The sequence below is a fragment of the Zingiber officinale genome, chromosome 6A, assembly GCF_018446385.1.
Source record: "Zingiber officinale cultivar Zhangliang chromosome 6A, Zo_v1.1, whole genome shotgun sequence".
In the NCBI taxonomy this organism is placed as follows: Eukaryota; Viridiplantae; Streptophyta; class Magnoliopsida; order Zingiberales; family Zingiberaceae; genus Zingiber; species Zingiber officinale.
The window spans coordinates 91,139,436-91,211,524 of NC_055997.1; the positions used below are offsets into that span (position 1 = coordinate 91,139,436).

General features: G+C 39.9%; 1 protein-coding gene across 1 annotated transcript; it reads left to right on the forward strand.

The window, feature by feature from the left end:
• The first annotated feature begins 5,300 nt into the window (after window positions 1–5,300).
• LOC121995031 (probable 3-hydroxyisobutyryl-CoA hydrolase 3) lies at window positions 5,301–8,467 on the forward strand. The gene is made up of 9 exons (XM_042548882.1): window positions 5,301–5,339; window positions 6,698–6,778; window positions 7,082–7,150; window positions 7,277–7,340; window positions 7,450–7,529; window positions 7,627–7,710; window positions 7,777–7,861; window positions 7,952–8,278; window positions 8,425–8,467. The coding sequence occupies exons 1-8, from the start codon at window positions 5,301–5,303 to the stop codon at window positions 8,113–8,115; spliced, it is 666 nt and encodes a 221-aa protein (XP_042404816.1). The 3' UTR covers window positions 8,116–8,278; window positions 8,425–8,467.
• The last annotated feature ends 63,622 nt before the right edge of the window (window positions 8,468–72,089 follow it).

Here is a 72,089-nt window from a genome sequence, read left to right on the forward strand (position 1 = left end):
GCATTAATGCTTTATTAGTAAGTTAATTAAACATTTATTTCGATATTTTGGCTTCCAGGTCGTGGCGAGGCACTAGGCCTTCTTGGTTATTGAAGCAACAACCACTTCCTTGACAAAGCCTCATAAAGAAATTCTTTGTTTAATTTTTTCACTTAAAGCTCTAATTTTAATTTTAAAATTAATTTAAGCATGACTTCGGATCCCAATATAGGTTCCAGCCTACTGGATTAACCAAAATAATTTTAGGGACATATTTTCTTGAAATGTTCTTAATTTGTCCCGGGTGATATTTAAAGTACAAATTTAAATTATTAAATCTTCTAAAATTGGTTTTAGATGAACATGCATAATTTTTCAAGTTGTCTACTTGAATTTTCAAATCATCATTTTCAAGTTTCAAATTTTCATTTTCTAGTTTTAATTTATCTAATTCTTCTAAGGGGCAAGACTTAGCTAGAATTACTTTTAAATTTTTATTTTCACTTTCTAATTTGCAGCAATCTTTTGTTAAGAGTTTAACGAACTTAAACATGTTATCGGGAGGAAGAGATCATACCCGACTTACCTTGTCGATCCTGTTGTCCGTTTCTCCCCCTGAGCTGCTGCTTTCTTTCGACATGTCTCTCCATTCATCGATGCTCATTTCGGAAGAGCTTGAATCACAGTCATCATCTTGATGACTCACCATCAGTGCGAGTCCGGAGAATGCTTCGACTTCCTATTCGGACGACGTATCGTCCCACGTCACCTTCAGGGCCTTTCGTTTTTGGATAGACTTCTTACCCTTCTCCTTGTCTTTGTTCTTTAGCTTGGGGCAGTTGTCCTTGACATGCCCTTCTTCGTCGTAGTGGTAGCAGCGGATTGCCCTTTTCTTTTCCCCTGCAGATGGTTAGTAGATCTAGATTTACAAAGTTTCTTGAATCTTCTTACCATCATTACCATTTACTCGTCGTCGAGAGAAGATTCCGACTCAGGTTCGTCTCTCGAAGCTTTGAGGGTGACGTTGTTCTTGGGCTCCTTCATTCCTGCACATCTTGACTCATGCACTTCAAATGTTGAAAAAAATTCTTCTAATGAAATTTTTTCTAAGTCCTTCGAAATCTAAAAAGCATCTACTAGTGATGCCCATTTTGAATTTCTCGGAAATGAATTTAACGCGTACCTGAGAGAATCTTGGTTACTTACTTTTCTCCGAGATTCGTGAGTCCGGTGATGATTTCTTTTATTCTGGAGTGCAGATGTGCGACTGTCTCGTCTTCCCCAAGTCGCAGGCTGGTGAGCTGTTTGCGAAGCAGATCTTGTCTAGCGAGCTTGGCTTTGGGCGTATTTTCGTGCAGCTCGAGGAACTTCTCCCAAAGTTCCTTTGCGGAGTTATAGTTCCCGATCCGATTGACTTCTTGAGGCGGAAGAATGCTTAGCAGATGGTATTCTGCCTTACTGTTCGTCACGAAGTCGGCCTGCTCCTTTTTTGTCCATTGATATATTTCCTTGTTCTCTGGAGCTTCAAAGCCAAGTTTCATTGTTAAAGTTAATTCAATATCGATGGTAAAGAATACCTACATATGCTTTTTCCAAGTGGCGAAATCCCCTTCGAATTTCGGTGGGTGGATGCTTGGTCCGACAATCTCTTTGCTGCTTCAGACAGCGATTAGTCCTTCTGAGGCGTCTCGGCTCTGATACTACTTGTAGGACCATTGGGTCAGCTAGAAGGGGGGTTGAATAGCCCTGAATAAAACACAACCTTTTCTCGAACGATTAAGCTAACACTTGAAAAATAGATTAAGCAGAAAATAAAGCATAAAGACGAGGCACCGGATTTGACTTGGTTACAACCGGGGAGGTTGTTAATCCAAGGAAGATGGTCGCACTAAGAACTCCTTCAGGCGGAGAAGCCTCATTTACAGTAGTGTAGGCACAGAAAGAGAGAAGCTAATCTAAACAGTGGTAGCACACAAGTGTTGTAACAATTTCTGAACTGATGAAAAGCTTCTGGATCAAGGCTATATTTATAGCCTTTGTCGGAGTGCCTGGAAGGGGTTCTAGGCACCCTGGGGGGATAAAACTTTATCCCCAACGTTCAGATCGCGTTTGACGCGATCTGGTCAACAAAATAGGTCCGGGCGGCCGGAAGGGTTCCGGGCACCCCAGGCTGCTCCGGGCGCCCCAGAGCCAAAAGTCAACAACGGTTGACTTTTTCGTCAGGGACCTCTGCTCCGGTTCGGTTCGGCTCGGTCCGGGTCTTCTACTCCGGATCCGTTCGCTTGGGTGATCTCTGCCATCCGGAAAAGGGCTCACCCGAACCCAACTTCCGGTCTTCTCGAGTGGGCTTCCCTCCGGCTTCTCGTCCCTCAGAATCACCACATGTTTCCTTCTCGTCTGCCGGCGTACTCATCCGCAGTTTTCGTCCCTCGGACGCACCGCATGCCGTCCATCTCGCTAGCTGCTTCTCTTGCTCCCCAAGTAATCTTCCACTTCGGCTTTCGTCCCTCGGAACCACCGCACACTTCCTTCTCGTCCGCCGGTGTACTCTTCCGCAACACCTTGTCCCTCGGACTGCCATCCTTCTCGCTAGCTGCGTCTTCCGCATGACTACCTGTGCTCCTAAGCTCCTGCACACTTAGACACAAGGTTAGAAACACACAAAACCTAACTTAAATTGTTGATCACACTAAAATAACCTTGGGGTTCCAACAATCTCTCCCTTTTTGGTGTGATCAACCCAAGTTAAGCTAGGGTTACAATAGATATTAAATAAAATTAGGTAAATTAACTTAATTTACAATTTAAGTACAAAAAGATAGTAAAAATTAAATCTATCTACCTCCACCTAGACTTATACTTTCCCTTCTCCCCCTTTGATTACAAAAAAAATGATGTTTGAAGAAAAAAAATCTAAGGGTTAAAATTTAGTAAATTTAAAAAAATATTTAAAAGAAATTCTAAGTTAAAAACAATTCTATGTAAAGTTTCTAAGTGAAGTTTTAAAACTCTGACTTAGGAAATTTTTTTAAAAATTTCTAAGTAATAAATTTCTAATTTCAGAAAATCTTTTAACTTAAAAAAAAAACATTAAAAAAAATTTTCTAAGTAAAGATTATTTTTGAAAGAATTTTTTCTAACTTAATCATTTGAGAATATTTAAGAAATTTTTTTTTTCTAAGTAAAAAAATGACTTAGTCAATTTAAAAAAAATTTAAGTAAGTAAATTTCTAAATAAAACAATGTTTTGAATAACCTTTTTAAAGCATTAATTAATTCTTTCATTAATGCTTTATTAGTAAGTTAATTAAATATTTATTTTAATATTTTGACTTCTAGGTCGTGGCGAGGCACTAGGCCTTCTTGGTTATTGGAGCAACAACCACTTCCTTGACAAAGCCTCATAAAGAAACTCTTTGTTTAATTTTCTCACTTAAAGCTCTAATTTTAATTTTAAAATTAATTTATGCAAGACTTCGGAACCCAATATAGGTTCCAGCCTACTGGATTAACCAAAACAATTTTAGGGACATATTTTCTTGAAATGTTCTTAATTTGTCCCGGGTGATATTTAAAGTACCAATTTAAATTATTAAATCTTCTAAAATTGGTTTTAGATGAACATGCATAGTTTTTCAAGTTATCTACTTGAATTTTCAAATCATCATTTTCAAGTTTCAAATTTTCATTTTCTAGTTTTAATTTATCTAATTCTTTTAAGGGACAAGACTTAGCTAGAATTACTTTTAAATTTTTATTTTCACTTTTTAATTTGCAGTAATCTTTTGTTAAGAGTTTAACGAACTTAAACATTTTATCGGGAGGAAGAGATCGTACCTGACTTACCTTGTCGATCCCGTTATCCGTTTCTCCCCCTGAGCTGTTACTTTCTTCCGACGTGTCTCTCCATTCATCGATGCTCTCAATGCTCATTTCGGAAGATCTTGAATCGCAGTTGTCGTCTTGATGACTCGCCATCAGTGCGAGTCCGGAGAATGCTTCGACTTCCGATTCAGACGACGTATCGTCCCACGTCGCCTTCAGGGCCTTTTGTTTTTGGATAGGTTTCTTACCCTTCTCCTTGTCTTTGTTCTTCAGCTTGGGGCAGTTGTCCTTGACATGCCCTTCTTCGTCGCAGTGGTAGCAGCGGATTGTCCTTTTCTTTTTCCCCTGTAGATGGTTAGTAGATTTAGATTTACAAAGTTTCTTGAATCTTCTTACCATCATTACCATTTTCTCGTCGTCGAGAGAAGATTCCGACTCAGGTTCGCCTCTCGAAGCTTTAAGGACGACGTTGTTCTTGGGCTTCTTCATTCCTGCACATCTTGACTCATGCACTTCAAATGTTGAAAAAAATTCTTCTAATGAAAACAAGATTTATTCTCTCCGAGTTTTCCTCGTCAACTTCTTTTTCGTTCGAAAGAGATCGTAGTGCTTATAAGGCTTTGTCGATCCAAGAGGCTAGCACCTAACGGATCGTGTCAAGTTCGTGATCTAGTGCGCGTGGATCCCGCTAGAGGAGTCACACGTGGGGCTCTTATCTGTCTTATTTGTCTGTGATATTATTCACACCTATCGAGGACTCGAGGTATGTTTTTATATAATTTTGTGTAAAACTATATGTACTACGAAAGATCCATGATTCATTATATGTCTTCCGCTGCGCTCTGAACCCAACAAAAAGCTTGGAAGGTGAAAAGTTTACTTTCTCCTATATAAGTCCGTCTAAGGAATTCATAGATAAGAGGAGTTCATCATAAGAGTGAAGGAAGAATGCAAGAGAAGGTTTGGGATTTGGTTCATGGAATCTTGAAGAGTTTTAAATACATAGGGTATTTATAGGGAGTAGCAAGATGTATCTACATAAATACATAAATCAATATTAAATGAGGTACATGCATTATCCAAAGAGTTATTCATGAATCTTTCAATATTCATGCACATAACTTTAATTCTGATTTATATTTTCAACATAAATGTCGTATAAATGATCTTTTATCAACAGTGAGAAAATTTATTTGGTTGACTAAGAATGACATTGTCTTCTAAATCAACAGTGAGAGAAGCACGTTTTAATGTAGATTTACATGTTTCTTGCTTTGTTACATGCATTCATCGAGGGTTCATTATACCATCGTTAATATGACTCACATGTTTATCCAACAACCTGCCTTGCACGCAATCATTTCAGTAAATGAAAGAATATGCAAAGCTAAACTTGAGGGCCTTTAATTCTCTCTATAAAACTCATCATCACCTTTTACTAATACAATATACACACTGCAAGCCTTTTTTTTTTTCTCCTTTGTTTTTTAGTTAATATGGCTACAAATAAACCTTCAAATTACGAGGATGATCAGGTTATATATTGTTATCTGTAACTTCATTTCTTTTTGCTTGCTTTGGCCCTCAATTAGCTGCTATAATGAGTGTTAAGCATGTATTTTTAGATTGCAAGAAGTAGCTAAGAGAAGCACTTGTATATTACTGCTGTTCTAATTAATACTGTATAAATTAGATGAGATCTTACAGTGCTGGACATGTCTACACCAACTAAACTAAATTTTTTTGTTTAATTTCAGAGAGAAATGGTTTAATCTTTTTCCAGCTTTTCTTTTGTCCAAATAAACAAAGGAAAAATACCATTGTAAAAAACAAAAAACCTATCTAGTTACTTCTTTTTGAATTTTTAGTTCTGTTGTGTTTTTTTGTTGCTTAGCAAATATGAATTAACAAGGGTTTAAACAACAGTATGTTAGTTTTGTTGAATTGTGTTTTGAGCAAAACATATTCTCCACTTTCTAGGCATAAAAAAATTAATAATCACAATATAAATATGTTTATTTTGGTGTTATTTGTCAAATAAAATAATATATAAAACAATATAAATTAATATAATAAAAAATAAATATCATGACGAATATGTTCTACCTAACTTTGTTTAATTATTTGATCCACTATAACGTGATTGTCCTTTGTGTTCTTCCTAGCTTTGCAAATATATCTCATTATAAAGTGATTGCCCTTGATTTGTATAGTATTTCTAATTCTACAACAATAACAATATAATCAAGTTTTATCCCACTAGATGGGATTGACTATTTGGATCCTTCTAAGTCATTATGCTCTATCCCATATTATATCATTATTCATATTTAAATAAATTTTGTTATGTTTTATTATTGTTAACTAAGTCTTTTTAGATCTTTCTCATTTGATATGGACATTTGTTATATTTTCATTTCAACTAATTGAAGTATTTATTGGTCGTCTAAGTACCTATCTGTACCATCTTAAACATGTCTCCTAGAGTTTTCCCTCAATAGATATAATCCTGATTTTCTCTTTAATATTTTCATTTCTTATCTTATTCATCCTTATATGTCCATACATCCATTTTAATATCATATTCTCTTCAACTCTAAACTTCTACTCATATATTCATGTCATAACTCAATATTCAATTCCATATAACATAACATATCTGTATAGTATCTGAAATAACAACAATAATTAGATTCTTCATTGTATATAATATATACATTTTTTTTTCAAAGAGAAAAAGCAGTCTAGCTATTGAAATCAATAGCTCTCAAGTTATTGCATATACGAGGATAAGAAAATTAGCAATAAATTAAAGCATTAATTCCCTTGGTTATTATTGAATATTTTTAGATTTATTTAAAATTTCTAACCTTTTGTTTCTACTTTTTGCAAGGTTTTGGTGGAAGGAAACTCTCATGTGAGGACAGTGATACTAAATAGGCCCCTAAAATTCAACGCCCTCAACTATCAAATGGTTCGTTCATCCTTAGTCTCAATTAAACAAAGCCATTTAAAAATATTATTTTTGATAAATTACATGCCATTATTAATGCTCTAAAATTAAGCCAAACAAATCAATTAAAAGTTTGATTTATTTATGTCCATCCAATTTAAAACATTTAAAAGCATTCCATTTATAAGATAAATTTACTTATTTACTCATAACTAAAATATTGGCAATAAATATGCCATTGTTATTTTTCTTTTTTGATTTTAATTTGTGATTCATGTTAAATTAGGTTTCTGATTTCTTTCAAAAACAAATCTTGTTTTTAAGGTTTTACAATTGTCCGAGGAGTTCCAGAAGTTGGAAAATGATCCTGCTGTTAAGTTGGTAATCGTAAAGGTACGTGCAATCCATTTTCTTCTTTGAACTTTCAACTTCTTTTATGAAAAAAAATATTATTATTCTCAAAGTCAAATTCACTATAGATAAGTGTCTAATTTCTTAATAATTCATCATGGATTGAAGGCAAATGGAAAAGTATTTTGTGCTGGAGGAGATGTTATTGAATACTATCGTTGCTCGCTCACAGGTATTATTCAACCTGGTTATATTTATCTGGAAGCTTTTGTGATACTGTAATATTCATTTTTATCTGAAATTTGATAAGAGCAACTAATTGTTAACCTAAATATGAGAAGGTGAATGGGCACTAGCAACTCAAATTTATCAAAAGCAACTCACCTTGGACTATCTAGTGGCAACATACACTATGCCCCTGGTGAGTTGCTCATATCAGATACAACAATAGGCTTACTGAAACAATATTCTCCACATATGTTTTGTAACATATCGAGTTAAGCAAATTTCTACTTGAGGTTTTCCTGATCAATGGGGCAGTGATGGGCGGTGGTGCTGGACTTTCTATGAATGCAAGATACCGAGTCGTTACCGAAAACACGGTATGATCAATCGGCATTTATGCTAAGATTTATGGTTCTGAACTGGTGCTTTGTATTTGCTTTTAGGTTTTTGCAATGCCAGAAGCAGCTATAGGCTATTATCCGGATGTTGGAGCATCTTATTTTCTTTCTAAGCTTCCCGGCTTCTTAGGTTATCACTTAGTTAATAACTCTATGATTACATATGTGATTATATTGAAAATATATGATCATTTTTGGACTTTGTGATTGATCATTTTAGGGGAATATCTTGGCCTTACTGGTGCAAGACTGAATGGTGCTGAGATGGTAGCATGTGGACTTGCCACTCACTTTGTTCGTTCAAAAGTATTCTATCTTGTTTTTTCAAAAAAGAATATGCTAGTTTGTTTATTTTCCTTAAACAAAAATCAGAATCTATTTTGAACATCATTGTCCTTACACTATTATTTCTAACCAATGAATAGAATTTAATTTTGTTGGAGAAATCATTATATGAGGTGGATGTTGTTGAACCAAATACAATCCAGGGAATTATTAGCAAATATACTCAGCCACTGCTATTGAAAGAAGACAGTGTTCTTCATAGGTGAGCCATGCCTCAATACATACACATTTTCGCTTAATTTCCCACATATATATATATATATATATATATATATATATATATATATATATATATATATATATATATATATATATATTCAACGTGTTTCTATTTATATCATTTTGTAGGCTCGACGTTATCAACCACTTTTTCTCAAAACAAACAGTAGAAGAAATTTTATCTTCATTGGTAAGGATACAACACGTATGTATTTATGAACGTTTATGTATATGTTTGTATACCTTGAGTCGTAATTTAAATCAAGATATGTATTCATTACTTATCCCATTTTTTGATTGTTTAGGAACATGAAAATGCAACTTTGAAACAAGAGTGGATTTCTAAGTCAATACGATCAATGAAGGCCGCATCACCAATAAATCTTAAGATCTTCCTTATGTCGGTAAATTATCTATTATCTTCCTTTTCTCTTTTTCTAAGAGTTTATTTACTTGGATGAAGGTAAAGAGAGAAAAGGACAAGTGATATAAAAGATACATATAAATAATGAAATTTCATATCTCTAACCCTAATTCATAGGTTAGAAAAGGTCGATTTGAACCACTAGAAGAGTGCTTAATTCGAGACAGTAGAATATCTGCTCATTCTCTTCGACGAACAGTGTCAAACGACTCACTTGAGGTATTCACTAATTTAACTTGGATAGAGTTTATTTCTCTTTTCTCATTTTTGAAAAAAAGTGTTGATATATTGTTGAACGTAGGGTGTTAGGGGAACACTATTGGAGAAAAATTATAAACCAAAGGTGATATATCTACACACACAAGTTGTACCAAAATTCTTCTAAATAACTTTCACATGTATTTTTGTTTTTTTTCCATATTAATTTCTTCTATCATTTTTGTTATCATTTTGTTATCAAATTGTCAGTGGGAGCCTTCAAAATTGGAACTGGTGAGCAATGATATGGTGGTGACATATCTGACAAAGATACCTGAGATTGAAGGCTGGAAAGAACTCCAACTTCCTCCTAGAGACATGCATGAAAAGGCTCTCAGAGCTAAACTCTAATGTCTCGTTTACTTAAAGAGAAATAAAAGGAATGAAAATAAGCAAGTAAACGGCAGTTAATTTTTATTGTTTGAATAAAATATGCAATGACAAACAATGACTGTTATTCATTTATATGCGAAGTTCATTTATATGCGAAGTCCTAGAGACATGCATGACTGTTAGTTTTTATGATTTTCTTTTCATAAGGACATTAGTTTAGGACACTGATATTAAAATTAATAAGATAATGAATATCACAATTATTCTTAAAGGGTTGTCATCGCTTTAACTTCGAAGGACTTTCATATATTATTATGCTAAAATAACTAAATAAAATGAATTATTTATGCTATATATAGAACATTTACTCTGCATCTAAAGAGGGTCCTAGAGTCTTTTCAAGGATGTGTAGACTAAGATCATTATATATGAGTTGATTTTTTTTATTAGGTGAATTGTGGATAGTTCATCCTATTAAATGTGATATATATATATATATATATATAGTAAATTGTGGGATGTTAGCCGTTTATTTATATTTATGATGCATTTTGAATTGTGTGGATTACAGATTGTTCATCCGTGTGTATATGTTCTAGAGGGACCTGACTTGAGTGGCTGAGTCAAAGTTCTCCTTGCCTTCCATTCTAATTCTCTTTAATTGTTGTGGAGAAACCTCAAAGCTTGTGTATTTCCAGCTTGGTGAGATCTATAGTGAAGACCTCCGACTTGTCACCAACTTCATCCCGAGTGGTTCTCTCCTGCTTGATCTTAGATAGAATCAAATTGACACCGTCTGTGAGAAATCCGAGTTGAGATGTTGAGATGGGTGACACGGGAAGATCTCAAGAAAATCATGACTCCACTGGCAAGAAAGGTAGAGATGAAACCATCACCATGCTGAGAGAGGACTTCAACCAACATATGGCTACTACAGTGTAGGGGAAACTACAATGGCGAACCCTACTGACTTTGACTCTTGCCCATGTACCTTCGATTCCAATTGGAATAACCCCATTTTTCACTTGAGCGGTTCTGGCTACCACACTTGACAAGGTGTCTGTCAAGGAGGATCAGTCTCAGGAAACCTTGGCCTGGGAGACGCTGCCATGAAATATGAACAAGGGCAAAGGCCCTTTGCTGACTGAAGGAAAGAATGCCTAAAGCACTCCCTTTACTTAGGACATCTTGGAAGAGGAACTATCGCATCATTTTCTATAGCCACATTGCGAGGAGTAAACAAGGTCATTAGACTTGAAGGATCATTTGTATTGATTTGAGAATGCCTACCTACTATACCAATGCACGAATGGTGTTAAATGCTGAGTCATCTTGATAGCCCAATTGGGACTGACATCGAGATGGTTTAATCAGCTTCCACGGAGTTCCATCTCTTTGATGAATTTAGTGTCTCCTTCCTGCATCACTTCGACAATAACAAGTGATACCACAAGACTCCCCTCAATCTCTTTGCGTTGAGGCAAAAGTGTTGGACGTGTGCATTGACTGCACACGTTGATGTAAGAATGGGTATTGATTGATTGCTCATTCCTCTTCCTCTTCCACCCATATGTGCAATTAGAGCTTACATTATGAAGGAAGGTGAAAAGCTTGGAAGGTGAAAAGTTTACCTTCTTCTCCTATATAAGTTCGTCTAAGGAATTCATAGATAGAGGAGTTCATCATAAGAGTGAAGGAAGAACACAAGAGAAGGCTTGGGATTTGGTTTGTGGAATCTTGAAGAGCTTTCCGATTCGTTCGTGATCATTTTTCTGACGACAAGCGCGATTAAAATCTACTACGGGAGATCACTGTGATTTTTATAGGTTTCATATTTCTATATTTATCATGCATTTAGATCAACAATGGTATCAGAGTAAACATTAAATGCATGATAGATCTTTCTACTTACTATATGATCATGTTGCCTTGAAAGCGTCCCTCAGGGCGGTCTAGTGGCTAGTGCATGAGGTGTTGCCACTATGAGGTCTGGGGTTCGAATCTCGACAAATCCGTGGTAAATACCTCCCTTATGTGATAGTCATTATTCCAAAGGTTAGTAGCCACTCATGATTTACCTCCTTCGTGTTGGCTCACGGACGGATTGGCGGGGGCGTTGGGGGCGAGCGTATTCGCCTTTTTTGCCACCATATTGCTGTGAAAGCATAAGATCTCTTATTCTTGTAGATCATGTTACTATAAAAGGATTAGTACAAGATATGCCAGTAGATTTGTTTGAATGGTATGCACATGTTCATCGCTAGAGGAATCTTCGACGAAGTTTGCTTTATCGGATTCTGTTGTTGCTAGGCTCGTTGCTAGTCACAATCACCATTTGTGCTCGTTGCCAAACCCCGAGAGCAGCAAATGATAACCACTGAGTTTGTCTCCATTTCTGGCCATGGCCAATTAGGAGATCAGTCCTCCGATTTTGATTGATAGACAAAGGGGGTCAGAGGTGATGGCATCGTGGGTGTTGGTGACAGAGAAGAGGAAAGCGGCGTGGGTGATAGGTTTCGTACCAAACATTAAGTTTCATGCATAGGTTTGGGCAAAGTTTTTTTTGGCATCCATTAAGTTTATTATTAATGCATGAAAAAAAACTTTTGAAACTCATGTATGTTGAAATTAATGCCAACGTCGGTAGTGTTAGTATAAATTTTTAATTAATGCATGTTGCAATTAATTAGAAAATGGTTTAATTAATTCATGGTTCACTTAAATTGAAAATTAAATTTTAATTTTTAATATTTCAATTAATTAGGCATTGACTTGAATAATTGGGTCATTGAGACTCTGATCTAGTTCATATCATTAGTTGGTTTAACTAAACCAGTTTGGTCCAGTTAGACCGAGGTCTGGTTTAAATTATTGGTTGGTTTAACTAGATCAAGTTAGTCCTTTTAGACCCTGATCTGGTTCACACTATTAGTTGGTTTAACCAGATTAATTTGATTGAATCAGACCACATTGAATCTAACTTGACTAGATCTTTCCATATTTGATCAAGTGGACTAGATTTATTTTAATAGGCCAGATTTGATCAAAATTGGGTCAAATTGTCCAATGGGCTAGTTTTGATCAAATAAACATTGATTTGATCAATAAGTCTAATTTAGACTTAAATGAGCTTAGGTTAAATACTAATAACTAAACATCCCAATTAGATTAGTTCTAATGAGGACAGGGGACTTAGGATCTAGTTACTCAATTGAATGGTCCAGTGTGTTAGTCAACTGGAGCTCCTCAAATAAAGAAATTTTATTTTTCTTATTTGCTTAGTTATTTTGTGTATTGGTTCTATGCATATGTGTGAATTGAAATGAATCGATTTTGTTACTGGTTTGTCAGTTTTGTACTGACATTGTTATTTTTAATTCTAGATACCGAGGATGATATACACAATGACCCGTCGCGACATACGATATAATGAGCTGAGAGAGGAGGTTGAGGAGATTAAGTATGACCAAGTTTACAGACTCAAAGGACATATTGGATGGCTCAATCGACTGTTCTAGATGCTCGAGCAGGAAGAGTTTCCAATCCGGGATAATTATAAGATATAGGTTTAGGTCTGATTGCTACTGATACACCTCAATAAAGTAGACACCACTTATGGGGGATCTTCGAAGGACGAATCTCATATGCACAATTGTGTGGAGCTACTTCACCATATGGATTAAGAGGATTATGAAGAGTTTGAGAAGGATCCACAAGAGGATCCGAATGTAGATTCAATAGAGAATCCTGAAACTGGTCTACCTGAGATTGCCCTAATTAAGTCCAAGATAAAAGGGATAATGTACTGCTACACTTGTTTTTGTCCTAGTGGTGGTGATGTTAACTTATCTAGCTTATTAGAGTGTTGTTGTTGTTACTATCATTATGTACAAAAAGTATTAGCCTATTTAGTTTAATAAAATCATGTAGTAAAAAATGTTGTTATATACGATCAATACTACTTTATGAAATGTTATGATATGTGTTGATAAACTACAAAAGGAATGTTATGTGTTAACAGTTTTAAAAGAATGATTACTTCATTTAGATAATGAGTTCATTTAATGATTTATTCACTTAATGATTAGTTCATTTGATGGGATGTGTATAATAGTATTGATCAATGTTGGTTAGATTTGATTATACAAATGATGAATGAAAATATAATTGTCACTTGATTTTGTAAACAACTCAAATTAACATTGAGTCAATAATAAATTATTTACATGTGGAAAACACTAACTTACTAAATAATGTATTTATTTATGTTAGATTATGGCAAATAAGAATATCATAGCTAAATTTAATAACCGAGAGAAATTATATGAGATAACTATAAAATCTGGCACCTCAAGGTATAATATGTTCTTCAGAAAAGAAGTTCTAAAGGCTATAAACCAATTCATGGAAGAACCTGCTGATGATTTTACAACACAACAAACATGACCTTGATGCCTACAAGGCATGGAAAAGGAAGAACTCCATTGCTAAGAGAATATTGATTAGTTCAATGGCAGAGCGGATGACCTAGTATTTGAGTATGAGCTATTACCATCGGCTCATGCTGTCAGGGCATTCCTTAGTGAGAAGTATAGTGGAGTAAGTCTCAGTAAGCTTTGTCATCTGACAATTAAGTGTGACAGTTGTAAAAAGCGCCCAAATGTCACCATGACCCAATATATGAGGGAAATGGCGAATATGATTCGGGAGCTAAACACTGCTGGCCTAAGTTAACTAATGAATAATATGCTTAAGTAGTTATCTCTTCCCTTCCTGATTCTTGGAAAATGATGAAATAAAATTGGACACAGTGAAAGTATCAAATCGTTCACTGATTTCTCATGCCATGTTGAACTAGAGGCGGAGAGAATAGAATCTACAAGGATATCTTGTCAAGCTTTTGTAGCTGAAGGTTCTAGATCCAAGAGTAAGAAAATATGGTTTAAGAAAGGAAGGGAAAGGGAAAAGAAGCTGGTGATGTTGCTGGGCAAGACCAAATCAAGAAGAAATGAAAGAAATATAGATAAAAACCTAAGAGCAAGCTGACTTGCTATAACTATGGCAAAAAAGGCTATTTTACTAGGGATTATATTGAGCCAAAAAAGATAAATCTGTTAGGATCGTTCGTACTCGGCTAGAGAGGGGGGGTGTGAATAGCCGACCCCAATTGCTCGCGTTTCTTTCTACAAACTAGGGTTAGCGCAGCGGAAACTAAATGCAGAAAGAAAACAGGAGAAGAAATCAAACCTCTACGCAAGGATGTAATGAGGTTCGGAGATGAAACTCCTACTCCTCGGCGTGTCCGTAAGGTGGACGAAGCCTATCAATCCGTCGGTGGATGAGTCCCCGGAAAACCGGCTAAATCAAACTCCTTGTGGGTGGAGAAACCTCGCCACAATCACTTGCAACAGCAAGCTAAGAGTACAAGAGAATAGCAAGAACAAAATACAACAGGAATGTAAACACAGTAGCTTGCCTTCTCGTCGACTGGGGTCCAAGATGAAGTAGCAACTTTACGGACAGATGCAACAAGCAACTCAGCAGCAGCTGATCCAGTCGTGGAATGAAGCTCACGCGAAGCTTCGACAAGGAGGAGCTCAACAAAGCTCAAGCACAACAGCACTTCATAACAGGAAGGAAGAAGAAGCAGCAGAAGAAGAGTGCTTCACCGTAGTCCTGTAGCCCTCTTTTATACCTGTGAAGAAGAAGAGCAGAGAACTAGCCGTTGCGTCGCAACGGCTAGATTCCTGATCGGTCCATGGACCGATCAGGGAACCTCCTGATCGGTCCACAGACCGATCAGGCTTCGGTCCCTCGTCTGATCGGCGTCTCCTGATCGGTCTGTGGACCGATCAGGGAACCTCCTGATCGGTCCATAGACCGATCAGGCCTCGGCTCCTCACGGTCCGCCGACCGATCAGAAGCTGCGGTCAACGACCGATCCACGGCTTTCTCCTCGCGAGGTTGCGTTGCCTCCTGATCGGTCTCCCAGACATTTCAGACAGAATTGGCACGCTCGATCGGTCACCAGACCGATCACGGCAACCGCAGTATCACTGGATCGGTCACCAGACCGATCCAAACTTCTCAGCCCTAAACCTAAGGCTTCCACACCAACATCCGGTCAACCTTGACCTGTTGGTACATCATCCCTAGCATCTGGTCACTCCCTTGACCTGCTAGCACTCCCCGCTAAGTGTCCGGTCAATCCTTTTGACCCACTTAGACTTTTCCCAACCAGATATCCGATCACCCTTGATCCATCTGGATTTTTCCCTTGCCCGGCTTCACTCACCAGGACTTTCCACACTGCCTAACATCTCAGTTGGGACTTTCCCACTGCTTGGCTTTACTCACCAGGACTTTCCAACTGCCTAACATCCCAGTTAGGACTTTCCCACTGCCTGGCTTCACTCACCAGGACTTTCCAACTGCCTAACATCCCAGTTAGGACTTTCCCACTGCCTGGCTTCACTCACCAGGACTTTCCAACTGCCTAACATCCCAGTTAGGACTTTCCACTGCCTGGCTTCACTCACTAGGACTTTCCAACTGCCTAACATCCCAGTTAGGACTTTCCCTCGTGCCAAGCTCCCTGCTTGGACTTTTCCAGTGCCAAGTCTCCATACTTGGACTTTTCCCGTTGCCAAGTCTCCATACTTGGACTTTTTCCCAAATCAGGTCAACCAAGTCAACCTTGACTTACGGTTGCACCAATAATCTCCCAAACATCTATTCTTGTCCCATATCAAGAATAGAACTCTCTCACGAGTGTCAAACATCAACATGCAACTCAACTAGGTCAACCTTGACCTAAGGTTGCACCAACAATCTTCCCAAGTCAAACATCAAAATACAACTCGAGTCAAGTCACCTCGAGTCGGGTCAACCAGGTCAACCTTGACCTAAGGTTGCACCAACAATCTCCCCCTTTTTGATGTTTGACAAAACCCATAATCAAGTTAGGTTAACCCGATAACCTAACTTAGGTTTTCCAACCATCTTCCAATGTCCAATGTTCTTTCCTTGAACATTCTCTGGACATTCTCCCCTTAGGTTAACCCGATAACCTAACTTGGGTTCTCCAATAATTCTCCTTTTGACACACATCAAAAAGAATTCCAATGTTCTTCCTCGAACATTCCTTGACATTCTTCCCCTAGCTTAGGTTAACCCGATAACCTAACTTGGGTTCTCCAATAATTCTCCAATGAACACTCTCCCCTTTTTGACACACATCAAAAAGAAAAAGGAGGGTATCAAGGTCAAGAGTTTCTTCCTAATGAAAGTCCCATACCTTTCATTGAAACTCTTAATTTCCCCCTTGATACTAAACTCAACAATCAACTTAGTGATAATCCCATATCACTAATCCTCAAAAGTCTTAAGGAGTAAAAACTCCCCCTAAAAGTCAACTCCCCCTTGACAATTAGTTAAGACTCCCCCTAAAGGTCAACTCCCCCTTGACCATTGCACCAACAATGTCTTTGAGAGTTCCAAACCTTTAGAAATCCAAAAAACACCACTTCCATAACTGAAATTTCAGACAACAGCTGAAAAATCAGAAATTCGGCACGCCCTGATCGGTCCCCAGACCGATCAGCCCTTCACCAGATCGCACTCGTGCTACTGGAACTCACTGGATCGGTCTGCAGACCGATCCACAATACTCTGGATCGGTCCGCAGACCGATCAGATCTTCCCTGGATCGGTCCCCGGACCGATCCAGCCACTGAAATCAGAACTTCTGATTTCCCCTTCCGAAAAATCAGAAACTCCTAATAAATTCAAGAAAATTCCAAAAATTACGAAACTTTGAGGATACATTCCTCATATCATACACTATCATGGAAAAATAATTTTCTATGAAAATAACTTCCATTTTTCAATCTTGATACAAAGTTCAAAAGCTTTGAAATAGTTCAAGTTTAACTAAACTTTGTATCACAATGCTCAATGATGAATGCTATCACTAGGAAAACTTCATCAAGGTTTTTCAAATCAATTTTGAAATGATTTTAAACCCTTTAATTTGGGACCACAATCTTAGGGCTAAATGTACATGACTTGTACACAAGCTTTTCCTATGATCCCCCAATTTAGAATTAGGCTCATCTAGGTACAAGAGCTATGCACCTTGATCCTAACTCATCATCCTAATATCTCACACACATCTAAAGTGTATCAAACACATCCAAGTCAATTTTGATGTGAGATATGGGTTTAGGTCAACTTAGGCTAAGTTCTCATGCATTTTCTAAACACAAATTTGATCTCAATATCAAAATATGTTTTTCATCCTTAAATCAATTCAAATGATTATTAATGCAAGAGATGATGACATGGCATAAAATGGTATCATAAATGAAAACATGTGCCAATGTCATGATGTCATGGCATAAAGTTTGAAACTTAAATAAACATGACATAAAAACTAGCCTAAGCAATATCATGACATTTCAAATGATAATAAAACTAAACATGATGTCATGACATGTGAGGGCAAACAATCATGGCAAGATTTAGCATAAATAAATATACATAGATTACCTATCTAAGTATCCTTAACCACTTTGCTAACCTAAAATTTAACCCTTGATTGCCCTAAAATGCCAAAATCCTAATTTTGACACTTCTTGAACTCTAGATTAATTCATGCCACTTAAAGATCAAATTTATCCTCAAAACTTGGCATGTTTCATTTTTCCTCGAGAGTTCTCTAGATTTTCCCAAATTGTGCCAATTAAAATCATTCTTTTCCATAATGGCACATTTTACTCTTCCAAGGAGTAAATGATAATTCCATTTCATTTTCAAAGGTTCACAAAACTTTGAAAATGCTCCTTGAGTGTCAATTTCCTCAAAGTTGGGTTAACTACCCTTCTTATTGGAGTTGACACTCTTTAACCCAATTATGGGGTAGAGAAGATGCTCCTAGGAACCCAATACCTATTAGAGCTCATTGGGTTCACTAAATATTCACTAGGGATAACTTCCCTAGCAACCCTCCTAATGACCCTCTTAGGCTTTAAAGCCTTGGTCATTTGGGTCTCATCAAGGTCAACTATAGGGGTGACTCCCTTTGTGACCTTGGTAATGGTCTTCCTAGCCCTAGGTTTTGTTCCATAATCGAATGAAACATTATGATAAGTGGGCTTGTCCAATTGGGACTTAGGTTTGTGACCCAAACCTTTCTTGTCCTTGGACTTTTGACCCTTAGGCCCTAGAGTTGACTTCTCTAAATTTTTAAGGGCCTTTTCTAGGGTATCAAGTCTTGACCTCAAGACTTGATTCTCCTTTTCTAATACCTCAAGTTTTGATTTGTCATTCTTTCTTGAGGTGTTCCTAGGCATGTGTCTCGTTGATTTAGGGTTTCTACCTAGGTTTTCCTTAACCTTAGAAGTGTTAATCCTAGGGTTAGCATTCCTAGTAGTATCCCTATCTAGGTTGACATGTTTAGCACCTAAGCACATGTATTGATTTCTAGTTTTAACATGCTTATCATTATTGACTAATGCAATAAAATTACTAGCATGTATCCTACTAGAATTGCACAAATGAGCCTTAAAAGATACCTTAGGGTTTGCCTTAGCTCCCCCTATCGATGTGCATCCCTTGTCCTTGTGAGGTTTCCTCCCCTTCGGACATTGGCTCCTATAGTGTCCCCGTTGCTTGCATTGAAAGCACACCACGTGCTTCTTGCCTTTGCGTGTTGGGACTCCGGCTTCCTTGACCTTTGGTGCCGGTGGAGTCTTCCTAACCTTCTTTGGACATTTGCTCTTGTAATGTCCATGTTTCCTACACTCAAAACACATTATGTGTAATTTGCTTGAAATCACAGTGTTTGAGTTACCTAGGGTTGCGGATGGAGATGAGCTTTCTTCTTCAACCCTTCCGGAGGTGGGAACTTCTTCTTCTTGCTCCAAACTTGAACAAGAGGAACTCTCCTCCTCTTCTTCCTTGGATGTTGAGTAGCCCTCAACTCCCAATTCGCTCCCTCCATGATGTGAGCTACTTGGCTCACTAGGCTCCTCTTCATGGCTTGAAGTGGAGTTCCCCTCATGGAACTTAGCCAAGTTGTTCCACAACTCCTTGGCATTGTTGTAACCACCCATCCTACACAAAACATCATTAGGTAAAGAAAATTCAAAAATTTTCAATACCTCATCGTTGACTAGGGATTGGTGGACTTGTTCCTTGGTCCACTCCTTCTTCTCTAGGGTTTCTCCTTTCTTGTCCATTGGAGGCTTGAAACCTAATTGAACACAACTCCAATTCTCAAGATTAGTCATAAGAAAATATTTCATTCTTACCTTCCAAAACGCGAAGTCGTCGCGATCGTAGAAGGGTGGAATCGTGATGTCCTCTCCGAGTTGATCCATCTCTAGCTTGTGCTCCCCCTAGTGTTGATCCAACGAAGAGCAACCTTGCTCTGATACCACTTGTTAGGATCGTTCGTACTCGGCTAGAGAGGGGGGGTGTGAATAGCCGACCCCAATTGCTCGCGTTTCTTTCTACAAACTAGGGTTAGTGCAGCGGAAACTAAATGCAGAAAGAAAACAGGAGAAGAAATCAAACCTCTACGCAAGGATGTAACGAGGTTCGGAGATGAAACTCCTACTCCTCGGCGTGTCCGTAAGGTGGACGAAGCCTATCAATCCGTCGGTGGATGAGTCCCCGGAAAATCGGCTAAATCAAACTCCTTGTGGGTGGAGAAACCTCGCCACAATCACTTGCAACAGCAAGCTAAGAGTACAAGAGAATAGCAAGAACAAAATACAACAGGAATGTAAACACAGTAGCTTGCCTTCTCGTCGACTGGGGTCCCAGATGAAGTAGCAACTTCACGGACAGATGCAACAAGCAACTCAGCAGCAGCTGATCCAGTCGTGGAATGAAGCTCACGCGAAGCTTCGACAAGGAGGAGCTCAACAAAGCTCAAGCACAACAGCACTTCGTAACAGGAAGGAAGAAGAAGCAGCAGAAGAAGAGTGCTTCACCGTAGTCCTGTAGCCCTCTTTTATACCTGTGAAGAAGAGCTAGCCGTTGCGTCGCAACGGCTAGATTCTGATCGGTCCATGGACCGATCAGGAACCTCCTGATCGGTCCACGCACCGATCGGGCTTCGTCCTCGCCTCGGCGTCTCGACGGTCGTGGACCGATCAGGAACCTCCCGATCGGTCCATAGATCGATCGCTCGCCTCGACCATCGACTATGCTCGATCGGTCACGACCGATCAGAGGGTGGATCGGCACCGATCCACGCCTCGCGAGGTTGCGTTGCCTCGATCGGTCTCCCAACGTCCAGATACAATTTCAGCCAGAATTTGACGCTCGATCGGTCACCGGACCGATCACGGCAACCGCAGTATCACTGGATCGGTCACCAGACCGATCCAAACTTCTCAGCCCTAAACCTAAGGCTTCCACACCAACATCCGGTCAACCTTGACCTGTTGGTACATCATCCCTAGCATCTGGTCACTCCCTTGACCTGCTAGCACTCCCCGCTAAGTGTCCGGTCAATCCTTTTGACCCACTTAGACTTTTCCCAACCAGATATCCGATCACCCTTGATCCATCTGGATTTTTCCCTTGCCCGGCTTCACTCACCAGGACTTTCCACACTGCCTAACATCTCAGTTGGGACTTTCCCACTGCTTGGCTTTACTCACCAGGACTTTCCAACTGCCTAACATCCCAGTTAGGACTTTCCCACTGCCTGGCTTCACTCACCAGGACTTTCCAACTGCCTAACATCCCAGTTAGGACTTTCCCACTGCCTGGCTTCACTCACCAGGACTTTCCAACTGCCTAACATCCCAGTTAGGACTTTCCACTGCCTGGCTTCACTCACCAGGACTTTCCAACTGCCTAACATCCCAGTTAGGACTTTCCCTCGTGCCAAGCTCCCTGCTTGGACTTTTCCAGTGCCAAGTCTCCATACTTGGACTTTTCCCGTTGCCAAGTCTCCATACTTGGACTTTTTCCCGAATCAGGTCAACCAAGTCAACCTTGACTTACGGTTGCACCAATAATCTCCCAAACATCTATTCTTGTCCCATATCAAGAATAGAACTCTCTCACGAGTGTCAAACATCAACATGCAACTCAACTAGGTCAACCTTGACCTAAGGTTGCACCGACAATCTTCCCAAGTCAAACATCAAAATACAACTCGAGTCAAGTCACCTCGAGTCGGGTCAACCTTGACCTAAGGTTGCACCAACAAAATCCATCTTTATCTTCTTTCCATTAGCATTATGTTTGGTCACTTTGGAGTTAGAGGGGGGAGGGGGGGTGAATTGCTAGTCTCACTTGTTCGCTTGCTTCATAGAATCGAAGTCAAACTCTCCAATGCTAACATGTAGATTTACTTAGTATCCATCTCAAGAAGAGGTAACTAATCCAAGGATCCATACACCAAGCACACTCTCCACTAAGAAAATTACTCCTTCTCAGAACAACCAGAGGTGGAGAAACCTCGTACAACAATCACACAATAAGATATAACTCAAAGCAAGAAGTAAATACAGAAATACAAAAGAAAACCTCTTCTTGCTTGATCTTGTGTAGCTTGAGGATGCCTCTTGACTCTTGGAAGTGCAACAACACTTGTCCCAAGAACGCTTCAAGATCTTGCGGTGATGAGTGTGAAGAGTTGGAGAGAATCGGAGTAAAAGACTTGTCTCATTTAAACTCGCTGTCGCCATTATATCTTCATTTCTAGGGCTCCAATCTATTGGGTTTGCTCCCAATCGATTGTCACATCAGATCACAGCGATCCTATCTGTCCAAAGCCTACATTCTGTGCAACGGTCATATCCCAATCGATTAGGGAGGCTTTGATCGATCGCCCGATTGATTCAGAGTGCCTTTGTACTCTCACAGATAAACCTTGAATTGATTGACTGATCGATTCAGGTTGCCTCGTAATCTAGGAACAAAACAAGCCTCAATCATCGATCGGTCGATTGGAGTATCCCAATTGATCGACTGATCGATTAAGGAGCACATTGTGCTCTTCACAAGCAATCTCTAATCGATCGCCTGATCGATTGGCCTAGCCCCAATCAATCGGCTGATTGATTGGGTTGTCCTTGCTCGAGAAACTCTCCCAATCGATTAACTGATCAATTCAGCTCTTGTTCAATTGATCAGCTGATCAAGTGATCAACCCTAACTTGACTAACTCAAGTCTAGGGTCCTAAACCCAACATCCGGTCAACCGTGATCTGTTGGGACTCGCTCGTGCCTAGCATCTGGTCAATCTTGACTTGTTGAGACTTCGTAACTAAGTGTTCGGCCAATCTTTGACCCACTTGGACTTTTCTAACAATGCCAAGTGTCCGGTCAACCTTGACCCACTTTGACTTATCATCTCGTGCCAAGTGTCTGGTCTTCCATGACCCACTTGGACTTCTAAACACTAAGTGTCTGGTCACCCCAGATCCTCCTGAATTTCCACATGCCTGACTTCACTGATCATGACTTTCTTACTGCCTAGCTTCACTCACTAGGTCTTTTACCTGACTTTACTCACCAGAATTTTTCATTTGCCTAGCTTCACTCACTAGGTCTTTCACCTGGCTTCACCCCCAGGATTTTCCAATTGCCTACCTTCACTCACTAGGACTTTCCATCTGCCTGGCTTCACTCACCAGGACATTCCAACTGCCTAACTTCACTCACTAAGACTTTCTATCTGTCTGGCTTTACTTATCAGGACTTTCCAACTACCTAGCTTCACTCACTAACACTTTCCATCTGCCTGACTTTACTGATCAGGACTTTTCAACTGTCTACCTTCACTCACTAGGACTCTCCATCTGCCTGGCTTCACTCACTGGTGTTGGTGCAACCTTAGGTCAAGGTTGACCTGGGTGACCCGACTCGAGTTGACCTGACTCGAGGTATATTTTGATGTTTGACAAGAATAGAGAAGTTATATTTTGATGTTTGACAAGAATAGGAACTTGGGGGATTGTGGGTGCAACCTTTGGTCAAGGTTGACTTGGTTGACCTGACTTGAGTTGACCTGATTCGGGAAAAGTCCAAGTATGGAGACTTGGCACGGAAAAGTCCAAGCAGGGAGCTGGGCACGGGAAAAGTCCAAGCAGGGAGCTTGGCACGGGAAAAGTCCAAGCAGGGAGCTTGGCACGGGAAAAGTCCAAGGATGGAGATTTGGCACGGAAAAGTCCAAGCAGGGAGCTTGGCACGGGAAAAGTCCAAGCAGGGAGCTTGGCACGGGGAAAAGTCCAAGTATGGAAGCTTGGTATGGGAGGTCAGAGAGGGCTCGGTAGCTCGTTCTCTCGACTGGATGGAGTCGGAGAGGGCTCAGTAGCTCGTTCTCCGGATTAGGTCAGAGAGGGCTCGGTAGCTCGTTCTCTGGACTGGATGGAGTCGGAGAGGGCTCGGTAGCTTGTTCTCCGGACTAGGTCAGAGAGGGCTCGGTAGCTCGTTCTCTGGACCGGATGAAGTTGGAGAGGGCTCGGTAGCTCGTTCTCCAGACTAGGTCAGAGAGGGCTCGGTAGCTCGTTCTCTGAACTATGTCAGAGAGGGCTCGGTAGCTCGTTCTCTGGACCGGACGTGGAAGTCGGAGAGGGCTCGGTAGCTCGCCTCCGCACTAGGTCGAGAGGGCCTGTAGCTCGTTCTGGACCGGACGTGGAAGTCGGAGAGGGCCTTGAGCTCGTTCTCCGGACTAGGTCGAGAGGGCCTCGAGCTCGCCTCTCAGATCGGGAAGGCTTTAGGTTTAAGGTGGAAATTGGATCGGTCTCACGACCGATCCAGGATACATCGGGTCATCTCGATCGATCCGTGACCGATCGGAACCAAACAGTTGGGAGAGGAATGGCTCGATCGGTCCACGCATCGATCAGAGCTCGCAACCAACTCTCTGTGAGAGTTGGGATCGATCTGGGGACCGATCAGCCTAGGGCCTGATCGGTCCACAGACCGATCAGGGATCGCAACCAACTCTCTGTGAGAGTTGGGATCGGTCTAGGGACCGATCAGCGTAGGGCCTGATCGGTCCCCTGACCGATCAAATCCATCCTGGACCGATCAGGGTGGAGGCTGATCGGTCCAGGTCTAGCCGTTGAGACACAACGGCTAGATTTCTTCTTTCTTTCTTCTTCGCAGGTTCATATAAATCAAGGGCCTCTACAGTAGAGAAAAGGTCTGGCTCTTGCTCCTTCTTGTTCCTTGCGATCAGAACTTTGCTGAGCTCTCCATTATTGAAGCTTCATGTGAGCTTCCCTCGGCTGGACTCCAACTGATCAGTTGTTGCTGTTGTTGTCGTGAAGTGGTTGCTTCATCACCAGTCGACGAGAAGGCAAGCAAACTATTGTTTTTACATTCATATTGTTCTTGGCTTCTTGCTGTATTTCTTGTACACTGATCTTGGTGTTGCAAGAGAGATTGTGGCGAGGTTTCTCCACTCAGAAGGAGTTTTTTTATTAGCCGGTTCTCCGGGGTCTCATCCACCGACGGATTGATAGGATTCGTCCTTCTTACGGACACATCGAGGAGTAGGAGTATCATCTTCGAACCTCGTTATATCGTCGCGTTTGAGGTTTGATCTTCTCCATTTTCGTTTTTATCTTTTATTTCCGCTGCGATAACTCAAATTGTAGGAAGAAACGTGAATTTGGGGTCGGCTATTCACACCCCCCCTCTCTAGCCGCGTCCGAAGGTCCTAACAAGTGGTATCAGAGCGAGGTCGCTCTTCGTCGGATTAACACTCGGGGGAGCACGAGCTAGAGAATGGATCAACTTGGAGAAGACGTCACGATTCCATCCTTCTACGATCGCGACGACTTCGCGTTTTGGAAGGTAAGAATGAAGTATTTTCTTATGACTAACCTAGTAAATTGGAATTGTGTACAAGTAGGTTTTATTCCTCCGGTGGATAAAGAAGGAGAACCTCTCGAGAAGGAGAACCTCTCGAGAAGAAGAAGTGGATGAAGAAACAAATCCACCAATCCATAATCAACAACGAGGTAACGAAAATCTTTGAATTTTCATTACCTAATAATATCTTGTGTAAGATAGGTAAATACAACAATGCCAAGGAGTTGTGGAACAACTTGGCTAAGTTCCATGAGGAAAGCCCCAATTCAAGTCATGAAGAGGAGTCAAGTGAGCCAAGTAGCTCACATCATGGAGATATGGAATTAGAAGTTGAGGGCTACTCAACATCTAAGGAAGAAGAGGAGGAGAGTTCTTCTTCAAGATTGGAGCAAGAAGAAGAAGCCTCTACCTCCGGAAGGGATGAAGGAGAGAGCTTATATCCATCCTCAACCCTAGGTAACTCAAGCAACTTAATCTTAAGTAAATTACATATAATGTGCTTTGAGTGTAGGGATTATGGGCATTACAAGAGTAAATGTCCAAAGAGGATTAGGAAGACTCCACCGGCGCCAAAGATCAAGGAAGCCGGAGTCCCGATACGCAAGGGCAAGGAGCACGTGGTGTGCTTCCAATGCAAGCAAAGAGGACATTATAGGAGTCAATGTCCAAGGGGGAGGCAACCTCACAAGGACAAGAGACCAAGCACATCTATGGGGGGAGCTAAGGCAAACCCTAAGGTATCCTTTAAGGTACATTCTTGCAATTCTAATAAGACACATGCTAGTAGTTTTATTGCAATTGTCAATAATGATAAGCATGATAACCATAGAAACCGATACATGTGCTTAGGTGCCAAACATGTTAGCCTAGATAAGGACAATGCTAGAAATGCCAACCCTAGAGGTAACTCATCTAAGGTTAAGGAAAACCTATATAGGAATCCCAAAACAACTAGACATATGCCTAGGAATACCTCAAAGGAAAATAGAAAATTAAAGCTTGAGGTATTAAAGAAGGAAAATCAAGTCTTGAGGTCAAGACTTGACACTTTAGAAAAGGCTCTTAAGAATTTGGAGAAGTCAACTCTAGGGTCTAAGGGTCAAAAATCAAAGCCCAAGGACATGAGAGGTTTGGGTCACAAACCTAAGTCTCAAGTGGTCAAGCCCACTTATCATAATGTTCCATTCGATTATGGAACAAGACCTAGGGCTAAGAAGACCATCAACAAGGTGACAAGGGGAGTCACCCCTAGAGTTGATCTTGATGAGTCCCAAATGACCAAGGCTTTAAAGCCTAGGAGGGTCATTAGGAGGGTTGCTAGGGAAGTCATCCCTAGTGAATATTTAGTGAACCCAATGAGCTCAAATAGGTATTGGGTTCTTAGGAGCGTGATTACTTCACGCTAGATGGTTTAGGGTGTGCCAACCTTGATTGGATAGGTAGTTAACCTACTCATGGCAAAAGGTGGCATTTTAGGAATTTTCAAGGTGTAATCAAGCCTTGAAAATGAAACTAAGAATTATTCCTAAGGTGATTAGGATGTGCCAACCACATTTAAGGAGTTTTCTAGGGTCAATTTAATTGGCACATAGTGATCTAAAAATCTTTAGTATATGATTTTAGGTCTATTACACTTAGGAATATAGAGTTTATGGTAAAATGATCAAAATTATCAAAAATGACAACTAAGGCTAGAATTAGGTATTTTCTATACCTTTATATGTTATTTGCCATATATTGTTTGCCATATGCCATGTCATGACATCATATTTAATTTATTATCATTTGAAATGTCATGATAATGATTAGGTTAGTTATATGTCATGTCTTATTTAAGTTTCATACTTTATGCCATGACATCATGACATTGGCACTTATTTCCACTTATGATATTATTTTATGCCATGTCATCATCTCTTGCATTTATGATCAATTAAATTGATTTAAGGATAAAAACATAATTTGATATGGAGATCTAATTGTTGTTTAGAAAATGCATGAGAACTTAGCTTAAGATGACCTAAACCCATATCTCAAATCAAAATTGACTTGGATGTGTTTGATACACCTTAGATGTGTGTGAGATATTAGGATGATGAGTTAGGATCAAGGTGCATAGTTCTTGTACCTAGATGAGCCTAATTCGAATTTGAGGATCATAGGGAAAACTTGTGTACAAGTCATGTACATTTAGTCCTAAGATTATGGTCCTAAATTGAATGGTTTAAAATCATTTCAAAATTGATTTGAAAAACCTTGATGAAGTTTTTTTTAGTGATAGCATTCATCATTGAGCAAGTTGATACAAAGATGGATTAACCTTGAGCTATTTCAAAGTATTTCGAACTTTGTATTAGGATTAAAAAATGGGAGTTATTTTCATAGAAAACTATTTTTCCATGATAATATATGTTATGAGGAATGTATCCTCAAAATTTTATAATTTTTGAAATTTTCTATAATTTTTTAGGGGTTTCTGAATTTCGGGAGAAAAATCAGAAATCCTTATCAGAGAGTTGTGGACCGATCAGAGAAGATCCTGATCAGTCCAGGGAAGTCTGGATCGGTCACTGGACCAATCCAGGGCAGTCTGCAGTGGAGTTTTGATCGATCTGGTGACCGATCAGAGCGTGCCAAAATGCTGATTTTCGACTGTTGTCTGAAATTTCAGCTATGGAAGTTGGTGTTTTAGTTTTCTAAAGGGTTGAAACTCTCCAAGACATTGTTGGTGCAATGGTCAAGGAGGAGTTGACCTTTAGGGGGAGTTTTACCTATTGGTCAAGGGGGAGTTGACCTTTAGGGGGAGTTTTTACTCGTCAAGATTTCTGAGGATGAGTGATATGGGATTATCACTGAGTTGATTGTTGACTTTAGTATCAAGGGGGAAATTAAGGGTTTCAATGAAAGGTATGGGACTTCATTAGGAAGAAACTCTTGACCTTGATTCACTCTTTTTGATGTGTGTCAAAAAGGGGGAGAATGTCCAGAGAATGTTCAAGGAAGAACATTGGAGTTTGGGGAGAATGTTCAGAGAATGTTCAAGGAAGAACATTGGAGAACTATTGGAAAACCTGAGTTAGGTTATCGGTTTAACCTAACTTGATTATGATTTTTGTCAAACATCAAAAAGGGGGAGATTGTTGGTACAACCTTAGGTCAAGGTTGACCTGGGTGACCCGACTCGAGTTGACCTGACTCGAGGTATATTTTGATGTTTGACAAGAATAGAGAGGAAGAACATTGGAGAACTATTGGAAAACCTGAGTTAGGTTATCGGGTTAACCTAACTTGATTATGGTTTTTGTCAAACATCAAAAAGGGAGAGATTGTTGGTGCAACCTTAGGTCAAGGTTGACCTGGGTGACCCGACTCGAGTTGACCTGACTCGAGGTGTATTTTGATGTTTGACAAGAATAGAGAAGTTATATTTTGATGTTTGACAAGAATAGGAACTTGGGGGATTGTGGGTGCAACCTTTGGTCAAGGTTGACCTGGTTGACCTGACTTGAGTTGACCTGATTCGGGAAAAGTCCAAGTATGGAGACTTGGTACGGAAAAGTCCAAGCAGGGAGCTGGGCACGGGAAAAGTCCAAGCAGGGAGCTTGGCACGGGAAAAGTCCAAGCAAGGAGCTTGGCACGGGAAAAGTCCAAGGATGGAGATTTGGCACGGAAAAGTCCAAGCAGGGAGCTTGGCACGGGAAAAGTTCAAGCAGGGAGCTTGGCACGTGGAAAAGTCCAAGTATGGAAGCTTGGCATGGGAGGTCAGAGAGGGCTCGGTAGCTCGTTCTCTGGACTGGATGGAGTCGGAGAGGGCTCGGTAGCTCGTTCTCCGGATTAGGTCAGAGAGGGCTTGGTAGCTAGTTCTCTGGACTGGATGGAGTCGGAGAGGGCTCGGTAGCTTGTTCTCCGGACTAGGTCAGAGAGGGCTCGGTAGCTCGTTCTCTGGACCGGATGAAGTTGGAGAGGGCTCGGTAGCTCGTTCTCAAGACTAGGTCAGAGAGGGCTCGGTAGCTCGTTCTCTGGACCGGACGTGGAAGTCGGAGAGGGCTCGGTAGCTCGTTCTCTGGACTAGGTCAGAGAGGGCTCGGTAGCTCATTCTCTGGACCGGACGTGGAAGTCGGAGTGGGCTCGGTAGCTCGTTCTCTGGACCGGACGTGGAAGACGGAGAGGGCTTGGTAGCTCATTCTCCGGACTAGGTCAGAGAGGGCTCGGTAGCTCGTTCTCTAGATCAGGAAGGCTTTAGGGTTTAAGGCTGGGAAATTGGATCGGTCTGCTGACCGATCCAGTGATACACTGGGTCATCTGATCGATCTGGTGAACGATCAGTAACCAAACAGATTAGGAGAAGGAATGGCCTAATCGGTCCACAGACCGATCAGGGCTCTGGCAACCAACTCTCTGTGAGAGTTGGGATCGGTCTGGGGACCGATCAGCCTAGGGCCTGATCGGTCCACAGACCGGTCAGGGATCGCAACCAACTCTCTGTGAGAGTTGGGATCGGTCTGGGGACCAATCAGCGTAGGGCATGATCGGTCCCCTGACCGATCAGATCCATCCTGGATTGGTCCAGGTCTAGCCGTTGAGACACAACGGCTAGATTTCTTCTTTCTTTCTTCTTCGCAGGTTCATATAAATCAAGGGCCTCTACAGTAGAGAGAAGGTCTGGTTCTTGCTCCTTCTTGTTCCTTGCGATCAGAGCTTTGCTGAGCTCTCCATTATTGAAGCTTCGTGTGAGCTTCCCTCGGCTGTACTCCAACTGATCAGTTGCTGCTGTTGTTGGCGTGAAGTGGTTGCTTCATCACCTGTCGACGAGAAGGCAAGCAAACTAGTGTTTTTACATTCATATTGTTCTTGGCTTCTTGCTGTATTTCTTGTACACTGATCTTGCTGTTGCAAGAGAGATTGTGGCGAGGTTTCTCCACCCAGAAGGAGTTTTTTTATTAGTCGGTTCTCCGGGGTCTCATCCACCGATGGATTGATAGGATTCGTCCACCTTACGGACACGCGGAGGAGTAGGAGTATCATCTCCGAACCTCGTTATATCGTCACGTTTGAGCTTTGATCTTCTCCATTTTCGTTTCTATCTTTTATTTCCGCTGCGCTAACTCAAATTGTAGGAAGAAACGTGAATTTGGGGTCGGCTATTCACACCCCCCTCTCTAGCCGCGTCCGAAGGTCCTAACAACTGGGACTATCCATCTGCTACCAGGACTTCCCAACTATCTAGCTTCACTCACTAGGACTTTCCATTTGCCTGGCTTCACTCACCAGGACTTTCCCCACCAAGTGTCCGATCAACACTGACCCATTTAGTTTTTCATCATCTGCCAACCTCCACGTTTGACTTGTTATTGTCTAACTTCTCATTCAAACTTACCAATCAAGTATCTGGTCAATCTTGACCTACTTAACTATTTTTCACACTAAACTGGTCAAACATTGACCAGAGGAGAATTGCTCTAACAATCTCTCCAAATAGATGATTGCACCTGTAATCTCCATACATTGTCAAACATCAAAACTCAAGCTTGAGTCACCTCAAACTGGTCAACCTTGACCTAGAAAAATTACACCAATACATTATGTTACAAGTTCAGTGTTGTTTGTTGATTCTTATTCTTTATGAATTATAGATTCAGGAGCAATGAACCATGTAGCTCATGATCGAGCTATATATGTGGAGTATTGTCGGGTACCGGGTGGCAACAAAAGGATATATGTGGGAAACAATGCAAGAATTGAAGTCAAAGGAATTGACACTTGCAAACTCAATTTACATAGTAGACATACCTTATTTCTACATAATGTCCTATATGCTCCTAAGATTCGACAGAATCTAGTTTCCGTTACTAGTTTTCTTGATTTAGGTTATTGTGAAAACTTTTATAGTTGTTATGTGGAACTTCACATTAACTCTATGTTAATTAGGATATGGTTATGTATCGAATGATTTCATGGTTCCTGATGCAGAACCAAATATTAATTATGAAAATAATAGTTTTTTTTCAAAAATTGCTCTTACTAATGATGCTGATGTAAATGATGAAGTTTGGTATGCTAGATTAGGACATATAGGACAAGAATGAATGAATTGATTAGCTAAAGAGGATTTGTTAGGCGCTCATGCTAAGATTAACTTGGCTATATGTGAGCATTGTTTTGCTAGAAAAGCAACTAAGAAAGCATTTGGTAAGGCTATTAGACCAGAATCACCATTGCAATTAATTCATTCAGATATTTGTGGTCCAATGAATATGAAAGCTAGAAATGGAAGTTCTTAATTCATTATATTTATTGTTGACTTCATACATTTTGGTCATGTGTACTTGATCTCTCATAAGTTTGAAGAATTAAATGTAACACCCAAAATTTCATTATTTGGAGTTCTAAAAGTGTTTATAAACACTTAGAAATGCTTTAGAAATATTCTAGAGATTTTTAGGAATTTTTAGAGTATTTTTATGTAATTTTCGGAGTTCGTTTGGTATTTTTACCAAAAGAAAGAAGTTTCAAAAAAATAAAGAGGTTCGGCCGAGGTTCGAACCCGCGACCTCCAACCCGATCCGAGACTTAAGCGAAGCGTGATGACCAAGAACCCAACAGGGCCATGTTGATCAAAGAAAGGGCAAAAATAATTTAAGTAGTAGTAGATAACGGAAATATTTGGGTATTAAAGGGAGATAAGAGAGGAACTTAGGTAATATCTCCCGTGCCCTAAACCTTTTCTTTTCTCCCTCTCGCGTGCGACAGCGACCAGCTTGGGTGGAAATGAAGAGGAAGCTAGGGTTTGGCTCCGGCGGCCGACCAAGGATCAAATCCGAGAGGTTTCTCTACCATCGTGATCACCTTGGCGAGGAGAACAAGTGGATGTGAAGAAGTTGCCGAGAGCTTGAGTTTTGCCGAAGCCCTAGAAGCTTCTTCTCGGTTGTGAGTCCAAGAAACCAATGTAAGTGCTCTCACCTGCAGTAAGAGTAGTTCCGAGATTGTCTTTCCTTGTCGTGGCACTGAACAGGAGGAATGGTTGTGGTTTCGGTTTGCTTTTGAAGCTTGCTGCCATGAAACTTAATTCAGATTTTTGTTTAGATTTGGAGATGAACAAATTGTTTAGTTTTGAATGCATGTATGATGGATTTCTTCAAGTGCTATAATCCGAACCCTAGTTTTCAGTTTGTGCTTATAACTTTAGTATTCAGTTTAAATCCTGTTGTTGATTTGCTTAGTATGAATGGTTTTCTTTTGGCTTCCGGATTATGTTGTAAAGAATTGTGATTGTTAGGGATTCTTAGAATAGATCCGAGATTTTGCCTTCTTCATTGCAATTCTGCTGAAGCATGTTTAAAGATTTTGGTTGCCTTATATAAGTTTAAGCTGTGAACAAGTTTTATATGGGTTTGTTTTAAATTTCCAGCAAGCTTAACTTGATTTGTGCTACAAGAGGGACACAAATAAGCCTTCTTGAGCTTACTGCTGGGTCTCGGTTTGAACTAAGTGTTGGGTATGGACAATTGTAATTCTGGAAGGATCCAGTTAGATCTTTAGTAGCTTAATTGAATTTACAGCTTTGATTTTCCAGTACGGAACAACCTTAATTCTGAGGATGAACAAATGAATCACCAATTACGGTGTAGATTTATCTTTTATTTGCGGGTTTGTTTTAGTGTGAACGACTTGAAGAAACAACCTTGGTATGCAGATTTCTTTAGAACTTATAGTGCAGATTTCTTTAGAGCTTATAGTGCAGGTTTCTTTAGAGTATATAGTGCAGTTTTCTTTAGAGCTTATAGAGCAGATTTCTTTAGAGCTTATAGTGCAGATCTTTGTTAAGCTTTGTATGCAGATTTTGTTAAGCTTTGCATGCATATTTCTGTTAAGCTTATTATGCAGATTTTTTTTAAGCTTTGTATGCAGTTTTAGAATCTGTTTAAGCATTACAGTTTTGTACGAGACATTCTTTTATTAGAAGTATTAACAAGTATAAGTATTTTACTTGAGAAGGATAGTACCCGACTTCCGAGGTTGTCGTTAAACAAATCCAGGTGACCGTTTCCGAGGTCTCGGCCCTGGTAAGACCATGGACTTTACCCTCGTAGGACTGGTGGCTCGCTACCTCAGTTTCTATTAGGAAGCGCGCAATGGTACTAATCCTGGGCCCAAGAGATTATTATTTTAAAATATAAAAGTATAAGTTTTGAACAAGTGAAATAAGTTTCACATAAGTTTAAAGATCAGCAAATTTAGTTTTCTTTTATGCTAGCATGTTGTTTAGATTTTCATACTGTTGTTAGATGAGCATGAGCAGCTTTACATGTTTAGCATTTCAGTATGTTTGATTCCTTTGCTATTAGATGAGCATGTGTAGTATTTCTTTTAAGCATTCAGTTTTTAGATTTCTTCCTATTCACATGCATATTCGAGTTTTTTGAGTTAGATAGCGCTTACTAAGCATTTTTTGCTTATAGTTGCATTTCCTCTTACTGCAGATAAAGGAAAGGAAAAGCTATAGCGAAGGAAGGCGACAAGGAGGTGTGGATGGATGTGTGATGTTTGGACTATGGAAGGCTCGGGACTTAGCTTAAAAATTTATTAAGATTTTGTATTCAGAATGTTGGAACTATTCTTTCATGTAGTTAGATTTGCTCATTGGATATTTTATATCTAGAACTCTTCCTTTTAATTGCTGAGCACATTAGTTCCATAAATTGAGTTATTTATGTTTTCCGCTGTTACATATTGTTTGCTTTGAGTTTTGGGAGTTTTAAGTATAGATATTTTCGTGTGGACAACTTTAGTTAAGTATAGTTAGTAGTCCAGTAGCGTCCCACCCTCACAGACTAGTAGGGAGGAGGGTGGGGTGTTACAAGTTGGTATCAGAGTAGTCCCCATTCTCCAGCATCACACACACATCAGCATCAGCCTTGCCATCTTCAAGTAAGAAAGTATTTAAAATTCTTTTATTAGTATGCCTTTCCTTATTATTTACAGTAATGAGAAATTTTAGAAGTATTTGATTATATGTGCAGTATAGAGAAATGTTTAGAAGTACTGCTCACCTGTAGTAAGAGGCGTTTTCCGTTGATTTCTCGTCGTAGAAATATTGTATGCACAGATTTCTTTTGTGTTCTATGCATGATTATGTGTTACCTAGTTAGTTTCATTTATAGATGCATATGGAAAAATACCCTATCAGTATTTTGAGTTTAAGAAAAGTATAAGAAAGATAAAGAAAAGAAAGAAAAAGGTCAAGGCCTTAAGTAGATCTTAAAGTCAAGACTTTAGGGATTTTGGCACACAAGGTGTTTGTTAAAATGCCAAGGCATTTAAAGAAGAAGTAATTAAGATATTTTACTTTGAAAGGCCAGAAATAGCACTTAATGTGAGTAGTGGAACTCATCGACCACAGACTGGTAAAGAGCTGGTCAGCAGAGCATTAGCCGCTGAGCACTATCTGAATAGCATCAAGGCACAACGAATGCAACTCAAGTCGGTCAAGATAGAGGACATGACAGCAGGGAGTCATAAACCTCAAGCAAGCAAGCAGAATTGGAAGGGCAAAGATAACAAAAGGAAACGATGGAATACAGGAGGCAACCAAAAGGGAGGTTCAACAAACAAGTAGGCCAAGTTCCCTCCCTGTCCTAAATGTGGAAGAGTACATCCAGGAGCCTGTCTTTTGGGTATGACTGGATGTTATTCGTGTGGTCAAGAAGGACACCTTGCTAAGGCGTGTCCTAACAAGCTCAAAGCACCTCAGCAACAGGCAACGCAATACGGGAACAAGTCTCAGTTACACTATATGCCTGCAACTCTTGACGGACCTCAGCTCAGTCAAGGAAGGTTGGAAGCCCCACCAGTTTTAGCCAGTGCCAGAGTATTCTCCCTCACTAAAGAGGAAGCTGCTAATGCCTCCACGGTCGTAACAGGTCAAGTAGTTATTTTTCAGCATTTAGCTACTGCACTATTTGATACTGAGGTGACCCATTCTTTTATATCAGTACTCTTTGCCAAAGAATTTCAGATGCCTATAGAGAGTATGAACTCTAAGTTTTTAATGACCCTACCTTCTGGGGAAATCATGGAGTCCAATTAGTGGCTTCGGTTTGTACTTGTCAGAATTTCAGACTAAGAGCTATATGTGGATCTAGTAGTCCTTGCGATGCAAGATTTCGATGTCATTCTGGGTATAGATTTCCTCAGCAAGTACAGTGCTTCGGTGGACTGCCGTAGAAGGAAAGGGATTTTCAGCCCAAAAGGTGAACTATCCTTTGAGTTCATGGGAGTGCCAAAGAAGAAGACCCAGAAATTCCTCTCATCCCTAACAGCTCACCAGATGTTAGCTAAAGGGTGTACTGGTTTTCTTGTGTACATTGTGAATGCAGAAGAACAAGAAGGACCTAAGCAGGAAGATGTTCGGGGTAGTCTGTGAGTATCCAGAGGTATTTCCAAAAGAGCTACCTGGACTACCTCCCAACAGAGAAGTGGAGTTTGGAAATTGAGTTGGTTCCTGGCACCGGTCCAATTTCAAAAGCTCCGCACCAGATGTCTCCAGCAGAGCTGAAAGAGCTACAAGAACCACTCCAGGAGCTATTTGACAAAGGTTTCATTCGCCCTAATCATTCACCATATGGAGCTCCGGTGTTATTCGTTAAGAAGAAAGATGGATCTATGCGGATGTGCATAGATTATAGAGCGTTGAATAAAGTGACAATTAAGAACAAGTACCCTCTTCCCAGAATAGATGATCTATTTGATCAGTTAAAGGGGGCAACAATGTTCTCTAAGATAGACCTGCACTCTGGATACCATCAGTTGAAAGTGAAAGAAAACGATATATCCAGAATGGCTTTTAGGACCAGATATGGACACTATGAGTTTGTAGTCATGCCTTTTGGTGTGACTAATACACCTGCAATCTTCATGGACTTAATGAATAGAGTGTTCAGAGAATACCTTGACAAATTTGTCATCGTGTTCATCGACGACATTCTGATCTATTCAAGAACCCCAGAGGAGAATGACATGCATTTGAGAATAGTACTGCAGGCCCTTCAGCAAAAGTAGTTTTATGCCAAATTCTCAAAGTGCAAGTTCTGGTTAGAGCAGGTGGTGTTTCTAGGTCACATCATTTCTAAAGAAGGTATTCAGGTGGATCCAGCCAAAATAGAAGCGGTCAACAACTGGAGTAGACCCAAGAACGCCAGGGAGATCAGAAGCTTCCTTGGTTTAGCTGGGTACTACAGGAAATTCGTGGAGGACTTTTCCAGGATAGCCTCTCCACTAATAGCCCTAACTAGGAAGAACAAGAAGTTTGAATAGTCAGACAAATGTGAGCAAAGTTTCCAAGCATTGAAGAAGAGATTGACCAGTGCTCCTATCCTGACTGTTCCAGAAAGTGACAAAAGTTTTGACATATACAGTGATGCTTCCCAGATGGGCCTTGGAGCTGTTCTCATGCAAGAAGGGAAGGTTATAGCTTATGCTTCCAGACAACTCAAAGACTATGAGAAAACTACCCCACTCATGATCTTGAGCTAGCAGCTGTGGTCTTTGCACTAAAACTCTGGCGACATTATTTGTATGGAGTTCAGTGTAGAATCTTTACTGACCATCAGAGCTTGAAGTATTTCTTTACCCAAAAAGATTTAAACATGAGACAGCATAGGTGGCTAGAGTTGGTTAAGGATTATGACTGTGAAATCCTCTACCACCCATGTAAAGCTAACAAAGTGGCAGATGCACTAAGTCGAAAGTCCAGTGCAACTCTGATGCACTTGTCATCATTAGCACTGCCATTGCAGAAGGAACTGTTAGATTTTGGAGTCGAAATTGTTTATGGGTAACTCTCTGCATTGACCTTAGAGTCAACCTTGCTTGAGGATATACAGAGAAAGCAAAGTGGAGATCCAGATATCCAGAAGATCAAGCAAGGGATACAAAATGAAGGAAATTCAGAGTTTCGGGTATCAGGCAGTGGAATTCTTTATCAGGGGAGCCGCCTTTGTGTCCCCAATGATGAGGAATTGAGAAAGAAGATTCTAGAAGAAGCTCATAGTACACCATACTCTATGCATCCTGGTTCCACCAAGATGTATCAAGATTTGAAGCAGAGATTTTGGTGGTATGGACTCAAGAGAGATGTTGCAAAATATGTCAGCACCTGCCTGACATGCCAAAGAGTCAAAGCGGAAAACCAGAGACCAGGAGGAGTCCTACAGCCTCTCTCAATACCAGAGTGGAAGTGGGAAGAAATATCCATGGACTTCATAACAGGTCTTCCAAGAACCACTAATGGGTACGATGCGATATGGGTGATAGTGGACAGATTGACCAAGTCTGTCCATTTTCTAGTCATCAAGGTGTTCCACTCTATAGAGCAGTTGGCACAGCTATATATTAAGGAAGTGATCAGACTTCACGGAGTCCCGAAGTTGATTGTTTCCGATAGGGATGGGTGTTTCACTTCTCATTTTTGGGAGTGTGTTCAGAATGCATTGGGCACCAAACTCAAGTTCAGCACAACCTTTTATCCCTAGACTGATGGACAAACAGAACGAGTAAATCAGATTTTAGAAGACATGCTCAGGGCTTGTGCATTAGATTTTAAGGGCAGTTGGTGCAAGTATTTGTACTTAGCTGAATTCGCCTACAACAATAGCTACCAGGCCACTATCAAGATGACACCTTACGAGGCACTGTATGGCCGAAAGTGTAGATCACCTATTTGCTGGTTAGAGACTGGAGAAAGAAAAGAGATGGAATCAGAATTGGGCAGGAAAAATGAAATGATAGATGAAACCACTCAGGCTATTCAGAAGATCAGACAGAGAATTGAAACTGCCCAGAGTAGATAGAAAAATTATGTTGATGCACGTCGTAGGCCACTTGAATTCCAAGTAGGGGATTCAGTCTTTCTCAAGGTTGCTCCGATTAAGGGAGTGATGAGATTTGGCAAGAAGGGCAAGTTAAGTCCCCGCTACGTAGGACACTACCTGATCACAGAAAGGATTGGGAAAGTAGCTTACAAGCTGGACTTACCACAAGACATGTCAGCAATACATAATGTATTTCATGTCTCCATGCTAAAGAAGTGCCTTCACGACCCTAATTAAGTGATTCAGCCTCAGTCAGTGCAGATCCAGGAGGATCTTAGCTATGAGAGTAGACCTACACAGATAGTGGACAGAGAAGTTGAGAGACTAAGGAACAAAGAAGTACCACTAGTGAAGGTCATCTGGCAGAACCAGAAGCACGAGGAAGTTACTTGGGAGCGTGAGGACAGCATGAGATAGAAATATCCAGAATTATTCTAAGTTCGAGGATGAACTTTTTATAAGGTACAGAGAATTGTAACACCCCAAATTTCATTATTTGGAGTTCTAAAAGTGTTTATAAATACTTATAAATGCTTTAGAAATATTCTAGAGATTTTAAAGAATTTTTAGAGTATTTTTATGTAATTTTTGGAGTTCGTTTGGTATTTTTACCAAAAGAAAGAAGTTTCAAAAAAATAAAGAGATTCGGCCAAGGTTCAAACCCGCGATCTCCGACCCGATCCGAGACTTAAGCGAAACGTGATGACCAAGAACCCAGCAGGGCCGTGCTGATCAAAGAAAGGGCAAAAATAATTTAAGTAGTAGTAGATAACGGAAATATTTGGGTATTAAAGGGAGATAAGAGAGGAACTTAAGTAATATCTCCCGTGCCCTAAACCTTTTCTTTTCTCCCTCTCACGTGCGACGGCGACCAGCTTGGGTGGAAATGAAGAGGAAGCTAGGGTTTGGCTCCGGCGGCCGGCCAAGGATCAAATCCGAGAGTTTTCTCTACCATCGTGATCACCTTGGCGAGGAGAACAAGTGGATGTGAAGAAGTTGCCGAGAGCTTGAGTTTTGCCGAAGCCCTAGAAGCTTCTTCTCGGTTGTGAGTCCAAGAAACCAATGTAAGTGCTCTCACCTGCAGTAAGAATAGTTCCGAGATTGTCTTTCCTTGCCGTGGCACTGAACACGAGGAATGGTTGTGGTTTCGGTTTGCTTTTGAAGCTTGCTGCCATGAAACTTAATTCAGATTTTTGTTTAGATTTGGAGATGAACAAATTGTTTAGTTTTGAATGCATGTATGATGGATTTCTTCAAGTGCTATAATCTGAACCCTAGTTTTCAGTTTTTGCTTATGGTTTTAGTATTCAGTTTAAATCCTGTTGTTGATTTGCTTAGTATGAATGGTTTTCTTTTGGCTTCCGGATTATGTTGTAAAGAATTGTGATTGTTAGGGATTCTTAGAATAGATCTGAGATTTTGCTTTCTTCATTGCAATTCTGCTGAAGCATGTTTAAAGATTTCGGTTGCCTTATATAAGTTTAAGCTGTGAACAAGTTTTATATGGGTTTGTTTTAAATTTCCAGTAAGCTTAACTTGATTTGTGCTACAAGAGGGACACGAATAAGCCTTCTTAAGCTTACTGCTGGGTCTCGGTTTGAACTAAGTGTTGGGTATAGACAATTGTAATTGTGGAAGGATCCAGTTAGATCTTTAGTAGCTTAATTGAATTTACAGTTTAGATTTTCCCGTACGGAACAACCTTAATTCTGAGCATGAACAAATGAATCACCAATTGTAGTGTAGATTTATCTTTTATTTGCGGGTTTGTTTTAGTGTGAACGGCTTGAAGAAACAACCTTTGCATGCAGATTTCTTTAGAGCTTATAGTGCAGATTTCTTTAGAGCTTACAGTGCAGGTTTCTTTAGAGTATATAGTGCAATTTTCTTTAGAGCTTATAGTGCAGATTTCTTTAGAGCTTATAGTGCAAATTTTTGTTAAGCTTTGTATGCAAATTTTGTTAAGATTTGTATGCAGATTTCTGTTAAGCTTATTATGCAGATTTTTTTTAAGCTTTGTATGCAGTTTTAGAATCTGTTTAAGCATTACAGTTTTGTACGAGGAATTCTTTTATTAGAAGTATTAACAAGTATAAGTATTTTACTTGAGAAGGATAGTACCCGACTTCCGAGGTTGTCGTTAAACAAATCCAGGTGACCGTTTCCGAGGTCTCGGCCCTGGTAAGACCATGGACTTTACCCTCGTAGGGCTGGTGGCTCGCTACCTCAGTTTCTATTAGGGAGCGCGCAATGGTACTAATCCTGGGCCCAAGAGATTATTATTTTAAAATATAAAAGTATAAGTTTTGAACAAGTGAAATAAGTTTCACATAAGTTTAAAGATCAACAAGTTTAGTTTTCTTTTATGCTAGCATGTTATTTAGATTTCATACTGTTGTTAGATGAGCATGAGCAGCTTTACATGTTTAGCATTTCAGTATGTTTGATTCCTTTGCTATTAGATGAGCATGTGTAGTATTTCTTTTAAGCATTTAGTTTTTAAATTTCTTCCTATTCACATGCATATTCAAGTTTTGTGAGTTAGATAGCGCTTACTAAGCATTTTTTGCTTATAGTTGCATTTCCTCTTACTGCAGATAAAGGAAAGGAAAAGCTATAGCTAAGGAATGCGACAAGGAGGTATGGATGGATGTGTGATGTTTGGACTATGGAAGCCTCGGGACTTAGCTTAAAAATTTATTAAGATTTTGTATTCAGAATGTTGGAACTATTCTTTCATGTTGTTAGATTTTCTCATTGGATATTTTATGTTTAGAACTCTTCCTTTTAATTGCTGAGCACATTAGTTCCATAAATTGAGTTATTTATGTTTTCCGCTGTTACATATTGTTTGCTTTGAGTTTTGGGAGTTTTAATTATAGATATTTTCATGTGAACAACTTTAGTTAAGTATAGTTAGTAGTCCAGTAACGTCCCACCCTCACAGACTAGTAGGGAGGAGGGTGGGGTGTTACATTAAATTGCTTCAATCGTTACTTGAAAAAGATTGAGATTCAACTGGAACATAAGGTTAAAACCTTATGTAATAACAGTGAAAGTGAATATTTGTCTGATCAGTTCAAGATAATATGTAATGATAAAGGGATTATTTGATATCTCACTGTCCCTGGAACTCCACAGTAAAATGGGGTTGCTAAAAGATGAAATTAAACTCTTCGAGATATGGTTAGGTCTATAATGGCTCAAGCTTATTTGCCTATTTTCTATTAGGGAGATGCATTATTAGCTACAACCTATATACTTAACCGAGTGTCTTTTAAATCTATTCCATCTACTCTATATGAACGTTAGATAGGAAGAAAACTAAATTTGAGTAATCTAAGACCTTGGGGGGCAACTACTTATGTTCATTATAAAACTCACAAATATGGAAAATTATGACCCAGAGATAAAAATTGTGTCTTTATAAGGTATTCAAAGACTTCTAAGGGTTATGTCTTTATTGGTGAGTGACCAGATGGAACCATCTCTGAAATAGAGATAAGAGATGCCACTTTTCTTGAAACTGAGTTCCCATCAAGAGGTAAAGCTGATAGGACAATTCTTGTATTTAAAATAGAGGATGTGTTGGTATAGTAGACACTAATGGTCAAATTTAAGTTTTGATGAATGACAAGTGGATAAAACTAGATGTGTTGTGTGATCTAACCTTTCTACTAAGTGTACAGGCTTGACTGGTCTGACACCAAAATAAAATCTAGCTAGGTCTAGAGGACCTGATAGCTGGTATAGGAGTCCAAATAGGTCAAGGAGTGACCTGATATCTAGCGGAAAGTCTAGTTGACCTAACAGTCGGCTAAAATCCAGTTGGATCTGCTTACCTGACAACTAGCGAGAAGACATGGTGGGCCATGTTAGAGTCAATCAATTATGCATGGTAAGGTAAGTCACTAGAGAAGAGAGTTCAGTGAGGACAAGTCCCAATTAGGGACTTTAGGCACAGGTCCAGTTTAGGTCTATTTTGAATCCCTAAACTGAGACCTTGACTAGATCCTGATCTTGCATAGTTAGGGTTTAATTAATATTGCTATTTTATTATTGTGCTAACACTTTTTTACAAGTTACACTTTGCTTTTGGACTAACATGATTTTGCAGTAGTTAGAAAGCAAAATCAACCTTAATAAATAGTGCTTAAGGTGCCTTTTGTGCTACTGAAGGTGGCCTTTGTGTTGTTGGAGTTACCTCGGAGGCTTGGTCGAAGGCCTCATTCAGAAGGGCATGGAGGCACCTTCCAAGCGAAGGAAGGCGCCTTGAAGTTAGGCCCTGAAGGCGCGTTGAAGTTGGGAGCTGAAGGCACGTCGGAGAGCTTTGAAGGCGCCTTCAGTCGGAGAACACAGAAGACCTCGATGACGATAAGAAGTGGAGTTCTTGGGATAAACTTTTGAGGGTTGAAGGAGCCTCCAATGCTAAAAAAAAATGAACCTCGGCTAGAGCTTTTTTCACAACTCTTCTACAAGCTTCTAAGCAATCGTTCAATGCTCTGACTGCTCCAACTTTGTGCTGCTATTCTGCTACGACATTACTACGTCCGAGTACTGCTAAGAAGTCATCCAACACCTAGCTCAATCTGATCATCTTCAAAAGTGTTGGATAATGAAGTTATTTTTTGTGCTAAATTTCTATATAAAGGAAAGTGTAGCTTATTATACTTGTCCTCAATTTTTTATTTGTACTTAATTCCCTCTTCTGGCAATTCCGGAGGAGGATTATAGTGGATTTTTCATCGATACGGTCTGAGGGATCATGGATCTTGGAGTAGAGGTGGCTGAAGGCTCCAAACCAAGTAACTCCTTGAGTTATTGTGTTCTTGCTTTTTTAGTTTCTTTTTTAATTCCACTGCGTACTCATTTTTGTAAAATTGATAAAATAGAGTTTTTAAAATACATGCGATTCCCCCCCCCCCCCCCCCCTCACGTGCGCTACGATCCTACAAGTGGTGTCAGAGTAAGTTTACTCTGAATTGGTGCAACCACTAATCAAGCCAAGGGGCTTCTTATTCGTTTTCAGTTTTAAGATTTTTGATTATATCTGAACTAGTACAATTACCCTTTCAGATAAATTTTCCTTCGCCTTAATTTTTGCTCGAAGTTGGTGCAACACCACTCGAGTTTTATATTTTTTTTTCTTTCTTCTTCCACACTACTAATCCAAGACTAAGTCTCGGTACCTCTTTCTAGTTTTTATGTTTATGCAAGAATCCTTCTTAATAACACAAAGTGAGGGCTACAACATCGTTCATCTACTGCTATACAATGGAGATGACTTCTCCTACTAGAAGAAGAGGATGAAGGTCTATCTGAAAATTGACATTGACCAATGGTGTTGGATCGTACCGCGCTAGAGGGGGGGGGGGGTGAATAGCGCTCGCAGCTAAATTGTTTGAGTTATCGGAATCGTTCGATTTAAAACGTACAAGTAAATGCAGTGGAAATAGAAAAGACAAACACAGACAGAAGAACACGGAGGATTTACTTCATTCGGAGCCTAAGGCGACTCCTACTCGAAGGCCCACGATCCTTGATCGCTTCCGGTGGGCAACAACTATAAGCTCGATAAGAATTACAAGTTGTAGTACAATAAACAACAATAAATAATTATACCGACGACAAAGAAATGAAGATCCGGAGCTCCTGGTCGTTGGGCACAAGTAGCAGCACTTCGAAACGTTGTTTGGAGCAGCACGTAGCACTGGAATCACTTAAAACTTGATATATCTGAAGTGCTGGTAATCTCACTTGGTTACCAGGATTCATAAACTCTAGTACTTAAGCCTGGAGGTCTAGAGTTCGAATCCTGGGGGAGGCAAAAATCCACTGGCGTCGTTACAATAAAAATGTCCAAGCCGAGGTTCGAACCAGCAACCTCGGACCAAACCAAACCTTGATCGAATCCAGCTAGCCAACTGTTCCGCAAGCGCGGGGATAGCTCAATTGGGAGAGTGTCAGACTGAAGATCTGAAGGTCGTGTGTTTTATCTGTAACGCCCCGGCCCGGGCGGGCCCCACCCGGACCGAACCAGGAACGACACCAGAATTACCTATCGGTTTGATGACTAGCTCCACAGACCACCAGAGGTCCTTTCAGCTCGCTTTGTCCCTTCTCGCACGCACCCTGGAAAACTTCCCAGGAGGTCACCCATCCTCAGATTTCTCCAAGCCAAGCACGCTTAACTTTGGAGTTCTTAAGTTTAGGCTTCCGAAAAAAAAGGTGCACCTTGGTGATATGGATAGTACCATCTAACATTTTTAAGTCATACTTAACCAGAATCTCAGAACCGGGGTATTACAATCACCCCCACTTAAAGACACAACGTCCTCGTTGTGTAACCACAAATCACACCACAAATAAATTCCCAAATCTCCCTCGCTAGGTGGTGCCCTGGGTGCTCCTACCACATGCGCACTCACGGTCGCAAGGTCGCTCTGATACCATCTGTAACGGCCCGGCCCGGGCGGGCCCCACCCGGACCGAACCAGGAACGACACCAGAATTACCTATTGGTTTGATGACTAGCTCCACAGACCACCGGAGGTCCTTTCAGCTTGCTTTGTCCTCACTCGCACGCACCCTGGAAAACTTCCCAGGAGGTCACTCATCCTCAGATTTCTCCAAGGCAAGCACGCTTAACTTTGGAGTTCTTAAGTTTGGGCTTCCGAAAAGGAAGGTGCACCTTGGTGATATGGATAGTACCATCTAACCTTTTTAAGTCATACTTAACCAGAATCTCAGAACCGGGGTATTACATTTTTACTCTTATATCCTAGCCCAGTTCTATTGTAGACGGATCTTTATGTCCCAAGAATTAGGTCCAAATTCTTGGAGCCCAGAGAAAACCGTTCTAAGGTATTTTTTAAATCTTTTACCTGATTTTTCAAACTAGAATTTTCTTTCTCAAGTTGTTGAACTTGAGTTGAATTTCTAGTTTGAGCTTGATCAGGTAAGGAATTAGTGGTAGTCACTTCTTTAAGGACATCTACTTCCTTTAGAAGTGATTTAATCCTAATATTTGACTTAGCTAATTTGCGTAATAAGTAATTAACTAAATTATTGAGCCTTGGAATACTTACAGTGGAGTCTGGCCTTTCTGAAACAGATGCGGATTCGTGGCTTTGCACGGACTCGGCTTCTGACTCGCTCTCGCTCTCGATGATCTGGTCCCGGGCCATTAGTGCGAGTAGACTTGTTTGATCAAGTTCATCGTCGTCGTCCTCCGAAGAAGATTCGTCCTAGGTTGCCTTCAGGGCCTTCTTTCTTCTTTGCTTTTTGGCCTCCTTTTGGTTGGGACAGTTGGCTTTGATATGCCCCTTCTGGTTGCACCCGTAACAAGTGACTTCGAACTTTACCTTTGAGTTCGGTAGGGCCTCCTTGGATTGAACTGCCTTCTTCAGATCTTTCTTGTTGAAGCCCTTCTTCTTCTTGTAGAGCTTCTTCACAAGATTCACGAGTTCACTGGTCAGTTCATCTTCTGAATCTTCTGAGTCGGGTTCGTCTTCTGATTCCGATTCAATTTTTCGCCATACTCTTGATTCCCATGTTTGACTCGTACCTGCAACTAAAGCAATACCCTTCTCGGATGGCTGTGCATTAGTTTGTTCATGAAGTTCAAATTCAGAAAATAACTCGTCTAACTTTAAGGAAGATAAATCTTTGGAGACCTTGTAGGCATCTACCATTGATGCCCACAATGTACTCCTTGGAAACGAATTTAACGCATACCTTATGACGTCCCGATTTTCGACTCTCTGTCCAATCGCATGAAGAGAGTTGAGAATGTCCTGGATGCGAGCATGAAGCTGGCTCGCCGTCTCACCCTCCTGCATTCTTAAATTATACAATTTATTAAATAATAAATCCCTTTTACTTACTTTTGTGTCGGTGGTGCCCTCGTGGAGTTCGATCAGCTTCTCCCAGAGTTCTTTTGCGGAAGAGAACGGGCCGACTCTATTGAGCTCTTCTTTGGTAAGACCGCACTGAATGGTGCAGGTAGTTTTGGCGTCGGCTTCCACCTTTTTGATAAAGGCTAGCTCCCAGTTCTCACAGGATGCAGGCTTACCGTCTGTATCAGTTGGTAGTTGTATTCCTGTCTTGACTATCATCCAGGTGTTGAACTGGATCTTCAGATATATCTCCATTCGCCCCTTCCAATATCCGAAGTCTTCTCCGGAAAATAGTGGGGGACGAACAGTGTTATATCCTTCTTGTTGTGTCATTTTAGATCTAAGAAGAACAAAAACAAAAAGATCTATTCCAAGACTGAGTCTTGGATTAGTAGTGCGGGAGGAAGAAGAAAAAATAACGAGCTCAAGTGGTATTGACCAACTTTGAGCAACACTGATTAGAAAAGAATTAGAATTTTAGCTAGTTAGCTAATTTCTAATTAACTCCGAAACAAAATACCACGAAAAAAAACTGTTTTGAATGGTGGCTGCACCAATTCAAAATGACCCCGCTCTGATACCAATTGTTGGATCGAGACCGCGCTAGAGGAGGGGTGAATAGCGCTCGCGGCTAAATTGTTTGATTTATCGGAATCGTTCGATTTAAAACGTACGAGTAAATGCAGCGGAAATAGAAAAGACAAACACAGACAGAAGAACACGGAGGATTTACTTCATTCGGAGCCTAAGGCGACTCCTACTCAAAGGCCCGCGATCCTTGATCGCTTCCGATGGGCAACAACTATAAGCTCGATAAGAATTACAAGTTGAAGTACAATAAACGACAATAAATAATTATACCGACGACAAAGAAATGAAGATCCGGAGCTCCTGGTCGTCGGGCACAAGTAGCAGCACTTCGAAACGTTGTTTGGAGCAGCACGTAGCACTGGAATCACTTAAAACTTGATATATCTGAAGTGCTGGTCGAAACCCCCTTATAAAGGGTGTTCAAGGCACCTTGAAGGCTGTTTAAGGTGCCTCCATGCTGCCGAGTCTTCTGCGTGGATCAAATCTGATCTGGTCGAACTTCATGCTTTTAAGGCGCCTTATAGCCTGCTCAAGGTGCCTTGGAAGGTGCCTTATACTCCCATGAAGGCGCCTTCAATGAACTTTCGCAGCCAGGTCAGCCTTTGCACCCGAGGCGCCTCCAAGCTCCATAGAGGCGCCTCGGATACTGTTCATCCGAGGAAAAACCCCATTTCTTTGTACCTGCAAGATGTGTTAGTCCCAAACAATATCCTACAGCACAAAGTTAGCATAAATAACAAAATGAATATGATAAGAATTGTTATGACAGTCTCCGAACTGTCCGGGTCTGACTTCGGATTTCCGACCGGAAACCCTAGGTCGACCCGACGCCTACTGTTCCCTCTACGGGGAATGCGTCCTCACCTACTCCACTCAGGAGATTTACCTGTTGCCAGTCGATCCTCCAGATCGACTGGACTTTTTCTCAGCACTCGACGCTTCCGGACTTTCTGCTGGACATCCGCTTCCCGGCTAGTCCAGTCTTTCACCTGGTTCGCGACACCAGGACTTTCCACCTAGGGTTACCACCCCCTAGGACTTTTGCCTGAAGCCATCGACCTGCCAAGACTTTCCGCATAGGGTTACCACCCCCTATGACCTAGGGTTACCACCCCCTAGGGTTTTCACCTTTGCCCAACCGCAGTTAGGACTTTCCTGAAATCCTCAAGCAGACTTGTTAGATTACAAAACGTCTTAACTTTGAATCCTATGCCATTATCAAAACACGAGTTCGATCGTTGGATGCTTCCCGCACCAACAAATGGTTCTCTATTCTACAAGGGTACAAGGAGCTAATCGATGAAGCAACTAAAATACCCCTCAACCCAAAGAACTGGAACATAGAAATGAAGAAAAAGGCATAAATTGACAACAAGGATGTAAACACTCTTCAATGTGGACTGACGAGGGAAGAACTCAACCGGGTCGGACCATTCAAGAACCCTAAGGAACTCTGGAACAAATTGATCGAGTTGCACAAAGGCACAAGCGATGCAAAGGTAACAAAGTGTGATTTAATATTAAATAGTTTGTTTAATATTTAAATGCAGGATGGAGAAACAGCAACTCAACTACACGTAAGAATCAAGGACATTCTGAGCAGGCTCCACCTAATCAGCCGCCAACTGGAGAACATGGATGTAATAAGGTATGCCCTGAATTCTTTTTACCGAAATCCACTATGGGCATCTGTAGTAGATGCCTATAAATTCAAGGAATTTAAATAAATTTAAATTAAATGAACTATTCTATGAATTAGAGCTATACAAATAGACTAACTCCCAAAAGATCGAGAAATGTATAGCATTCCTTGCAGGTTCTACAAAGCGAAGACCAAGCAAAAGCAGAATCTTAATCTAACTTGGACTCAAATACAGAAGAGCAATTGGTGAACATGGTAAGGCGAATGTTCACCAAGAAGGACGACTTTAGCACAAAAGACATTCAAAAGATTATCAAGCCCAACATCAGCAAGTCAGGCATCACTTGCTTCAGATGCAACAAAAAAGGTTACAACAAGCATGAGTGTCTAAACATCAAGGAAGAGAAACCCAAAAACCTTAAGAAAAAGAAGGCACTCAAAGTAACCTGGGATGAGTCATCTTTCGAAAAATCAAACAACGATGAATTAAAGCAACACAACTATCTTGCACTAATGACAACCGGACCAGAATTAGAAAGCAAGTCAAAACAAGACGACGAGTCAGAATACGAGTCAAGACACAAGTCCGTACTCATTTCCGAAGGATCCAATGAGGTACAATATCTTTTAATTAAAAAATTCTTTAAAATTATTTCATGCTTGCATAAAAAGTTATCTACTTCTGAAAACCAAATAAGTGAACTTAGTAAAGAAAATGTAGAACTCAAAGAACAACTTAAATCAAACCCAACAACTAAACTAAGTCAATCTGAAATTCAACTCAAGTTGCTAAACTTGAGGAAGAAAACTACAACCCTAAAATCTGAAGTTGTAAACCTTTAAAGCTTACTTGAAAATTTTACAACAAGTTCCAAAAACCTAGATTTTACACTTGGATTACAAAGAGATATTTATAACAAATCTAAACTCGAATATAAAAATATCTCAAATAAAATATTTACATCATTCTTCAGTAAAAATAAAAAACAAACCAAAGCTTTGGTTCCAAAAGCTTGCCTAACCAAGCATGTAGGACTCAATCAATACTATGTATCTAAAAATGAAATTAACTACCTAAAACTAAATCAAAATAAACCTAATAATTCAAACTCATATCTAAAAACAATATTTAAACCTACTAATTCAAATTCAAACCTAAAATGTAAAATGAAATCAAATTCAAAAACTAAACTTAAATCAAATAACTATAAATTCAACATAAACTCAAGTTATAATCAAGTTTATTACAACTATAAAATAAATCGACATAAACCTAAAACTTAAATCCAAGTTCAATAATTTAGGGGGAGGTACCAAATTAGTTAGCACCTCCAAAATAATAGTTTACCCGGCTAGGTAACTAGGACTATATAAATTAGGGACTAATTTAACTTGGCAAATAGTACTAGGGAAGTTTGGAATGATAGTAGGTTAGGAAAGCTTTGTCTATGCATGTCTAGGAAGAATCATATGTGTTCAACCTGGTACATTTAACTTAGTAAAACTAACTAAAGCTACCCCTTACTAATCTAAACAAGTTATACAAAAATTTTGTATTAAGTTTTTTGGGCAGAACTATTTAAAAAATCTCAAAGCACATGGTTACTCTAATGATATCCATGTGACTCACCGGAACCTAGAAATTTATTCAAAGAATGCATGCTTGAGTAACCCAAAGCAAAACTTGAATCTAACACAAGTTAATTCTGCCCCTAAAAATCTAAGTTAACTCATCTCACAAAAATGATAAGATACCTTTGTCTCAAAACTTAGATTGGGTGAGATGATTAGATCTATAAAATTAAACTTAAACTTAAACTTAAAATTAAAATTAAAATTAAAATTCAACTTAAAAGTAAACTTAAACTTATAATTAAACTTAAACTTAAAATTAAACTTAAAATTAAATTTAAACTTAGACTTAAACTTAAAATTAAACTTAAACTTAAAATTAAAATTAAATGTAATACCATAACTTACCTATCATTAAACACCTTAACCTATTCCAAATTTCTACCTTTTTGTTGGAATCTAAGTGGATCTTGGATAGTGGTTGCTCCAGACATATGACTGGTGATCACATCAAATTCACCAAACTCAAACATAAAAGCCTAGAAATAGTTGTTTTTGAAAACAATGGAAACTTAAGGTAATTGGTATAGGTAACATTGAACTCGAGTCTAATTCCATTATTCATAAAGTATTACTTGTTGAAAATTTCAAATTCAACTTACTCAGTATTTGTCAATTATGTAATTTGGAGTATAAGATTAGGTTTTCATCATCTGAATATTTAATTAAATATATGGAAGGCCCCATAATAAAATTAAAATGATTTAGGAATGATAATATCTATACAATTGACCTAGTCAGCTCTTCACTTAAGTGTCATTTGACATAAAAAGAGGAAACCTGGCTATAACATAGAAGACTATCTCATATTAACTTTAGAAATCTCACTAAATTAAATGGACTAGTTAAAGGACTACCAAAACTACTAAGTTAGATATAACAATTTATAATGTTTGTCAACAAGAAAAATAATATAAGTTAACAGACAAACCAACTAATCAAACTCAAACAAAGTCAATACTTGAACTTCTACATCTAGATCTATTCGACTCTCATGGACTCAAATCAATTAATGAAAACCTATATTATTTAGTAATAATATATGACTATGCTAGATTCATCTGGGTAAAATTCCTAAGAAATAAAGATGAAATATTTGAAATCTTTAGTGACTTTTGCAAACAAACAAAAAATTAAAAGCACATGAAAATCAAACGAATTAAATATGACAATGGCGGAGAATTTAAAAACTATAAGTTTACTAGATTCTGCTTAGAAAATGGGTATCATCAAGAATTCTCATGTCCTAAAATACCTCAACAAAATAGAATAGTCAAAAGAAAAAAATAGAACCCTACAATAAGCAACTCAGACAATGTTTAATAAATACCAACTATCTAAATATCTATGGGTCGAAGCTGTAAATACAACATGCTATGTGCAAAATAGGGTAACAATAAATAAAAATTATAATAAAACCTCCTATGAACTATATTATAACAAAATATCAAACATTAAATACTTTAAAGTATTTGGATGTCCAACTTACATATTAAATATAAGAGAATACTTAGAAAAATTTACCTCAAAAGTAGATAATGGAATCTTTGTAGGATTCTCCCTAAACAATAGAAGTTATAGAATTTATAATAAAACCACACTAAGAATTGAGAAAACAACCAATGTTAAATTCGATGAAAATACTAACTCTAAAGAAACTAACTTAAATCAAACTCAACCTCAACCAATTGACTTTGTTAGAGCTAGCACTGATCTAGGGGGAGCAAGTGAAAACTTAAATCAAATAGACAAACATAATGAACAAAATCAACCACAAGAAAATAAACAAATACAAACTGAGTCTAGAGTAATAAGAGTTAGCTCAAACCACTTAATTGAACAAATAATAGGTGACCCAAACATAAGGGTTCAAAATAGATCATCATTCAGAAGCCTAAGTCAAATATCTTTAATTTCTAAGATTGAGCCCAAAATAGTAGAAGAATTGTAAGTATCCCGTAGTAATTTTGATATGATCAACCAAGTCAAGTTTGGTTCTATTGTTGTTTAATCCCTATATCTAAGTGTACAAGAACTTAAGAGCATAGGAAGTAGAGCGAAAGACGCAGCTAGTGAGAAGGACGACACGGGAGAGAGTCGACAGGCTCGGTGCATCCGGGGATGAGGTGCTACGGAAGAGTATGCTGGCGGACGAGAAGGAAGCACATGTCATTTTCAAGGAACGAGAAGCCAGAGCGAAAGCTTGCTCAAGGAGAAAATAAGTTGAACTGCCTTATGAAAGGGGCCTTCCATGGTGTGGAAAACGCCTTCGATGAATAGTGTGAAGGCGCATTCTATGGCTTAAATGTGCCTTCCATGAATAGTGTGAAGGCGCCTTCAATGGCTTGAAGGCACCTTCCCAGTGATCGTTGGCAGAGATAAAACTTTATCTTCGCACATATAAAATTTCCACGCTGGAGGTGCCTTCCACCTTATAGAAGGAGTCTTCCAACCTCGAATAGAATTTTTCAGGGGCTATAAAAATACCACTGGAGCTAGGAATAATTCAACAACTCTTGTATTAATTTCCTAGCATATTTCTGATCATTCAACAAGTGTAATAGGCTTTTTTCACTTATATGAAAGTGATCTTTTCAGTGCTTTCTTCTGTCTTGGATTAACAACTACCTAGGTTATAACCAAGTAACTCCTTAGTGTCTTTAATTTATTTGTTGTTTAATTTTATTTTTATAAGTGTGCTACTAATTTGAGTTAAAAGATCGAGAAGGGTTTTTGTTTTATTTTTCAACAGGAAATTCATCCCCTCTTACAGGCCCAACCTGTTTCAACAAGTGATATCAGAGACAGGTTGCTTCAGAAGGACTAACCGTCGATCGAAGCACATGCAATAGATGACCGAACTAAGAATATATCCATCGAAATTCGAGGAAAAATTCATGGGTTGGAATAAAAAGATGGAGGTACTCTTTAAGACAGATTTTGATTTACTATTAATTATAAAATTTGATTTTGTAGCACTAGAGGGCAAAGACGAATACCAAATGGACAAAGAAAGAGCAAGCTGACTTCGTGGCAAATGGAAAAGCAGAGTTTCATCTACTTAGCAACTTACCACCTTAAGAAGTCAATTGGATTGAAGCCTACGAGTCAGCCAAGGAGCTCTAGGAGAAATTCCTGGAACTACACGAATGGACCTCGAAGGAAAAACTTGCGAGATTGGATTTGCTCCAGAACTAGATCATCAACATCAAATTAGAAGAAGGAAAAACCGTTGCAGACCTTCACTCAAGAATAAAAGAACTCATCACCGAACTCACAAATCTTAGAGAAAAGGTAACCAATCGAGATTCACTAAGGTACGCGCTTAACGTATTTCCTAGGACTACTGAATGGGTATCAATAGTAGATGCTTATTATATCTCTAAGGATCTAGAAGTGTAAAATATGGCAATAAAATAATAATTAAAAATAGGGTTATTTGACAAATAATCTTATTGGAATTTTTAGAAATTTTTAGAAATTTTCTGGGAATTAATCGGAGCTCGTACGACGTATTTAGTGGGGATGCACTTATGGGCTCGAGAAAAAACCTGTTTGGAATACTTGGAGATGGAAGTTGATTGAGGAATGGATCTAGTGTTTAATTGAAAAATCCCTAAGTTATATATTTCATTCCCTTCTTAAGTCGTGCCCTACTTCTCCCCTCGCCGAATTCCTTCCCCTCTTCATCTCGCGACGCCACCCTCTCCTTCTTCCCTCTCCCTCGCCCGAGCACCGCATTAGCCGCCGGTTCTCACTTCCTCACGCGAGCACCAAGAAGCCGCAGCCTCTTCCCCCCTCACGCGAGCCATGACCGCCCCTTCGTGCCGACCGCCTGCAGCCGCGGGTCATCGCCGGAGAAGAAGACAGCCCATCTCCTCTTCCTCCCCGAGCCACACACCGCCTAGTCTCCTCTTCTCTCCCGAGCCATGACGCCGAACCTCTCCTCTTCCGTCTCTGCCAGAGCATTGCCGACCACAACGCCGAGGTCCACGATTGGCCAGCTAAACCCTAGATTTGATCTCGGTGTGCCACCGCCCTTGTTGACATCGTGCCCTTGATTGGATCCATTGCCTCTTCAATCGCTTCGATGCCATCGCTGTTGGAGAGGTAGGGAGAGGTTGCTGATTTTGTCCAGCAGCGGCAGCTTCACTTTCCGGCAGCACCTTTCTCCAGCAGCATATCACCATTTGGGGGCATTTGGAATTGGAGGTAAGGTTGTTGAATTTTAGGTTTGTTTTGGGATTAGAAAGCTAATTAATGGATTCATAGTTTGGGTTGTTAGGTCTACAAGAGGTGGTGTTTTTTTTTGTTTCCTGTAACACCCCACCCTCCTCACTACTAGACTGTGAGGGCGGAGCGCTACTGGACTACTAACTTATCTTAACTAACATTGTACACATGTTGATAGTAATTCCTAAAACTCTCGGAGAACTCAAAACATATAATTAACTAGCAACGGAAGACTAATGACTCATCTAATACATTCTACTCAACTCTTTGTTAATAAATTCTTATGCTAAATCCAAAGGCTTCTATAGTCCAGGCATCACACATCCATCCGCACCTCCTTGTCGCCTCCCTTTACTATAGCTTTTCCTTTCCTTTATCTGCAGTAAGAGGAAATGCATCTATAAGCAAAATTGCTTAGTAAGCGCTATCTAACTCACAAAACTCGAGTATGCATGTAAGCTGAAAGAAATCTAGAAACTGAATGCTCATCTAATAGCAAACGAAACATAGCATACTGAAATACTAAACATGTAAGCAAATCTAAACAACATGTCAGTATATAAGAAAGCTAAACTTGCTGAATTTTAAACTTATGTGAAGCTTATTTCTTTTGTTTGAAAACGTATACTTTAATACTTCAAAATAATAATCAACTTTCTTCTTGGGCTCAGGCGTAGTACCATCTTATGCGCGTTCCCTAATAAGTTGGGGTAGCGAGCCACCAATCCTAAAAGAGCAGACCTCGGTCTACCAGGGCCAAGATCTCGGAATTGGACACCTGGATTTGTTTAACGAAAACCTCGAAAGTCGGGTACTAGCCTCTTAAATAAAGTAAAATACTTGTTATCTTTTATTACTTCTAATATATAATGCCTCGGCATTTTCTTTAAGCACCTTGTGTGCCAAAATCCCTAAAGTCTTGACTTTGGGATCTACTTATGGCCTTGACCTTTCTCTTTCTTTTCTTTATCTTTCTTACACTTGTTAATACTTCTAATAAAAGAATGCTTCTTTAAAAACTGAAATGTTTAAACAAATTCTAACTTTGAAATGCATAAACAAAAATCTGTATACTATGCTAATCAAAATTCTGCATATTATACTAATCAAGATTCTGCATTCTATGCTACACTATTTCTGCATACTATGCAAACATAAATTCTGCACTATAATACTTAACCAAACTGCACTATAATCTTTTTCTTTAAAAACTGCACTATAAGTTCCACAAAAAATCTGCACTATAAACTTTAAAGAAATCTGTACCATAAGCTCTTAAGAAATCTGTACTACAAGCTCTAAAGAAATCTGCTCTAAAGAAATCTGTATTTTAAGCTCTAAGAAATCTGCACTACAAGCTTAACTAAAATCTGCACTATAAGCTTACACAAAAATCTACACTATAAGCTTGATTGAAATCTGCACTATAGGCTTAATTAAAATCTGCACTATAAGCTTAAATAAAATCTGCACTATAAGCTTAATTAAAAATCTGCACTATAAGCTTAATTAAAATCTGCACTATAAGCTTAATTAAAATCTACACTATAGGTTTAATTAAAAATTTGCACTATAAGCTTAATTAAAATCTGCACTATAGGCTTAATTAAAAATCTGCACTTCAAGCTTAATTAAAATCTACACTGTAAGCCTACATAAAAATCTGTACTATAAGCTTAATTAAAATCTGCACTATAAGCCTATATAAAAATCTGCACTATAAGCTTAATTAAAATCTGCACTATAAGCCTACATAAAAATCTGCACTATAAACTTAATTAAAATCTGCACTATATGCTTAATTAAAAATCTGCACTACAAGCTTAATTAAAATCTGCACTATAAGCCTATATAAAAATCTGCACTATAAGCTTAATTAAAAATTTGCACTATACGCTTAATTAAAAATCTGCAATATAAGCGCTTCTTATGCTTCGAATTCAAGAAGAGCAAAGGTCCGAAACTACTCCTACTGCAGGTGAGAAGCACTTACCTAGATTCTTGGACTCACAACCGAACAAAAAGGGCTTCTAGGACCTTGGCCGGCCGCCGAAGATGATGCCCTAACTCCCTTTCATTTTCTGCCCGAGCTCCGCCATCGTACGCAGAAGAGAAGGAGAGAATGGTTTAAGTCACGGGAAAATAGAGCATCAACTTATCCCTTTTTATAACTTAATATTTCTGTTAACTCCTTAAATAAATTCGCTATATTTTCTAAACAGATAAATCCAACATCAACTTATCCCTTTTATAATCCAATATTCTGTTAATTATCTTAAATAAATTCACTACTTTTTCTAAACAAACAAATCCAACATCAACTTATCCCTTTTATAATATTCTGTTAACTATCTTAAATAAATTCGTTACCTTTTCTAAACAAACAAATCCAAGATCAACTTATCCCTTTTATAATCCAATATTCTGTTAACTGTCTTAAATAAATTCGCTACATTTTCTAAACAGAAAAATCCATTTGCCCACCTGGTGAGCTTGGTTTTGACCGAGTCAAAGGTCGTGGGTTCAATTCTCGGCTTGGACATTTTTTTGTCGAAACTTCCTTCGTTTAGTAAAAATATCAAACGACCTCCAAAAATTACATAAAAATACTCTAAAAATTTCTAAAAATCCCTAGAATATTTATATAGCATTTTTAAATATTTTTAAATTACTTTTAGACTCTAATTGAGGAAATTTGGGGTGTTACATTTCCAGCAGCAGATCTAGTTTTGTTCCCGGCAGCAACTTCCTTGTAACTTCGACTACCAGATTTTAGCAACGAATTTCTGCGGCTGTGAAGCGTAGGCTGGGATATCAATTTGGGTGAGTTAGAATTGTTTCATCTTTGGTTTAACCTAATGTGATTATGGAATAGATGGGGGGTTTGATTTCAGATTATCTATGGTGGTTGGGTTAATCAGTTGGTAGGTTGATTTCAATAATTTCATGAGCATTAATAGAAAATCATTAGATTGTTATTGTGATAAGTGGTGATGGGTTATGAATGAGATTAATTCTCAGATTTAATGGATTCAACGATTAGAAAGATTAAAGGAAGTAGAAATATCTATTTGGGTTTGGGGATTTAGTTTAGCTAGTAAATGTCATATGCAATTAGTTAAACTGTACATTATGTGATTTATAGGACTATAATTCGAGACGAGCACTTCGACGTGGAGATTGTTTAGCTCGGTCTACATTTAAGGCAGCTACTTCTTGCTTTGTTTCTTTTTGTACTTTGACCTTGGTGCATGAACTATTTTAGATAAGAAATTATTTTTACCTTGACTCCTCTCTTATTTTCCTGCGCTTGATACTTCCACGCGATCTTTGAGAAATTCGTTTCCATATCTATAGAGTCTCTTGTTGTTGTCCATGATTAGTAGCATATACTAGATACCATGTTTGTATGCTTTGATTGTTGTTTATTTATGTACTATATTGAGCATGCTGGCTTCATGTAGCATACCTAATTGTTGCATATATTTGTATGATGATTGTTGCATTTGGTACATCATGTCATGGCATGCATGTCAACGACCAATTCTCCCTTACGGTCGAGAGAGTCGTTGACCAGGGCTGCATCCTCGGCCACTCGAGAGAGTGGTAGCTGGAGTTGATGCCGCTTGTCCTGTCGTGCCATACTCGACCACTCATGGGTAGGTGTAGCTGGAGTTATGAGCAGCAGGGACCCCCGTCGCAGATGTAACTAGTTAGCTACTATGCAACTATCCCCTCGGCCACTCGAGAGAGTGGTAGCTGGAGTGGTGTACACTCTGTCACTGACCCGGCCTCTCGACCATACAGGGGTCATGGTGCAGAGAGGTGGGCAGGAGTGACCATCCGTGCATACACTGTTATTATCTATGCCACTATTATTAGCTTATGCTGTTGTTGCTAGTTTATACTACTGTTGTTTCTTATGCCGATATGCTTTCTTATGTTGAGATATACTCTCACTGTAGATGTTTAGACATTGGTTTATTCACTGGAAGTTTGTATATACCTTGCTTAATACCTCTGTAGTTATGAGCAGTATTGTAGCATATTAGTGTCATTTCTGACCTTCTATACCTAGCTTAGGATATGGTTTCAGGTATGAGCATTTATTATGGTTCTATTTTAGTATCTGCTATTTCCTTATAAGACTGTATACTCTTGGCTTACTTTCTATTTGTATATTATGTTCATGCACTATCTTTCCTTACCCGCTGAGTTCCAATACTCACCACCCCACAAAATGGTTTTTGTTTCGCTAGGTAACAAGTAGATGAGTCATGGATGCTTGGAGAGTCCCGGCTGCAGTCCCACATCACACTCGAGGATAGTTTTCTGTTTGCTTTTGTTATTGCCTGGGTGGTATGTTGATTCTGTGTATTTTTCTTTTCAATAAGTCAATGTGAAGTTTGGAGTCATGTCTGGTGATTACAGGTATTTTTGTTAGTGTCGTTGTTGGTATTACATTCGTATTATTTTATGTTTTTTCGCTGTGCATATTGTTGGGACCTTGACGTCCGCTAGAGGGGGGTGAATAGCGGCTCACCCAAATCGTTCACTTCCTACGTTGTTAGCTTGCGCAGCGGAATAATACAAAAATAAACAAGCTAAACAAAATACAAGACAAGAAAGAATGCAAACCAAGCTACACGATCATTTAGGTGGTTCGGAGATAAAGCTCCTACTCCACGGCGTGTCCGTAAGGTGGACGATCCCTATCCGTCGGTGGATTACTCCCCGGAAGACCTCCGGCTAGCTCAAACTCCTTGTGGGTGGAGAAACCTCACCACAAACTCACCAAGACCTCTTGGACACAAGGAAAACTCTTGAGCACTTGTAGACTACTAATTAGACCTTAACCAAGTCTAATTTCGTCAACTCAAACCAAGCTCCCAAGCTTTGGTTTTATAGCCCGCGGGTTGAAAACCCCGCCTACCAGTCGACTGCTAAAACATGCAGTCGACTGCCCTCTGTGGAAATTCGACCGTTACACCCCAACGGCTCGATTTCACACATTCTGTTCGCTGCCAGTCGACTGCTAAAACATGCAGTCGACTGCTACAGTACTGCTACAGTAGCGCTACAGTAAACCCTAATTCTTATATTTTACTCCGAGTACAATCCTCAAGACTCGTCCTCGCCCGACCAACCTAGACCTAGCCTTCTAGCCTCCTCCATCAGCCTTGCGTCCCTCGGATGCCTCCCCATCCTTCACGTCTTGCCTTCTGGAGCTTCCATCGGCCTTGTCATTGTTGTCGGGTCTTCCTTTGCCAAGAGGTCGCGCCTCCGGGACTTCATCCATTGCCAAGTTACACTTGGACTTACGTTGCCAAGACTCATCCTTGGACTTTCCTCCTTTGCCAAGATCACACTTGGACTTCCTTGTTGTACCTGTATCCTGCACACTCACAATGCATATCAAATACAACAATAAAACTAACTTAAACCTTTGCCCAAACATCAAAACCTAGGGTCACTAGATTGCTCCAACACATATGTCCAGCCGAGTGGGTTGTATCTTTTAAACTGTGTAGTTGTGTGCTTATATCCAGCCGTGTGGGCTGTGGATTATGTTTATGTGTTGAGTATATATGTATTTATTGCTTCAGATTATCACCGGTACAGGGGAGATGCTGCCGAAATTTTTCGTTAGGGACTTTTTTAGGGGTGTAATAATTTTTGGTATCAAAGCCAGGTATACAATACTTGCTTTTCATTTTGGGATTCTTTGAGTTAGTCTGATACCAATTTTTGGTATCAGAGCGAGGTTTCATGATCTGGATTTTTGAGTTAATCTTATACCAATTTTTGGTATCAGAGTTGGTTTACAATGTCTGTTATTTTTCGTGGTCTGTATTTTCGAGTTAATCTGATACCAATTTTGTGGTATCAAAGCCACGGGTTTACGAGGCCTGTTATCGTGTTTTGTATTTCACGATTTGATTTTTTGATGTGACTTTTTGGGCTTTGGGACCAGGCAGCGGTAGGACATCTCCAAGCTATAAGAGGTATGTTTGTAAATTATTATCATACATACTTATTAGTACTTGGGTAGTTGTTTATACCATGTGTACTTGTTTAGTTGTTTGTACCATATGTTTATACCATGTATGATTTGTATTGTGTCAGTCATTGGTTAGATCAGATGTCGTGATATGTTGTTTGTTGATGATCTATTAGTGGATATTAGACTTGATGGTCTATTATTTAGTCTTTGATGTTGATAGTAACTTAAAGAGTATAATGCCTTGATAATTATGGTGTTGATGATTTTAGTTGAAGATTAGATTACAGACTTTGGGCCAGTGATCTTATTTTTGGGTATGTTTATTGTAGGGACATGAGGAGTCCTTGTTATTACTGTTTAGGTTTATAGTGCCCTAGATATTTTTATAGACCCGATGTATAGAGTATCGATTTACTCACTTTGGTTTGGTTAGTAGAGGGTTGATTTACTCTTATTAGCTTGATCAGTAGGAGACCGACTTACTCTTTCATAGGTCTAAGACTCCCTGTATATATATCAATTATGGAAAGGGAAAATGCATAGGATGATATTGTGAACTTTGAAGTTTGATTCTCTGTGTGTCAACAAGTGAAGATAGAATATCAGAGTGGCGTAGTGGAAGCAAGATGAGTCCATAACCCACAGAAGCATCCTTTTTGGTTAATGATTTGATCATGACACTATGATGGACTAATATATGGGTGTGTTATTTGGTTGTTATCCTTAGATGAGGATTCCTAAGTTAGTAGTAAATTTGGGGACCAAATTTTTATTAGTAGGGGAAAATATAAAATATGACAACAAAATAATAATTAAAAATAGGGTTATTTGACAAATAATCTTATTGGAATTTTTAGAAATTTTTAGAAATTTTCTGGGAATTAATCGGAGCTCGTACGACGTATTTAGTGGGGATGCACTTATGGGCTCAAGAAAAAGCCTGTTTGGAATTCCCGGAGATAGGAGTTAATTAAGGAATAGATCTAGGGTTTAATTGGGAAATCCCTAAGTTATATATTTCATTCCCTTCTTAAGTCGTGCCCTACTTCTCCCCTCGCCGAATTCCTTCCCCTCTTCATCTCGCGACGCCACCCTCTCCTTCTTCCCTCTCCCTCGCTCATGCACCGCACAAGCCACCGGATCTCGCTCCCTCATGCGAGCACCAAGAAGTCGCAGCCTCTTCCCCCGTCACGCGAGCCACGACCGCCCCTTTACGTTGACCGCCTGCAGCCGTGGGTCATCGCCGGAGAAGAAGACAGCCCATCTCCTCTTCCTCCCCGAGCCGCACACCGCCTAGTCTCCTCTTCTCTCCCGAACTGTGATGCCGAACCTCTCCTCTTCCGTCTCTGCCAGAGCGCCACCGACCACAACGCCGAGGTCCACGATCGGCCAGCTAAACCCTAGATTTGATCTCGGTGTGCCGCTACCCTTGTTGACACCGTGCCGTAGATTGGATCCACTGCCTCTTCCATCGCTTCAATGCCATCGCTGTTGGAGAGGCAGGGAGAGGTTGCTGATCTTGTCCAGTAGCGGCAGCTTCACTTTCCGGCAGCACCTTTCTCCAGCGGCGTATCACCATTTGGGGGCATTTGGAATTGGAGGTAAGGTTGTTGAATTTTAGGTTTGTTTTGGGATTAGAAAGCTAATTAATGGATTTGTAGTTTGGGTTGTTAGGTCTATAAAAGGTGGTGTTTTTTTTTTTGTTTCCAGCTGCAACTCTGGTTTTTTCCCGGCAGCAACTTCGTTGTAACTTCGACTACCAGATTTTAGCAATGAATTTCTACAGCTGTGAAGCGTAGGCTGGGATATCAATTTGGGTGAGTTAGAATGGTTTCATCTTTGGTTTAATCTAATGTGATTATGGAATAGATGGGGGGTTTGATTTCAGATTTTCTATGGTTGTTGGGTTAATCAGTTGGTAGGTTGATTTCAATAATTTCATGAGCATTAATAGAAAATCATTAGATTGTTATTGTGATAAGTGGTGATGGGTTATGAATGAGATTAATTCTTAGATTTAATGGATTCAACGATTAGAAAGATTAAAGGAAGTAGACATATCTATTTGGGTTTGGGGATTTAGTTTAGCTAGTAAATGTCATATGAAATTAGTTAAACTGTACATTATGTGATTTATAGGACTGTAATTCGAGACGAGCACTTCGACGTGAAGATTGTTTAGCTCGGTCTACATTTAAGGTGGATACTTCTTGCTTTGTTTCTTATGTGGAGATATACTCTCATTGTAGATGTTTAGACATTGGTTTATTTAATGGAAATCTGTATATACCTTGCTTAATACCTCTGTAGTTATGAGCAGTACTGTAGCAGATTAGTATCTTTCTGACCTTCTATACCTAGCCTAGGATATGGTTTCTAATAGATCGAGTAGTGCGATAGAGGGGGGGGGGGGGGGGGGGAATATCGCGGCTTTTAAAACTATTCTTTATCTTTTAAAGTTAGAATTAAGCAGCGGAAAATAAAGAGAGACAAAAACGTTTACTTCGTTCGGAGCCTAGCTCGACTCCTACTCGAAGGCCCGCGGTCTTTGACCACACCGATGGGAAAAGCACTATAATCCTTCTTTCCGAAATCCTCGGAAAGAAGTGAATCGTACAAGTACAAATATGTAAGATAGTAACACTCTTACTATCTTACAGAAATTAAGTGCAGTACTAAAATAAATATATACCGACAATAGAAGTAGTAAATCGTAGCTCGGTCGGCACTGTTGGATGAAGTCGCTTGTAAACTTGATGACGACGTGTAGAGTGAGCAGCTTGCAGAAGAGCACAAGATTTGATCAAAAAGTTCTACTGGCCTCATACTTCGAGCCTCATTTTATAGGCCTTGGGCGTTCGGTCGACCGATCCCACTGTTCGATCGACCAAACCCGCTCCCTCCTTCCTTCTTGGACGGAGTCTGAAGCTGGATCAGAAATCTGCATTAACTGATCTTTAATGGTTCGGTCGACCGAACAAGCTTTTTCCTTGTTCACTGAAATCTGCCGAGATCTTTATTTATTGCCCCATTAATGTTGATTGGATCGGTCGAATGGTCCTCTGGTTCAGTCGACCGATCAGCCTTTTTTTCCTTTCCTGCTGATCTCTGTTGATGATCTGTCTTTTGCTGAGTCACCCTGGTTCGATCGACCGATCTTACTGTTCGGTTGACCGATCATGATTTGACCGGACTCTGGTCTGATCTGTTCTGAACTGAATTACTGCTTTGAGTTTGCTTTGTTCGGTTGACCGAACCACTGGTTCAGTCAACCGATCTAGTCAAACCTGCAGCATAGTGTTACAAAAAAACTTTCCTGCAAAACATATGTTAGAGAAATAATATAAAGCAAGAATAAAATGTAAGACGGTAGAATTGTCTTGATCTCAACTTTGAAACCTTCCCGGTTTCTTCAGTTGGATCAGCGACCTAAGGTTGTTCCCTTCGGGAACCCGACCTCTCTGTCGCTCCTCCAGTTGTTTACCACAACCTACATGCCAAACTTAGATCCTCCAGATCTAGTTTGGACTTTTCACTCAGCCTTGATCGGCTCCCCAGGACTTTTCCTTTTGATCTTCGGTCCTCCAGACCTCTCGATCACACCGCCAAGCGTCGGGTCCCCTTGACCTGCTTGGACTTGCACCTGGGTTCCACGATTTGCTAAGATTTCTCCGCCTAGCATCCAGCTAGGACTTTTCTGGTTGAGTAAACATCCTGCACACTTAGTCAACTTGTTAGATCATAGCAAGACTTAACTTGAACCTTTGACAACAACAAAACTCAGGTTTGATTCTGGTGCAACTTGCACCAACAATCTCCCCCTTCTTATTGTAACAACCCAAATTTCCTCATTTCGAGTCCTAATAGTGCTTGAAAATATTTAGAAATGCTTTAGAAATATTCTAGGGAATTTTAGAAATTTTTATAGTATTTTTATGCAATTTTTGGAGTTCGTTTGGTATTTTTACCAAAAGAAACAAGTTGTGAAAATAAAGAGGTTGAGCCGAGATTCGAACCGGTGACCTCCGGTTAAGCAAAGCCTTAAGTTGTCTCGGCTGACCAGGAACCCAGCAGGGTCGTGCTGATCAAAGAGAGGGGTGAAATTAATTTAAGTAATAGATAACAGAAATATCTAGGTATTATAAAGGGAGATAAGAGACGAGCTTAGGCTTTTAATTGCCTGTGACCTAAACCCTTTCTCTTCTCCTCTCTCGCGTGCGGCGACACTGTTCGGGTGGAAACGAAGCCGGAGTTAGGGTTTTGTCTCCGGCGGCCGACCAAGGACCAAATCGAAGAGTCTTCTACACCATCATGATCCTCTCGTCGAGGAGAACCTGTTGGCACAAAGAAGGGGCCGAGATTTCAAGTTATCCGAAACCTTAGAAGCCTTCTTCTTCTTCGGTGGTGAGTCCAAGAACGCAAAGGTAAGTGCTCTCACCTATAGTAAGAGTAGTTCCGAGATTGTTTTTTTTCCTTGCTGTTGCAAAGGTTGTAGTAGCCGTCGAACCCTAGCATGCGTGTGTGATTGATTTCTTCAAGTGCTATAATCCGAACCTTAGTTTTCAGTTTGTGCTTATAGTTTTAGTATTTCAGTTTAAATCTTGTTGTTGATTTGCTTAGTATGAATGATCTTCTTTTGGCTTTCAGATTATGTTGTAAAGAATTGTGGTTGCTAGGGATTTTAGAGTAGACCCGAGATTTGCTTTCTCCTAGCATTCCTACTGTGGCATGTTGAAGGATTTCTATTGCTCTGTAAAGATATAAGTTTTGAACAAGTTTACATAGGTTTGTTTTGTAAAAAAAAAAATTCAGTAAGCTTGACTTGAATGTGCTGCAAAAGTGGCATGAACAGCCTTGGGGTTTTACTGTGTTGGTTTAGTTTGTGCTGCCAAATGGGCATGAACAGCCTAGTCTTAGGAGAATTCGGCAGATGTTTGTTAAGCTTGTATGCAGATTTTGTTAAGCTTGTATGCAGATTTTTGTTAAGCTTGTATGTAGATTTTGTTAAGCTTGTATGCAGATTTTTGTTAAGTTTTTATGCAGATTTTTGTTAGACCAAGGTCTTTACCCTCGTAGGATTGGTGGCTTGCTACCTCTGTTTCTATTAGGGAGCGCGCAATGGTACTAAGCATGGGCCCAAGAGATTATTATTTTGAAGTATAAAAGTATAAGTTTTGAACAAATGGAATAAGCTTCACATAAGTTTAAAAATCAGCAAGCTTAGTTCTTTTATTCTTACATGTTTAGATTTTCTTATTGTTATTAGATGAGCATGAGCAGCTTTACATGTTTAGCATTTCAGTCTATTTTCATTTCCTTACTATTAGATGAGCATGAGTAGTATTTCTTGTAAAGCATTCAGTTCTTAGATTTCTTCCTGTTCATATGCATGTTCGAGTTTTGTGAGTTAGATAGCGCTTACTAAGCATTTTGCTTATAGTTGCATTTTCCTCTTACTGCAGATAAAGGAAAGGAAAAGTTATAGCAAAAGAAGGCGACAAGGAGGTGTGGATGGATGTGTGATGTCTGGACTATAGAAGCCTTGGGATTTAATTTAAAAAAATTCATTAAGATTTTGTATTCAGAATGTTGGAACTATTCTTTCATGTTGCTGGATTTTCTTATTGAATATTTTATGTTTTAGAATTCTTCCTTCTATTTGTTATGCACATTAGTTCTGCTAATTGAGTTGTATCACTGTTGCATGGATATACTAATTGATATACTTTAGTTCTGAACATATGCTTGAGTAGAATGACAAGATGAGTTAATTATGTTTTAGTTGTTACTAATTGCATGTTTCTCATTTTTGAGAGTTTTAAGTATTGATGTTTACATGTGAGTAACTCTAGTTATGTTAATTTAGTAGTCCAGTAGCGTCCCGCCCTCACAGACTAGTAGGGAGGAGGGTGGGGTCATTACAAGTTGGTATCAGAGCAGTCCCCATTCTCCAACATCACACACACATCAGCATCTGCCTTGTCGTCTTCAAGTAAGAATGTATTTATACTTTCTTTTATGTTTTTCCTTTATTATTTGTAGTATAGAGAAATCCTTAGAAGTAATTGCTTATATGTGCTTAAGTAAGATAAAAGTTCTTGTTTTATCTTCTATGTTTATATACATATGTGTCTAGAGAGTATAGAGGAGATTTCAGGTTTTCTCTCTCTACATGACTAGATGTCAAGAAGAGGACGTCCCCGTACCGCTCGTACTAAGGACCAAGCACAGGAGAACGAAGAGCCCAAAGTAACTGAACCAAATCTCTCTGAAGTTGTTGCTCAACTCCAGAGATAAGTGGTAGAGCAGCAACAAGTGATCGTCAATCTGATGGCTAATCGGCAGCCAGTCCCTCCCACTCCCCAACTATCAATGTGGAGACCCCAGTGGTGACTGAAGTTCCACCAGCTGCCCTGGAAGTCGCCACAACACCTAAAAGACAAGAAGCATATCTGATACAGTGGCTGAAGCTGAAGCCAGAAAGTTTCTCAGGCACGACTGAGCCCTGGGATGCTCAGGCTTGGTTTAAGACACTGGAGAGCACCATGAAGCTTCTTGACTGGCCAGAAGTCGAGAAGGTCAAGTGTGCCTCTTTCTTCCTATCTGGAGATGCTCGTATGTGGTGGGAGAGAGTTAAGAGCAAGAGAGAAATCAATCAGATGAGTTGGGCTGACTTCGAGACAGAGTTTTACAAAGAATTCTTCCGCCAACGGATCACCAATAAACATTATGAGGAGTTTATAGAATTCAGATAGGGTGACCTGCCAGTAGAAGAAGTAGTCAAGAGATTCAACAGACTAGCTCGTCTCTGCCCAGAGCTAGTAAGTACAGAGAAAGAACGAGTCAGACTGATGCTCCGAATGCTGAGGCCAGAAATAGCACTTAACGTGAATAGTGGAATTCACCGACCACAGACTGGTGAAGAGTTGGTCAGCAGAGCATTAGTCACTGAGCATTATCTGAACAGCATCAAGGCACAACAAATGCAATTCAAGCCAGTCAAGATAGAGGACAAGGCAGCAGCGAGTCAGAAACCCCAGACAAGTAAGCAGCACTGGAAGGGCAAAGATAACAAGAGGAAGCGATGGAATACAAGAGGTAGCCAAAAGGGAGGTTCAACAGACAAGCAGGCCAAACTCCCTCCCTGTCCCAAATGTGGAAGACTACATCCAGGAGCCTGTGTTTTGGGTATGACTGGATGTTATTCGTGTGGTCAAGAAGGACACCTGGCTAAGGCATGTCCTAACAAGCTCAAAGCACCTAAGCAACAGGCAGCGCAATACGGGAACAAGCCTCAGTTACACTACATGCCTACAACTCTGGACGGACCTCAGCTTAGTCAAGGAAGGTTGGAAGCCCCACCAGTTCCAGCCAGTGCCAGAGTATTCTCCCTCACTAAAGAGGAAGACCCAGAAATTCCTCTCTTCCCTAACAGCTCAACAAATGTTAGCTAAAGGGTGTGCTGATTTTCTTACACACATTGTGAATACAGAAGAACAAAAAGGACCAAGCAGGAAGATGTTCGGGTAGTCTATGAGTATCCGAAGGTATTTCAAGAAGAGCTATCTGGACTACCCCCCAACAGAGAAGTGGAGTTTGAAATTGAGTTGGTTCCTGACACCGGTAAAATTTCCAAAGCTCCGTACCGGATGTCTCCAGTAGAGCTGAAAGAGCTACAAGAACAACTACAAGAGCTGCTTGACAAAGGTTTCATTCGCCCTAGTCATTCACCATGGGGAGCTCCGGTGTTGTTCGTTAAGAAGAAAGACGGATCTATGCGGATGTGCATCGATTATAGAGCGCTGAACAAAGTGACAATTAAGAATAAGTACCCTCTTCCCAGAATAGATGATCTATTTGATCAGTTAAAGGGGGCAACAATGTTCTCTAAGATAGACCTGCACTCTAGATACCATCAGTTGAAAGTGAAAGGAAGTGATATATCCAGAACAACTTTCAGGACCAGATATGGACACTACGAGTTTGTAGTCATGCCTTTTGGTGTGACTAATGCACCTGCAGTCTTCATGGACTTAATGAACAGAGTGTTCAGAGAATACCTTGACAAATTTGTTATCGTGTTCATCGACGACATTCTGATCTATTCAAGAACCCCAGAGGAGCATGACATGCACTTGAGAATAGTACTGCAGACCATTCAGCAAAAGCAGCTTTATGTCAAATTCTCAAAGTGTGAGTTCTAGTTAGAGCAGATGGCGTTTCTAGGTCACATCATTTCTAAAGAAGGTATCTAGGTGGATCCTACCAAAATAGAAGCGGTTAACAACTGGTGTAGACCCAAGAACGCCAGGGAAATCAGAAGCTTTCTTGGTTTAGCTGGATATTACAGAAAGTTCATGGAGGACTTTTCCAGGATAGCCTCTCCACTAACAGCCCTAACTAGGAAGAACAAGAAGTTTGAATGGTCAGATAAATATGAGCAAAGTTTCCAAGCACTGAAGAAAAGACTGACCAGTGCTCCTATTCTAACTGTTCCAAAGAGTGACAAGAGTTTTGACATATACAGTGATGCTTCCAAGATGAGCCTTGGAGCTGTTCTCATGTAAGAAGGGATAGTTATAGCTTATGCTTCCAGATAACTCAAGGATTATGAGAAGAACTACCCCACTCATGATCTTGAGTTAGCAGCTGTGGTCTTTGCACTAAAACTCTGGCAACATTATTTGTATGGAGTCCAGTGCAGAATCTTCACCGATTATCAGAGCTTGAAGTATTTCTTTACCCAGAAAGATTTAAACATGAGATAGCGCAGGTGGCTAGAGTTGGTTAAATATTATGACTGTGAAATCCTCTACCACCCAGGTAAAGCTAACAAAGTGGCGGATGCACTAAGTAGAAAGTCCAGTGCAGCTCTGATGCACTTGTCATCATTAGCACTGCCATTGCAGAAGGCACTGTTAGAGTTTGGAGTCAAAATTATTTATGGGCAACTCTCTGCATTGACCTTAGAGTCAACCTTGCTTGAGGATATACAGAGAAAGCAAAGTCTAGATATCCAGAAGATCAAGCGAGGGATACAAGAAGAAGAAAATTCAGAGTTTCGGGTATCAGACAGTGGAATCCTTTATCAGGGGAGCCGCCTTTGTATCCCCAATGATGAGGAATTGAGAAAGAAGATTCTAGAAGAAGCTTATAGTACACCGTACTCCATGCATCCTGGTTCCACCAAGATGTATCAAGATTTGAAACAAAGATTCTGGTGGTCTGGACTCAAAAGAGATGTTGCAAAGTATGTCAGTACTTGCCTGACATGCCAGAGAGTCAAAGCAGAGCACCAGAGACCAGAAGGATTTCTACGACCTCTCCCAATACCAGAGTAGAAGTGGGAAGAAATATCCATGGACTTCATAACAGGTCTTCCAAGAACTACTAATGGATATGATGCGATATGGGTGATAGTGGACAGATTGACCAAGTCTGCCCATTTTCTACCCATCAAAGTGTCCCACTCAATAGAGCAGTTGGCACAGCTGTATGTTAAGGAAGTGATCAGACTTCATGGAGTCCCGAAGTCTATCATTTCTGACAGAGATGGGCGCTTCACCTCTCATTTTTTGGAGTGTGCTCAGAATGCACTAGGCACCAAACTCAGGTTCAGCACAGCCTTCCATCCCCAGACTGATGGACAGATAGAACGAGTAAATTAGATTTTAGAAGACATGCTCAGGGCTTGTGTGTTAGATTTTAAAGGCAGTTGGTGCAAGTATCTGTACTTAGCTGAATTCGCTTACAACAATAGCTACCAGGCCACTATCAAGATGTCACCTTATGAGGCATTGTATGGCCAGAAGTGTCGATCACCCATATGCTGGCTAGAGACTGGAGAAAGAAAAGAGATGGAATTAGAACTAGGCAGATAGACTGAAATGATAGATGAAACCACTCAGGCTATTCAGAAGATCAGATAGAGAATTGAGACTGCTCAGAGTAGGCATAAAAGTTATGCTGACACACGTCGTAGGCCACTTGAATTCCAAGTGGGGGATTCAGTCTTTCTCAAAGTTGCTCCTATGAAGGGAGTGATGAGATTTGGCAAAAAGGGCAAGTTAAGTCCTCACTACGTAGGACCCTACCTGATCACAGAGAGGATTGGGAAGGTAACTTACAAGCTAGACTTACCTCAAGACATGTCAGCAATACACAATGTATTTCATGTCTCCATGCTAAATAAGTGCATCCACGACCCTAGCCAAGTGATTCAGCCTCAGTCAGTGCAGATCCAGGAGGATCTTAGCTATGAGAGAAGACCTACACAGATAATAGACAGAGAAATTAAGAGGCTAAGGAACAAAGAAGTACCACTAGTGAAGGCCGTCTGGCAAAACCAGAAGTACGAGGAAATTACTTGGGAGCGTGAGAACATCATGAGACAGAAATATCCAGAATTGTTCTAAGTTTGAGGACGAACTTTTTATAAGGTATGGGGAATTGTAACAACCCAAATTTCCTCATTTCGAGTCCTAATAGTGCTTGAAAATATTTAGAAATGCTTTAGAAATATTCTAGGGAATTTTAGAAATTTTTAGAGTATTTTTATGTAATTTTCGGAGTTCGTTTGGTATTTTTACCAAAAGAAACAAGTTGCAAAAATAAAGAGGTTGAGCCGAGGTTCGAACCGGTGACCTCCGGTTAAGCAAAGCCTTAAGTTGTCTCGGCTGACCAGGAACCTAGCAGGGTCGTGCTGATCAAAGAGAGGGCGAAATTAATTTAAGCAGTAATAGATAACCGAAATATCTAGGTATTATAAAGGGAGATAAGAGAGGAGCATAGGCTTTTAATTGCTCGTGACCTAAACCATTTCTCTTCTCCTCTCTCATGTGCGGCGGCACTGTTCGGGCGGAAACGAAGCTGGATTTAGGGTTTTGTCTCCGGCGGCCAGCCAAGGACCAAATCGGAGAGTCTTCTACACCATCGTGATCCTCTCGTTGAGGAGAACCTGTTGGCACAAAGAAGGGGCCGAGATTTCAAGTTATCCGAAACCCTAGAAGCCTTCTTCTTCTTTAGTGGTGAGTCCAAGAACACAAAGGTAAGTGCTCTCACCTGTAGTAAGAGTAGTTCCGAGATTGTTTTTTTTCCTTGCTGTTGCAAAGGTTGTAGTAGCCATGGAACCCTAGCATGCGTGTGTGATTGATTTCTTCAAGTGCTATAATCCGAACCTTAGTTTTCAGTTTGTGCTTATAGTTTTAGTATTTCAGTTTAAATCTTGTTGTTGATTTGCTTAGTATGAATGGTCTTCTTTTGGCTTTCCGATTATGTTGTAAAGAATTGTGGTTGCTAGGGATTTTAGAGTAGACCCGAGATTTGCTTTCTCCTAGCATTCCTACTGTAGCATGTTGAAGGATTTCTGTTGCTCTGTAAAGATATAAGTTTTGAACAAGTTTACATAGGTTTGTTTTGTAAAAAAAAAAATTCAGCAAGCTTAACTTGAATGTGCTGCAAAAGTGGCATGAACAACCTTGGGGTTTTACTGTGTTGGTTTTGTTTGTGCTGCGAAATGGGCATGAACAGCCTAGTCTTAGGAGAATTCGGCAGATGTTTGTTAAGCTTGTATGCAGATTTTGTTAAGCTTGTATGCAGATTTTGTTAAGCTTGTATGCATATTTTTGTTAAGCTTGTATGCAGATTTTATTAAGCTTGTATGCAGATTTTGTTAAGCTTGTATGCAGATTTTTGTTAAGCTTTGTATGCAGATTTTTGTTAAGCTTTGCATGTAGTTTTAGAATCTGTTAAAGCATTACAGTTTTGTATGAGGCAGTCTTTTATTATAAGTATTAACAAGTAACAAGTATTTTATTTGAGAAAGGCTAGTACCCGACTTCCGAGGTTGTCGTTAAACAAATCCAAGTGACCGGTTCCGAGGTCTCGGTCCTGGTAAGACCAAAGTCTTTACCCTCGTAGGACTGGTGGCTCACTGCCTCTGTTTCTATTAGGGAGCGTGCAATGGTACTAAGCCTGGGCTCAAGAGATTATTATTTTAAAGTATAAAAGCATAAGTTTTGAACAAATGGAATAAGCTTCACATAAGTTTAAAAATCAG

Excerpts from the sequence above, each read along its gene's own strand:
- LOC121995031 (XM_042548882.1), top strand. The coding sequence starts at position 5,301 with ATGGCTACAAATAAACCTTCAAATTACGAGGATGATCAG. Across the intron at positions 5,340-6,697 it reads CAAATTACGAGGATGATCAG|GTTTTGGTGGAAGGAAACTC; the intron begins GTTATATATTGT and ends ACTTTTTGCAAG. Across the intron at positions 7,711-7,776 it reads GAGTCGTTACCGAAAACACG|GTTTTTGCAATGCCAGAAGC; the intron begins GTATGATCAATC and ends ATTTGCTTTTAG.